Raw genomic sequence first — 57391 nt, forward strand, 5'->3', positions numbered from 1 at the left:
CATTCAAAAGCACAGTAAACCGATCATTCTGGGTTCACTCATTACCCACTTGGCCATTCGATTGGGTTTACTAGACCTCGACAAGGAGCACAATTTCGCCCTAACTCGAGAGATTGAGCCACTGGATTTGCGCAGTTTGGAGCGGATGGGGGTTATTTTCAAAGTGGGCGATGTCTATCAGTTTACGCCCCCTGGTGAGGACGGGCCGCGGCCTCTGGTGCCTACCACTGCACCCTCCACTGACTCGCCACCCCATCCGGATCAGGCGGGTCCGTCCTCCTCTCATCCTCCTCCTACTGGGGATCCCCGCTACCAGGAGCTCCAAGATTCTGTTGATGAGCTCCACACCCAGGTGTCGAGGATAGATGGCCGTCTTATGGCGTTCCAGGTCTTCGCCCGCATTCAGGCAGAGAATCAGGCGGCCTTCTTCGCTCACATTGGTTTCACCCCGCCTCACCCCCCTCCGCCTTAGTGTCTCGTTTTTCCTCCCCGGTGGTCAGGGAAGTTTCTCTTCTTTCCTCCTCATACCTTATTGGTCTCTTCTACATTGAGGGCAATGTAGGTCTTAGGTGTGGGGGGAGTGACTTCCATTAGTGACTCCCATTAGTTTTTTTTCCTTTCTCTTTTTCATTAGTTCTTTTTGCTTTATATAAAAAAAAAATGAAAAAAAGGAAGAAAAGAAAAAATGAAAAAACATTGTAGTTAGTCGGTTTTTTGGTTATTTCTATGCTTGTTAGTGTTGGGGCATGTTGCTGTGATAAATGATATAATTAAAGTGAGTGGGTATGTGGTCGGATATGCTAGTTGTACATTTTGCTTCCCTTGGCAATGTCGTTGAATGTTGAATATGCTGGAATTGACCCATTTTTAAAACTTTTGGGAGCTTTTGAGCCTTACATGAGCATATTATCCTTGTTTGCTCTATTCTTGTTTGATTGAGTGGGTATCGCACATGGTATGAACATTCTAGAACTTGCTATTTTGTACATGTCAAGACCACATCCTATTGAACTAGATGCATTTAAAATGATAAGGGCATTTAGGATTTGACCTCTTTGAGCTTTCGAAAGAAAATCATGCATTCACCTTGTTTCCTAATAGTGAACCAATTTGAGCTTTATCCTTCGCTTTTGGTTGTTATCCGTATTTGTTAACCCGAGACCTCTTTAAACTTTCTTGTTTATCCCTGTGATGTCAAGGGATGTCTGAAATCCATCATTTGTGCAAAGCAAACAAATTTGGGGTTGCAAGTGCTGTTAGATTAGGAGCTGTATGATGTTATCCTTGTAAAAAAAGGGAGGAATTGGAAAAAGGCCACTGACCAGAGGACTTTGGCTTACAGGGCGTGCCCGCGCCTTACAGGACTTTCTCCCTCAAAAAAAAAAAAAATCCTGAAGAGACCTCGTGACCAGAGGACTATGGGCTACAAGGCGTGCCCATGCCTTGCGAGCAGTTCTCTCCAAAAAAAAAAAAAAAAAGAGAGAGAAAGAGAAAAAATTGGGGACACTTGTACAGTGTGTACAGCAAATGAAAACTGCCTTGTTTGTGGAACCCCTCCGGTAGGGCACTGTGGTTATTGGTGAGTTTCGGACATTCTCTTGACACTTTACCCCCTATCTACACCTTCTTAACCCGCCTTTCACCCGAAACCCCATTACAACCCTATTAAAACCCCTTTGATTTATGTGTTTAGTTCAATTTTGAGTGGTGGAGATGTGATAAATGTGCAAGCCTATGGTAATGGCATTCCGTGATGTTGATTTGAGCGTTCCTAGTATTCATATATTTTCTTTGAACTACCACCTGTTCGGCGTGTTCTAATTTTGGCAACATTGTCAGGGATCTGAAATGTTTGTGTTAGTATAGATTACTACATGATCTTTGCTCTCTTGGTTGTACTTCTGAGTTTCGAAATGCTTGAGGACAAGTATCATCTAGGTGTGGGGGGATTAGTAACAGTGCAAAATAATCCTTTTGTATGCAGTATTTATGTTTAGTAAAAAATTAGTAAACCATGATTACATTTCATAATTTGTAATGAAATTAGTAACATTTTCTAAATAAATTGGAATAATTTGTAAGATATATTATTTTTTTTACCAATATAGTTAGGGGTGGCAATCGCGTCCAAATCATATTGGTGTGTCAGGTTGAGATCGGGTATAATAGAAAACCCGCTGATCCGAACTTGACCTGCCAACCCGAAATAGGTCTAGATATCTGACCCGAATCCAAAAATTTCATGTTGGTGGGTTGACGAGTCAACTCGAATGACCCGAAACTTAATTTTAATTTATTAATTTACCACTGTAATTTCTAATAAAATCAATTTTGCACAATTTTGATTACATAAGCAAGTAATAAAAATTTAAATAAATAATCCCAAACCGAGTCTAAAATAAATTAAACTACTGTAAAAGTGTTTTATCCCAAAGAAAATGGGAAGAAAACAAATGGGAAGAAAGGATGATGGCATAACTATAAATATGAGCAACTATATGCATATCACACCATGAGTTTAGGTTTTATTTGTTCAAAACATCGGTAATTTATTCGTTAGTAGATATAAAATGCATATGATTTTTCTACAAATGGAAAATACACTTTCATATATACTAACCATTAACAGAATATGTATTTTAAACACAATCAATGGAACTCATATTTCGTTTGTTTAGCTATCATTTATTTTGTTACTTAGGTTGAATATTTACATTTGAATAGAGTATTGATATCCGGACTTCATATGTTTTTGAAAATTTTATAATTTTGGTAAAATTTTGCAGTGCAAATTACAAAATGCCGAACCTGACCTTACAACTACTTCAATATATTTTGACGCCGATAGATATGGAGGAAACATTGAGATGTGTGAGAAGGTTCATTAAATAATGTTTAAAATTTATGCATTTTTCTTGGGTTTTAAACTAATTTTTATTAAGAAATTGGCTTCCTAAACTATACATGTTCTTGCAGATATTTGTGCCAATAAATGAAGATAATCAACATTAGTATTGCACACTAGTTGACTTTGTTAAAAAGAAAGTTTACATACTGGATTCGTTGCCTAATTCAACAAAGGTCCATCTAATTCAAATTGGCCAACGAGTCACTAGAAAATAGGATTTCACCTCCTTACATTGGAATGCAATGCTGGATTTAAAGTTTCCATGCAACGTGTTCTTCCACCTAAGGCCTTAACTATCGGAATTCCAGCCTAATTATAATGAACCGCACTTGCAGCAACAGCCGGCAGAGAATCAGAGCATATCATCATAAGGAAAATCAATCATTTGATGCTTACATCGGCTTATGTCTCTATTGCTTGTCCAGGTTCATGCATGTAGTTTGAATGTTTAACCACTAACAAAAATAGCAACCTGAGATATAGGTATCATTTACTAGCTTTTAATAATTGATACTTACGCATCAAAATTAAGCTGGCAGGACACTAGATATAGCTATCTAAGCATGACAAGATTACATGGCCAAGAACTAAATTTAGAGCACAAAGACTTTGGCTTCAGAAATCTGAAGCAATCAAAAGGCTAGTAACTTGATTTGAGAATTTGATCACCAGCATCAAGGGCTCTGATATCACTATCAAAAGCTTCAGTTTGGATTGAAATTTCTGGTTTACAAACCCAAGAGCACTTGGATGCTAACAATATCTGAAATTTGATCACCAAACTTTTTTCCAAGCAAGCTGAAATTATTCACATTAAAACAAGTAAACACCAGAAATTGCAAACTAAGGAGATTATGTTCAGATTTACAATCAAAATGCATTAAACTACCTTCGAAGAAACTTAAATCATCCTAAAAGCTTTGAGCAAAGACGTGCAAAAACATTTGTACTCTCTCAAGAATAAAATTCCTTAATGGTCTTGGCTGAAATCTGGTTCATTCACTACAAAACCATCACAAAATTTGTATTAAAAAAAGGCCACAACAACACATAATCATAGCAAATAAATAACATAAAACTTAGGCGTGAAGAAGGAAAAATGTACCTGAATACTTTTCGTCTCCTAACAAGCTAGTGTTTTGTACATGACTTTGGATTAATGAAGGATTGCATGCCCACATTAATGCCCATACAAATGCATTATCCGTACTGAAGATTTAACTGCTGGAAATAAGCCAACACCTTTGTCAATGAGAAACATGCTTAATGTTTGAGGGCCAATTTGAAACAATGTTCTTGTTCTTCCGCTCATTTTCTCTTTTTTCAATTTTTCCCTAAACTTTTCTGTCTCGTGTGGGATTTTTTAGTCTGTAGCTGCAGTAGTTCGAGAAGAAAAGTATTATGGAGCGAAGGCAACCATGAATATATAAGAGCCCCAAGTTGACAGAAACCCAATGAATTTAGCTCATCTCAGCTTTGGATTATAGGAGGCTCTTGCGATTCAGATTTAAACGTCATTGAAGCAGGGTGGCATGTAAGTTTTTAACGAAATATAGTTGTTCACATGATCACAACTCTTTCAAGTAGTGCAAACTTATAACGATAGGCACTCAATGAACATCCGTTAGTGAACTTAATTTACACCAAAACTATCGTATGAATACGTACGTTCATATTTATTTGTACTCTTTTATTTCAACATTGTCCATGTTTAATTTTAATTTATTTTTTAAAGAAACTATCACATAAAACCACTTTTATTAGGGCACCTGTTACACACGCCTTTTTTTTATTTTCTTCAAAATAGCAAATATAAAATGATCACTTAATCATTCTATTAATTTCTTTGTGTATCTTAATTGGATGACAACAGGTTTTTTTCCAGAATTATATGGAGATAAAAGAACAAGTTTTTTCATTTATTGGACTGTAAGCATCCCACATTTGTTGATAGTTTAAAATTAAATTAATCACTTTCTCTCGAGTCCTTAGAATGCAGCTAAAATATGACATCATGTATTTATCGGTCTGTCTTCCATCCAACAATGAACAGAGGAACAATTTTCGATCAACAAGATGCTACAACTTGCTCTGTCCAGGCTTTGCTCAAACCAGAAATGAATATACATTGATCTTTATGTCCTGCTCCTTGATATTATTAGGTTGGTTTAGTATTTGAAATATCATCTCCCTTTTAGTGATCCCTCTTATTTCCGAAATCTTAACTGCTTACATTTGGAAACTGTTCTATGAATTTTCTCTCCTTTCCTGACTGAAGAAGAGGGAAGATGTGATTCTACAAAATCTACATGTATCATAGGATGGTAATAAGAATTGCTTCTGCAACACAGATGATAAGAGTTTATTTTACGTATTTTTAAGTGCATTTTATTAGTTAATTTTGAGTTGATTATTTAGTTTTATAAATAAAATAAAGAGGTTTTTGGTAAAATTATATATTTTTGGTAAACGTGGATAATATTGCATTTTTAGTGATTTTAATGATAAAAACTTCATTTTTATGCAAGAATGATGATTCAATCACCAAAGGATGTCAAATGAGATGAAAAATAGAAATTTGGTGATGAATTCAAGTGGTAACAAGAAGAATGAAGTGAAAAACGTTCAAGTGAGGAAATGCAATACAAATCAGTTTTGACACTCTTCGGTATTTTGATCATATCTGGAGCTACACTTATCGGATTGAGATGATATTTATACCATTTTAAAGCTAAGAAAGAGACCTACAATTCGTATGAAGACATCAAAATCCAATTCTACCATTTTCATGGACAAAAAGTCGGAATACAGAAGCTGCACTCTGTGGTCGGAATTGGAAACATAGGTTTGACCAGGTGATAGTATTTCAACCATATCTCAGGCTGCACAACTCTAATTTGGATGATTTTTATAGCATTGGAAAGCTAACTCAAAGGGCTACAACTTTTGTGTTTTGCACAAAAGCCAGTTCGGTCTTCATCATGGAGAAAATCGCAGTTGAAATAAGGCCAGAGTGAAAACGCGAGTTTATGCCGCGTTTTGTGTAGGCGCGTTTTGTAGCCGAAAATCTGCATTTTGCTCAGCCATTCCTCTTGTGTTCAGACTACTTTCCAGCTATAAGTTGTAAGGGAATTCGGTGCACATGCTTCAGAAGACCAAAGGGCAAGAAAGGGGGCTTATTTTCAAGTCAAAAAATATTGGTTTTTGACTATGCTAACAAAGTGGAGATTTGGGAATCAAAGGTTAGAATTTAACTTGGAAAAATGGAGCCTTTGAGTAGTTTTTATGCAGGGACATTGAGGGAGGTCTAGGGATCCAAACGTAGCTAGTATTCTCACTAAAAAGAAAACATAGTCTGGATCCCTATGCATAGACATTGAGGGAGACTATGTTTTCTTTTTAGTGAGACTATGCATAGACATAGTCTGGATCCCTAGACCTCCCTCAATGTCTCTGCATAAAAACTACTCAAAGGCTCCATTTTTCCAAGTCAAATTCTAACCTTTGATTCCCAAATCTCCACTTTGTTAGCATAGTCAAAAACCAATATTTTTTTACTTGAAATTAAGCCCCCTTTCTTGCCCTTTGGTCTTCTGAAGCATGTGCACCGAATTCCCTTGTAACTTATAGCTGAAAAGTAGTCTGAACACAAGAGGAATGGCTGAGCAAATTGCAGATTTTCAGTTACAAAACGCGCCTACACAAAACGCGGAATAAACTCGCGTTTTGTATACTCGCTTTTTCACTCTGACCTTATTTCAACTGCGATTTTCTCCATGATAAAGATCGAACTGGCTTTTGTGCAAAACACAAAAGTTGTAGCCCTTTAAGTTAGATTTCCAATACTATAAAAACCATCCAAATCGGAGTTTTACAGCCTAAGATATGGTCGAAATACTATCACCTGGTCAAACCTCTATTTCCAATTCCGACCACAGAGTGCAGCTTCTGTATTCCAACTTTTTGTCCATGAAAATGGCAGAATTGGATTTCGATGTCTTCATACGAATTGTAGGTCGCTTTCTTAGCTTTAAAATGGTATAAATATCACCTCAATCCGATAAGTGTAGCTCCAGATATGATCAAAATACCGAAGAGTGTCAAAACTGATTTGTATTGCATTTCCTCACTTGAACGTTTTTCACTTCATTCTTCTTGTTACCACTTGAATTCATCACCAAATTCCTATTTTTCATTTCATTTGACATCCTTTGGTGATTGAATCATCATTCTTGCATAAAAATGAAGTTTTTACCATTAAAATCACTAAAAATGCAATATTATCCATTTTTACCAAAAATATATAATTTTACCAAAAACCTCTTTATTTTATTTATAAAACTAAATAATCAACTCAAAATTAACTAATAAAATGCACTTAAAAATACGTAAAATAAACACTTATCAAATAAAAAACTTGACGGAATTTTTTTATATCAATGCGAGTTCAATTCCGATTTTACACCCGTTGGACTGCAAGTATACAGGTCGCAATTGTAGTACAAGATGTGTATCGGGTCGATCCCACGAGGAGCAATTAAAACAATTATTAGACACTAATTTACTCTATTATTTAGACTCACAATAAATTTGAGCAGAAAATTCAGAATTTAATTCAACTACAAAAATTCTTAACTAGATAAATGCAATTTCACAATAGGAGTAGAATTCACTAAATATTAAGATTTAGGGATGTAGATTCCACATATAACACAAAAGATCTAAAACGAATGAATTTAACACTTCTTACTACTCTTGTTTGACCAAGGATTCATTTCCAACAATACCAAAATCACATTCTCATGATAATAATGGGTTAAAACAGATTAGTTTTTCCTAATCTTTTGGTAAATACTAAATCTGTTTTGTGCACACAGGAAATGTAGATTTCATCCACTGGAATGTATTTCTATTCTCATGAATATACTACTCAAGCTCTACTTATGTCATTCCATTATTGTTACCATTCCTCAATGAGTAAAAACAACTATAAACCTGCTATTGGTGATCAAACAACAACGAGTAATCCAACATACACAAGTAGATAGGTTAATACAAGATCTAACAAGTATAAATCACAATCACTTCATATCACTTGGCCATAAGTTTCATCTACTTCCTAGATAAAGGAAATTAGGTACTCATCAATGATGAAACACTCATAACTTCATTAATGTAAATCGTCATGAATTACAAATACAAAAAGAGTAAAGAAAGTCTTAGCCAAAATATGGTGAAGCCTTCCAAAAATCTCCTTTGTCTTGAACTTAGATGATTACAAGATGAAACCTCAATTGCCTCTTGCAAGTACCTAGCTAGAGAGACTATGTTTTCTTTTTAGTGAGAATACTAGCTACGTCTGGATCCCTAGACCTCCCTCAATGTCTCTGCATAAAAACTACTCAAAGGCTCTATTTTTCCAAGTCAAATTCTAACATTTGATTCCCAAATCTCCACTTTGTTAGCATAGTCAAAAACCAATATTTTTGACTTGAAAATAAGCCCCCTTTCTTGCCCTTTGGTCTTCTGAAGCATGTGCACCGAATTCCCTTGCAACTTATAGCTGGAAAGTAGTCTGAACACAAGAGGAATGGCTGAGCAAATTGCAGATTTTCGGCTACAAAACGCGCCTACACAAAACGCGGCATAAACTCGCGTTTTGTATACTCGCATTTTCACTCTGGCCTTATTTAAACTGCGATTTTCTCCATGATGAAGACCGAATTGGCTTTTGTGCAAAACACAAAAGTTGTAGCCCTTTGAGTTAGCTTTCCAATGCTATAAAAATCATCCAAATCGGAGTTGTACAGCCTGAGATATAGTCGAAATACTATCACCTGGTCAAACCTCTGTTTCCAATTCCGACCACAGAGTGCAGCTTCTGTATTCCGACTTTTTGTCCATGAAAATGGCAGAATTGGATTTCGATGTCTTCATACGAATTGTAGGTATCTTTCTTAGCTTTAAAATGGTATAAATATCACCTCAATCCAATAAGTGTAACTCCAGATATGATCAAAAAACCAAAAAGTGTCAAAACTGATTGTATTGCATTTCCTCACTTGAACGTTTTTCACTTCATTTTTCTTGTTACCACTTGAATTCATCACCAAATTTCTATTTTTCATCTCATTTGACATCCTTTGGTGATTGAATCATCATTTTTGCATAAAAATGAAGTTTTTACCATTAAAATAACTAAAAATGCAATATTATCCATTTTTACCAAAAATATATAATTTTACCAAAAACCTCTTTATTTTATTTATAAAACTAAATAATCAACTCAAAATTAACTAATAAAATGCACTTAAAAATGCGTAAAATAAACTCTTATCAAATACCCCCACACTTGAATCATTGCTTGTCCTCAAGCAATATGAAATTTCAACCATTAATGATCCAAAGATTAAAAATACACATATGTAGCATTTCAACTTCATTTCCTTGAATCAAGGTAAATAACCCTTGTGTGATCTTTCAATTAACCTCGAGTACTCATAATATCAAGCAAAGAAGAGCCAAGTATACCATAATTTTACTAATTCAACTCAGTTTCTCATTTTTATCCAATTTTACAAGCAAGCAACTCATATAGTCAATAAAGATGCTAACTAATCTCATGATCAACTTCTTTATTTTTCTTAAAGAGGGATTTATTTTTTTTTTTTTATTTTTAAATATATATTTTTTGTTTTATATATTTTAAGAGTTAAATACTACTTAAGTTTTGAAAAATACCTTTTGACGCGAAGATCGACATTTTTAGATAAAGATCACCGGTTATTCAATATTTCACATACTCAAGTTGCTTTTCATACTCTTAATTCAAGTACCGTTTTACGCGAAAGTCGACATTTGAAGATGAAAACTCCCGGTTACAAAGTACAAGAACCATTGGAGTAGAATAACTCTTTTTTTTTTTTTAGAAACAATATATATATATAGAGAAATAAAAAAATTCCGTCAAGTTTTTGGCGCCGTTACCGGGGAGCGGCAATATTAGGGCCTAATCATCTCTATTAATTTAGATATTTTTCATTATTTTTATTCAAGTTGTTGAATTTAAACTGCAAAATTTCTCTTGTTTTTATTTGTAGTGTATGCACCGGGCGTCCCGAGAAGTTGCACTTTTCGATCCAGAAATTGAGAGGACACTACATAGACAAAGGAGGAACACACTACAGCAAGAGGAACAAGAGATTTGGCAACCAATAGAGGAAATCTTAATAGAGCTTCCATTTGAAGAAGAAATGGCAGAAAACGAAGCAAATGGGTGAGTTCTACGAGATTTTGCTCTACCGGGAACACAAGGATCTCAAACGAGTATAGCAAGGCCTTCGGTAAATGCTAACAACTTTGAGATTAAACCATCACTTATCCAAATGGTTCAACAATCTCAATTTGGAGGTAATGCTGTAGAAGATCCTAATACACACTTAGCTACATTCTTGGAAATTTGTGATACAATTAAAATGAATGGAGTTAGTGATGATGCTATAAGGCTAAGATTGTTCCCATTTTCATTGAGAGATAAGGCCAAACTTTGGCTACACTCTCACGCTCCTAATACTTTCACCGGATGGGATGATTTATCAAGAGCATTCTTCAATAAGTATTTTTCACCAGGTAAGACTGCTAAGCTTAGAATGGATATCACTAGTTTTAGTCAATTAGAAGGTGAATCATTATATGAGGAATGGGAAAGGTTTAGAGATTTGCTTCGGAAATGTCCACATCATGGACTGCCGGAGTGGTTAATCATACAAACCTTCTATAATGGTTTAGTTTTTTCTACTAAAACTATAATCGATGCAGCTGCAGGTGGAGCTTTAATGGGTAAATCACCCCAAGAAACTCATAATTTGATAGAAGAAATGGCAGCAAATAACTACCAATGGGCCAATGAGAGAGGTAATACAAGACGTCACGCAAGTATGATAGAAATGGACACTCTCAATATGCTGAGTGCTCAAATAAATAATGTGATGAAGTTGCTAAGTAGACAATGTGGAGTTGGTCCAAGTTCATCTAATGCACATGCAGCATGTTGTTCTATATGTGGAGGTGAACATGATACTAATAAGTGTGTTGATTCTGAGCAGGTACAATTCGTCAATAATTACAATCGTAATGCTCAAAATAACCCCTACTCGAGTACTTACAATCCGGGGTGGAGAAATCATCCAAACTTTGAATGGAAGGATCAAGAAAATCAACCAAGGCCAGCCAATCCACCGGGATTTCAATCAAGGCAACAACAAGCTGAAACTAAACCTGGTTGGGAAATGGCAGTGGAAAAGCTCGCAAAAGTTACTTCAGACAGATTTGAGCGAGTAGAAGGAAGATTGGACCAACTCACTACAATGTACAGGAATGTAGAGGTCCAAATTGGTCAAATTGTTAGTTTTTTGAATAATCGTAATCAAGGAGAATTACCTAACAAAACGGAGGTAAATCCTAAGGAGCATGTCAAAGCCATTACTCTTCGTAGTGGTAAGCAATTAGAAGATCCTCCAGTGATGGAAGTTGAGAAAGATGAGAATGAAAAACAAGAAGAAAAGCAGAGGAACCAAGAAGCGATAGTGGAAGAAAATAGCCGGGAGAAATCAAGAGAAAATCAACCATCATCTTCCGCTACCATTCCAATACCTCCTGCAGTTCCATTTCCACAAAGATTAAAGCAAAATAAGTTTGATAAAGATTTTGAAAAATTTGTTAAACTTTTCAAACAATTGCACATTAACATTCCTTTTGCCGATGCTATTTTGCAGATTCCGTCTTATGCGAAATTTCTCAAGGAAATCATGACTAGAAAAAGAAAGTTGGAAGACTGCGAAACAATAGCATTAACGGAGGAATGTAGTGCAATTATTCAAAATAAGCTACCACCGAAATTGAAAGATCCGGGGAGTTTTTCTATACCTTGCACCATAAGTAACGTTGATTTTTCTAAGGCATTGTGTGATCTTGGTGCTAGTGTATCATTAATACCTTTAACGGTGGCTAGACAATTGGGTTTGCATGAGTTTAAACGCACTAATATTACTTTGCAACTAGCGGATCGGTCTATTAGATATCCATTGGGAGTGTTGGAGAATGTATTGATAAAAGTTCAAAAATTTATCATTCCAGTGGATTTTGTGGTATTAGATATGGAAGAAGATATATCTATGCCAATTATTCAAGGTAGACCATTTCTAGCCATTGCAGGTACTATTATTGATGTCAAAAATGGCAAGCTTAAGTTTCAAGTAGGTGAAGAAGATGTAGAATTTAATTTGAATGAAATAAAAAAAATACCCTTCTTTTATCGATCATGCTTATTCTATTGGCACAATTAATAAACTAACCCAAGAGATGAGTCAAGTCAACTTTGACTTAGATCCTCTTGAGTATTATTTAATGAGTTTAGGTAAGTAAGAAGATATTTGTGAAGAAATTGAAGAATTGGCCAAGTACTTGGATTTTCAAGCACCTTATAAAAGGGGTAATTTGTATGAAAGTCTTGGCCAAGGAAAAGGGTTTTCACAACCTTCAGAAATTGAAGCTCCAAGGTTAGAGCTTAAGCCACTTCCAACTCATCTAAGGTATGAATTTCTTGGAGAAAATAGCACTTTACCTGTAATTGTTAGTGCTGACCTTGATGATGAGCAGTGTGCAAAATTGTTAAGAGTTCTAAGAAGGCGTAAGAAGGCAATTGGATGGACAATTTCAGACATTAAAGGTATAAGTCCTTCTATATGCATGCATCGAATTTTATTGGAGAACGGTTGCAAACCAGTGGTGGAAACACAAAGAAAACTCAATCCAAACATGAAAGAGGTGGTAAGAAATGAAATTCTTAAGTGGCTTGATGCAGGTATAGTTTTTCCTATCTCCGATAGTGTTTGGATTAGTCCAATTCATGTGGTACCAAAGAAAGGTGGAATGACTACAATCGTGGGTAAAAATGATGAATTAATTCCATCTAGACTTGTGGTAGGGTGGAGAGTGTGTATTGATTATCATAAGTTAAATACGGTAACAAGAAAAGATCATTTTCCCCTACCATTTCTTGATCAATTATTGGAGCGAATAGCTGGATATGAATTTTACTGCTTTCTTGATGATTTTTCAGGATATAATCAAATAGCTATAGCTCCAGAGGATCAAGAGAAGACTACATTTACATGTCCTTATGGCACTTTTGCCTTTAGAAGAATGCCATTTGGTTTATGCAATGCTCCTGCAACTTTTCAACGATACATGATGGCTATTTTTTCTGATTATATTGAGAAAATTATGGAGATATTTATGGATGATTTTTCTGTGTATGGTTTATCTTTTGACCATTGTCTTCATAATTTAGAATTGATTTTGCAGAGATGCGAGGAAACAAATCTTGTATTGAATTGGGAGAAATGCCATTTTATGGTAAAAGAAGGAATTGTCTTAGGGCACAAGATTTCTTCCAAGGGAATTGAGGTGGATAATGCCAAAATAGAAGTTATCGAAAAATTACCACCCCCAAGCAATGTCAAGGGGATAAGGAGTTTTTTAGGACATGCTGGCTTTTATAGACGTTTTATTAAAGATTTTTCTAAAATAGTAAAGCCATTATATGATTTATTATGTAAAGATACCCCTTTTCAATTTGATGACAATTGTTTGGTTGCATTTGAAAGGTTGAAGAAGGAATTGATTTCGGCCCCAATTATAACTTCGCCCGATTGGTCACTACCATTTGAATTGATGTGTGATGCAAGTGATTATGCGGTTGGAGCAGTTTTGGGACAAAAGAAAGAAGGACGGTTGCACGTCATTTACTATGCTAGCAAGTTGCTAAATGAGGCACAACTCAATTATGCAACTACAGAAAAAGAGCTATTGGCAGTAATATATGCTTTGGATAAATTTAGATCTTATTTAGTAGGATCTAAAGTTATTATATATACGGACCATGCGGCTCTTAAATATTTGTTACATAAAAAAGATGCAAAACCAAGATTAATTCGGTGGATTCTTTTATTGCAGGAATTTGATGTGGAGATAAAAGACAAAAAGGGAACGGAGAATCTAGTAGCAGATCATCTATCACGCCTAGAATATATTCCAGTCAAGGATCAAGTTCTTATTCAAGAGAATTTTCAGGATGAGTTTGTCCTAGCAATTATCAATTCTCCATGGTATGCTGATATTGCTAATTTTTTGGTAAGTGGAGAGATTCCAAGGGGATTTAATTACCATCAAAAGAAGAAATTCTTACATGATGTCAAAAGTTACTTTTGGGAGGAACCATTGCTGTATAAACATTGTGCCGATGGTATGGTATGTAGATGTATTCCCGAAAATGAGGTACATAATATTTTATATCATTGTCATAACCTTGAAACAGGTGGTCATTTTAGCACTTCAAAAACTGTGGCAAAGGTATGGCAATCAGGGTTTTATTGGCCAACTATGTATCGAGATGTTCGGGAATATGTTAAAAGTTGTGATGCATGCCAAAGAACTGGAAATATATCTCGAAAGAATGAAATGCCCCTAACTACCTTCTTAGAAGTTGAATTATTTGATACATGGGGTATAGACTTTATGGGACCATTTCCTAGTTCTTTTAATAATAAGTACATCTTAGTAGCAGTGGATTATGTTTCTAAATGGGTAGAAGCAATTGCTTCACCTACTAATGACTCTAAGATTGTACTTAGATTTCTTAAAAAGAATATTTTCAGTAGATTTGGTATACAAAGCCATAATAAGTGATGAAGGAAAACATTTTTGTAACAAACAACTGGATTCCTTATTGTTTAAATATGGCTGTAGGCACAAGACATCACTCCCGTACCATCCTCAAGCCAATGGACAAGCGGAGCTAGCTAATCGTGAGATAAAGCTCATTTTGGAGAAAACTGTGAATAAATCACGCAAGGATTGGGCTACAAAGCTAGATGATACACTATGGGCTTACCGAACGGCATTTAAGACTCCCTTAGGGATGTCGCCGTATCGTTTAGTCTATGGAAAATCTTGTCACTTACCTGTAAAGATTGAACATAAAGCTTATTGGGCTATTAAAGCAATTAATATGGATTTTAATCTTGCAGGTGGAAGGAGATTACTTGAGTTGAGTGAATTGGAGAAACACCGGTTACATGCATACGAAAATGCCAAAATTTATAAAGAAAAGATCAAATATTGGCATGACAAGCACATTATTCCTAAACAATTTCAGGTAGGGCAAAAAGTACTTTTATTCAATTCACGCCTGAGGTTATTTCCAGGAAAATTGAAGTCAAGGTGGTCTGGATCATTTGAAGTCACTCAAGTATTTCCCTATGGAGTGGTTGAAGTGGCAAATTCAAGAAATGAAAGGTTTAAGGTCAATGGACAACGATTGAAACCCTACTTGGCAGGTGAAATCGTACCCAAGGGGCTTATATGTCTTTTGGGCGAGCCCTCTTCAATTTAAGAACCCTAATATGTGAGTCGAGCCAACGACTATAAACAAGAGCGCTAATTGGGAGGCAACCCAATGTTTATGTTATATGTGTTAATTTGGTATGATTTTGTGGTTTGAATAAGTGTTTAAGTTAAGTTGTTGTTTTTGTATTGTAGGGTTGACAATTGGAAGCAAGAATGACCATTTGAGGAAAAAAAAGGCGAACTTTGATCAATCCACTCAACCCCTTCATTTGCGTTAAAGGTGTATTTGATCCGTCGAAAAGGGGTAAAATGCATGTTTTTATCATTTTACATGTGCGCACATTGATAAGTTTTGCAAACAAATGATCCATGATGCATTTTGAGTGATTGGGGTACCAATGGTAATTTTTTAAAGTTCATTTTCTGCAAAAAAAAATTGCAGAAGAAAACGCGCCTAGCATAAAAACGCGCTTCTTTGTCGCGTTTTCATCAAAACGCATTTCAAATTCTGCAACCACAATGAAGAAAACGCGCTTAAAAACGCGACATAGAGTCGCGTTTATCAGATAAATCGCGTTTTCAAGCCTGGATCAAGATTCAAAAACGCGACTTTAGAAACGCGACTCATTGTCGCGTTTTCCAACATAGTCGCGTTTTCATTCCTGCAAGATTTGTGCAGGAAACGCGACTTAGAAAATGCGAGTTGAAGGCGCGTTTCTAGTCGCGTTTTATGTGTCCGAATATAACCTCCAGAAACGCGATTTCAGCTTCATTTCTTCTTCTCTTCTCCATTTTTCAGGCGCGTTTTTCCTCCCTTTCTACCCAACTCACAAATCTTCATTTTTACTCCATAATCTTGCTAGAAATCATCACCCAACACCTTTTGAGCTTCATACAACCTTTTTAACTAATTAAAATCCAAGAAAAACACCTCAAATTCAGTTTTTGAAGGATTGAAGGTTAGGGTTCTTCAACTCTAATTTCTTCAACTGGAGGTCAATCGGAGGTTGTTTCATAGGGCTTTTTGCATTTTTAGCATCACCAAACATCCTTCTACGTGATTGAGGTAAGTTTTTTCATCAAGTCTTTTGATTTTTGAAAGTCATATTTTTTTATCCTGAGCTATCTGGCATCTTTTAATGTCGAAAATTTGATGATGTATTTGACTATTTTTTAATTTATTCATGCTTATTGAGATTTTTTAAGTATGTTTATGAGTTTAAATGTAGCAATTTATTGGTCATTATTGCTTTATTAATTCATAATTGCTATATTTGAAGGAAATCGGAAAATGAAGTTAGGATGTTTTTGAGCCATTGGTGATGTTTAATTATGGTTAAGAATGGTTAGTTGATGATGTTTGAGCATGTGCATTGTGTAAAGTGAGTAATTTGGTTGATTTGGTGAGTTAATTGGTTTAATTTTTCCTTAAACATGATTATAGCTAAAAGCATATTTTTATCGTTAAGTTTAAATAATTATAATCATAATTGTTGCTAATTTCACTGATTGGGTTATAATTATTCAATATCTTGTTTCAATTGGTGATTTTGAGCAATTTTTGGCATAAATTATGGCTCTTCTTGATTCGGTCTTTTACATTAGTTATTGGACGAATTATCACTTGCAAGGACACATTAGAGATTATTTGGATCATTTTAGGATATTCATTGCCAAATTGTGCATTGTGTCTAAATACATGTGGTTAATTGCAACATTTTCTTTTAGGTACTATGCCAAGGGGAAGAAGAGCGGTACTTTCATCCTCTAATAGTGAGGAGAGGGAGGTTAACGAGGAGATGGAGGTGACTGAGGAGGAGAATTCACCTTTTCCTCCACCAGTTAACCGACAGCCTGGCGAGGGCACCTCCCGTGGAGCGGGTAGATCGGTATTTGACGGTGCTAGGTTCAATAATCGCAGGAATCAAGAATAGCATGAGGAGCATGCTAACTTGGAGTTCTTGTTTGAGATGCATGTCAACCCAACAGTTGAGATGATGTATAACATCTCAGAGGCTTTTGCTCAGCTGGGATGGGCGCCGATTCTCACCCTACCAAACTATTACTACCCCGACTTGGTGCGCGAGTTTTACGCTAACATTGAGAGTAAGGCGCGTCATAGTGGAGAAATAGTTGAGTCCTGGGTACGTGGAAGACGAATCACCTTGTCATGTCAAGATTTGGCCGCTATTTTGGGGTGTATGGATGCCGGCCGTCCGGTAGATTTGAAGAAGGAGTTTGTTCCCCTGAATAGGAGGTGGGATCCCTCGCTGGCCATGGCCAGGTTTGGTCTTGAGTGCCAACCTTTTCGCTCTACAAGGAAGGAGACCATTTTGGCAAATGTCTTCGAACCTTGTCATCGGCTTATCATTTACATGATGGCTCACAATGTCATCCCAAAGAAGACGGGGCAAACGGAGGTTCGCAAGAGCGATATTTACTTCCTTGATTACATGTTCCACAACCGAACTTCCCCGTATACTCGAATTTCATTGCCGAACATCATCATCAGCCACATTAGGTCTACAGCGAGGCGTAAGACAACTTCCTTCAAACTTTCATTTCCTCGTCTACTGACTTTAATCTTCCCCCGTTTTGAGGTTCGCTTGGAAGGCATGCTGCGGGAGTATGTTCCACCACGTGCTGAGATGACTATCACTACTTTTCGCCGCCTTGGTATTGGCACGAGGGACATTCCACGCCCTGTTCAGGAGCGGAGACAGAAGGCTAGACATGGTCGGGATGAAGCTGGACCATCTACTGCAGCACCACCTCCTCTTCTGCCACAAACCAATTGGCAGCGGCTTTTTGTTCGCTTGGACGACATCGACCATCATTTAGCCCTACTAGATACTCGCCTGGACCACATTGAACATCATCTAGGCTTACATCCACCTCCCGTCGATGATGATGAAGATGACGATGAAGAGGATGATTGAGGCTGCCCTTTGGCTGGCTTTTCTTTTGTTTGCTTGTTTGCGTGTTATTTTTATCTTTTGTTTGAAAAATGTTAACTTACATTCCTTATTTTGAATATTGGAACTTGCGGCAGTAACTAGTAGATCGTTGACTGTAGATGGTTGAGCGGTCGATGGCTCATGATTCAACTGGACCGCAGCCATATCACTTGGGGAGTCACTTGTTCCTTTCTTTTGTTTCTTTTCTTTTCTTTCCCTACACATTGAGGACAATGTGTATTCTAAGTGTGGGGGAAGAAATGTGTGGTACTTGTGATTTTAGTTGTGTTTGAGGTTGGAAATATTTCTGATGCTTCAATTTTGTTTCTTATGGTTTGCTGGCAGGGAGTTTAGTCCACTTTTAAGGGGAAACTCTGTCAAAATTTTTCCAAAGCCTTATACTTATATATATATATATATATAATTATAAATAAACAAATAAAATTTTGTCACTTATCCTTTTTGAAATAGATATATGTGGTTTTGAAACTTCTTTTCTCAGTTAACTTGGAAATGATTATTATGTGATTATAATTTTTACATTTGTAGGAAAGTATATCTAGTAAAGTAGAGAAAATTATGCCTAAATTTTGCATATTTGATTAAATTTCTTCTTTTTATTTGATTTTACAAGTTAAGGAATTAATATGGTCAATAAGTGTTACTCTCTTCTCATGATTGCTTTTTAGAGGGAATTTTATTATTTCTTTCTCTATATATATATATATATATTTTTTGTTTCATAAAAAAAAATTATTCTACTCCAATGGTTCTTGTACTTAGTAACCGGGAGTCGTCATCTACAAATGTCGACTTTCGCGTAAAACGGTACTTGAATTAAGAGTATGAAAAGCAACTTGAGTATGTGAAATATTGAGTAACCGGTGATTTTCATCTAAAAATATGGATCTTCGCGTCAAAAGGTATTTTTCACAACTTAAGTAGTATTTAACTCTTAAAATATATAAAACAAAAAAAAATAATAAAATAAAAGAAAATAAATCCTTATTTAAGAAAAAAGAAGTTGATCATGAGATTAGTTAGCATCTTTATTGACTATATGAGTTACTTGCTTGTAAAATTGGGTAAAAATGAGAAATTGAGTTGAATTAGTAAAATTATGGTATACTTGACTCTTCTTTGCTTGATATTATGAGTACTTGAGGTTAATTGAAAGATCACATAAGGGTTGTTTACCTTGATTCAAGGAAATGAAGTTGAAATGCTACATATGTGTATTTTTAATCTTTGGATCATTGATGGTTGGAATTTCATATTGCTTGAGGACAAGCAATGATTCAAGTGTGGGGGTATTTGATAAGAGTTTATTTTACGTATTTTTAAGTGCATTTTATTAGTTAATTTTGAGTTGATTATTTAGTTTTATAAATAAAATAAAGAGGTTTTTGGTAAAATTATATATTTTTGGTAAAAGTGGATAACATTGCATTTTTAGTGATTTTAATGATAAAAACTTCATTTTTATGCAAGAATGATGATTCAATCACCAAAGGATGTCAAATGAGATGAAAAATAGAAATTTGGTGATGAATTCAAGTGGTAACAAGAAGAATGAAGTGAAAAACGTTCAAGTGAGGAAATGCAATACAAATCAGTTTTGACACTCTTCGGTATTTTGATCATATCTGGAGCTACACTTTTCGAATTGAGGTGATCTTTATACCATTTTAAAGCTAAGAAAGAGACCTACAATTCGTATGAAGACATCGAAATCCAATTCTGCCATTTTCATGGACAAAAAGTCGGAATACAGAAGCTGCACTCTGTGGTCGGAATTGGAAAAAAAGGTTTGACCAGGTGATAGTATTTCTACCATATCTCAGGCTGCACAACTCCGATTTGGATGATTTTTATAGCATTGGAAAGCTAACTCAAAGGGTTACAACTTTTGTGTTTTGCACAAAAGCCAGTTCGGCCTTCATCATGGAGAAAATTGCAGTTGAAATAAGGCCAGAGTGAAAATGCGAGTATACAAAACGCGAGTTTATTCCGCGTTTTGTGTAGGCGCGTTTTGTAGCCGAAAATCTGCAATTTGCTCAGCCATTTCTCTTGTGTTCAGACTACTTTCCAGCTATAAGTTGCAAGGGAATTCGGTGCACATGCTTCAGAAGACCAAAGGGCAAGAAAGGGGGCTTATTTTCAAGTAAAAAAATATTGATTTTTGACTATGCTAACAAAGTGGAGATTTGGGAATCAAAGGTTAGAATTTGACTTAGAAAAATGGAGCCTTTGAGTAGTTTTTATGCAGAGACATTGAGGGAGGTCTAGGGATCCAGACGTAGCTAGTATTCTCACTAAAAAGAAAACATAGTTTCTCTAGCTAGGTACTTGCAAGGGGCAATTGAGGTTTCATCTTGTAATCATCTAAGTTCAAGACAAAGGAGATTTTTGGAAGGCTTCACCATATTTTAGCTAAGACTTTCTTTACTCTTTTTGTATTTGTAATTCATGACGATTTACATTAATGAAGTTATGAGTGTTTCATCATTCATGAGTAGCTAATTTCCTTTATCTAGGGAGTAGATGAAACTTATGGCCAAGTGATATGAAGTGATTGTGATTTATACTTGTTAGATCTTGTATTAACCTATCTACTTGTGTATGTTGGATTACTCGTTGTTGTTTGATCACCAATAGCAGGTTTATAGTTGTTTTTACTCATTGAGAAATGGTAACAATAATGGAATGACATAAGTAGAGCTTGAGTAGTATATTCATGAGAATAGAAATACATTCAAGTGGATGAAATCTGCATTTCCTGTGTGCACAAAACAGATTTAGTATTTACCAAGAGATTAGGAAAAACTAATCTGTTTTAACCCATTATTATCATGAGAATGTGGTTTTGGTATTGTTGGAAATGAATCCTTGGTCAAACAAGAGTAGTAACAAGTGTTAAATTCATTCGTTTTAGATCTTTTGTGTTATATGTGGAATCTACATCCCTAGATCTTAATATTTAGTGAATTCTACTCCTATTGTGAAATTGCATTTATCTACTTAAGAATTTTTGTAGTTGAATTAAATTCTGAATTTTCTGCTCAAATTTATTGTGAGTCTAAATAATAGAGTAAATTAGTGTCTAATAATTGTTTTAATTGCTCCTCGTGGGATCGACCCGATACACATCTTGTACTACAATTGCGACCTGTATACTTGCAGTCCAACGGGTGTAAAATCGGAATTGAACTTGCATTGATATAAAAAAATTCCGTCAAGTTTTTGGCGCCGTTGCCGGGGAGCGGTAATATTAGGGCCTAATCATCTCTATTAATTTAGATATTTTTCATTGTTTTTATTCAAGTTGTTGAATTTAAACTGCAAAATTTCTCTTGTTTTTGTTTGTAGTGTATGCACCGGGCGTCTCGAGAAGTTGCACTTTTCGATCCAGAAATTGAGAGGACACTACATAGACAAAGGAGGAACACACTACAGCAAGAGGAACAAGAGATTTGGCAACCAATAGAGGAAATCTTAATAGAGCTTCCATTTGAAGAAGAAATGGCAGAAAACGAAGCAAATGGGCGAGTTCTACGAGATTTTGCTCTACCGGAAACACAAGAATCTCAAACGAGCATAGCAAGGCCTTCGGTAAATGCTAACAACTTTGAGATTAAACCATCACTTATCCAAATGGTTCAACAATCTCAATTTGGAGGTAATGCAGTAGAAGATCCTAATACACACTTAGCTACATTCTTGGAAATTTGTGATACAATTAAAATGAATGGAGTTAGTGATGATGCTATAAGGCTAAGATTGTTCCCATTTTCATTGAGAGATAAGGCCAAACTTTGGCTACACTCTCACGCTCCTAATACTTTCACCGGATGGGATGATTTATCAAGAGCATTCTTAAATAAGTATTTTTCACCAGGTAAGACTGCTAAGCTTAGAATGGATATCACTAGTTTTAGTCAATTAGAAGGTGAATCATTATATGAGGAATGGGAAAGGTTTAGAGATTTGCTTCGGAAATGTCCACATCATGGACTGCCGGAGTGGTTAATCATACAAACCTTCTATAATGGTTTAGTTCCAATGATACGATTGAATTCCCAGGCAAAGGTTTCCACTTTGGTCCACACTTTTTCTTTGTTACAATTGAATAAATTTTCTCACTTCAAAATTTTCATCTTTAGTTCACACTTTCCCTCTATCCTTTCTCATCGTTCGGTTGGGTTTGAGTGCTGCCATATGCAGACACAACAAAAGAATTAGCGACGGTGGTAGCCAGCCAAAGAGCATATGAAAAATAGCAGTGACGAGGTTAGATCATCATGTTCTCTTGAAATCGTTTGATTATATTGCTGTAATTTATTTATATTTCATTTGTTTTGTTTGTCAAGATTTTCTTGGGTAATCAAGGCTAAGAATTTGAAGATTTTAGTGCAATTTTGGGGCCGAAAATGTCCGTTGAAACATCTAGGAAATGGTTGTAGTTTTGATTGTCTACGGGTAAAATATGCTTAATAGCCATGTGAAACATCTAGGAATAGACTTAAGACCAGGCGTTTAAGTTAAATGTGATTAATTTGTGAATGCATATAAGATGTTTGGTGAAATGTCAAAGAGAAATTTGTATGTTGTGATTGCTACTCTGTGCGGGTGAGAATTACTAATATATTAATAATTCAACATGAGCTTTATAACTTGAATTCTTCAGGCAAGAGAGATTTCTCCCGTTTTGAAATTCTAAGTTGATATGCTTGATGGAGCAGATGTTATTGAACTGAACTGGTCTAGAATCATTGTTGCGAATCTGTTGTTTCTATGAAAATTTATTATCAGCCTCTTGAATTTTTTACTCCATGTTAACGTCTGCAATGCCACGAAAATTTGGCCATCTATGGAAATTTATTATCAGCCTCTTGAATTTTTTACTCCACTGTAACGTCTGCAATGCCACGGAAATTTGGCCATTATTACTCTTGTAAATCTGTTGCCGGGGAGCGGCAATATTAGGGCCTAATCATCTCTATTAATTTAGATATTTTTCATTGTTTTTATTCAAGTTGTTGAATTTAAACTGCAAAATTTCTCTTGTTTTTATTTGTAGTGTATGCACCGGGCGTCTCGAGAAGTTGCACTTTTCGATCCAGAAATTGAGAGGACACTACATAGACAAAGGAGGAGCACACTACAGCAAGAGGAACAAGGGATTTGGCAACCAATAGAGGAAATCTTAATAGAGCTTCCATTTGAAGAAGAAATGGCAGAAAACGAAGCAAATGGGCGAGTTCTACGAGATTTTGCTCTACCGGGAACACAAGGATCTCAAACGAGCATAGCAAGGCCTTCGGTAAATACTAACAACTTTGAGATTAAACTATCACTTATCCAAATAGTTCAACAATCTCAATTTGGAGGTAATGCAGTAGAAGATCCAAATACACACTTAGCTACATTCTTGGAAATTTGTGATACAATTAAAATGAATGGAGTTAGTGATAATGCTATAAGGCTAAGATTGTTCCTATTTTCATTGAGAGATAAGGCCAAACTTTGGCTACACTCTCACGCTCCTAATACTTTCACCGGATGGGATGATTTATCAAGAACATTCTTAAATAAGTATTTTCCACCAGGTAAGACTGCTAAGCTTAGAATGGATATCACTAGTTTTAATCAATTAGAAGGTGAATCATTATATGAGGCATGGGAAAGGTTTAGACATTTGCTTCGGAAATGTCCACATCATGGACTGCCGGAGTGGTTAATCATACAAACCTTCTATAATGGTTTAGTTTTTTCTACTAAAACTATAATCGATGCAGCTGCAGGTGGAGCTTTAATGGGTAAATCACCCCAAGAAGCTCATAATTTGATAGAAGAAATGGCAGCAAATAACTACCAATGGGCCAATGAGAGAGGTAATACAAGACGTCACGCAGGTATGATAGAAATGGACACTCTCAATATGCTGAGTGCTCAAATGAATAATGTGATGAAGTTGCTAAGTAGACAAGGTGGAGTTGGTCCAAGTTCATCTAATGCACATGCAGCATGTTGTTCTATATGTGGAGGTGAAAATGATACTAATAAGTGTGTTGATTCTGAGCAGGTACAATTCGTCAATAATTACAATCGTAATGCTCAAAATAACCCCTACTCGAGTACTTACAATCCGGGGTGGAAAAATCATCCAAACTTTGGATGGAAGGATCAAGGAAATCAACCAAGGCCAGCCAATCCACCGGGATTTCAATCAAGGCAACAACAAGCTGAAACTAAACCTGATTGGGAAATGGCAGTGGAAAAGCTCGTAAAAGTTACTTCAGACAGATTTGAGCGAGTAGAAGGAAGATTGGACCAACTCACTACAATGTACAGGAATGTAGAGGTCCAAATTGGTCAAATTGTTAGTTCTTTGAATAATCGTAATCAAGGAGAATTACCTAGCAAAACGGAGGTAAATCCTAAGGAGCATGTCAAAGCCATTACTCTTCGTAGTGGTAAGCAATTAGAAGATCCTCCAGTGATGGAAGTTGAGAAAGATGAGAATGAAAAATAAGAAGAAAAGCAGAGGAACCAAGAAGCGATAGTGGAAGAAAATAGCCGGGAGAAATCAAGAGAAAATCAACCATCATCTTCCGCTACCATTCCAATACCTCCTGCGGTTCCATTTCCACAAAGATTAAAGCAAAATAAGTTTGATAAAGATTTTGAAAAATTTGTTAAACTTTTCAAACAATTGCACATTAACATTCCTTTTGCCGATGCTATTTTGCAGATTCCGTCTTATGCGAAATTTCTCAAGGAAATCATGACTAGAAAAAGAAAGTTGGAAGACTGCGAAACAATAGCATTAACGGAGGAATGTAGTGCAATTATTCAAAATAAGCTACCACCGAAATTGAAAGATCCGGGGAGTTTTTCTATACCTTGCACCATAAGTAACGTTGATTTTTCTAAGGCATTGTGTGATCTTGGTGCTAGTGTATCATTAATACCTTTAACGGTGGCTAGACAATTGGGTTTGCATGAGTTTAAACGCACTAATATTACTTTGCAACTAGCGGATCGGTCTATTAGATATCCATTGGGAGTGTTGGAGAATGTATTGATAAAAGTTCAAAAATTTATCATTCCAGTGGATTTTGTGGTATTAGATATGGAAGAAGATATATCTATGCCAATTATTCAAGGTAGACCATTTCTAGCCATTGCAGGTACTATTATTGATGTCAAAAATGGCAAGCTTAAGTTTCAAGTAGGTGAAGAAGATGTAGAATTTAATTTGAATGAAATAAAAAAAATACCCTTCTTTTATCGATCATGCTTATTCTATTGGCACAATTAATAAACTACCCCAAGAGATGAGTCAAGTCAACTTTGACTTAGATCCTCTTGAGTATTATTTAATGAGTTTAGGTAAGTAAGAAGATATTTGTGAAGAAATTGAAGAATTGGCCAAGTACTTGGATTTTCAAGCACCTTATAAAAGGGGTAATTTGTATGAAAGTCTTGGCCAAGGAAAAGGGTTTTCACAACCTTCAGAAATTGAAGCTCCAAGGTTAGAGCTTAAGCCACTTCCAACTCATCTAAGGTATGAATTTCTTGGAGAAAATAGCACTTTACCTGTAATTGTTAGTGCTGACCTTGATGATGAGCAGTGTGCAAAATTGTTAAGAGTTCTAAGAAGGCGTAAGAAGGCAATTGGATGGACAATTTCAGACATTAAAGGTATAAGTCCTTCTATATGCATGCATCGAATTTTATTGGAGAACGGTTGCAAACCAGTGGTGGAAACACAAAGAAAACTCAATCCAAACATGAAAGAGGTGGTAAGAAATGAAATTCTTAAGTGGCTTGATGCAGGTATAGTTTTTCCTATCTCCGAAAGTGTTTGGATTAGTCCAATTCATGTGGTACCAAAGAAAGGTGGAATGACTACAATCGTGGGTAAAAATGATGAATTAATTCCATCTAGACTTGTGGTAGGGTGGAGAGTGTGTATTGATTATCATAAGTTAAATACGGTAACAAGAAAAGATCATTTTCCCCTACCATTTCTTGATCAATTATTGGAGCGAATAGCTGGATATGAATTTTACTGCTTTCTTGATGATTTTTCAGGATATAATCAAATAGCTATAGCTCCAGAGGATCAAGAGAAGACTACATTTACATGTCCTTATGGCACTTTTGCCTTTAGAAGAATGCCATTTGGTTTATGCAATGCTCCTGCAACTTTTCAACGATACATGATGGCTATTTTTTCTGATTATATTGAGAAAATTATGGAGATATTTATGGATGATTTTTCTGTGTATGGTTTATCTTTTGACCATTGTCTTCATAATTTAGAATTGATTTTGCAGAGATGCGAAGAAACAAATCTTGTATTGAATTGGGAGAAATGCCATTTTATGGTAAAAGAAGGAATTGTCTTAGGGCACAAGATTTCTTCCAAGGAAATTGAGGTGGATAATGCCAAAATAGAAGTTATCGAAAAATTACCACCCCCAAGCAATGTCAAGGGGATAAGGAGTTTTTTAGGACATGCTGGCTTTTATAGACGTTTTATTAAAGATTTTTCTAAAATAGTAAAGCCATTATATGATTTATTATGTAAAGATACCCCTTTTCAATTTGATGACAATTGTTTGGTTGCATTTGAAAGGTTGAAGAAGGAATTGATTTCGGCCCCAATTATAACTTCGCCCAATTGGTCACTACCATTTGAATTGATGTGTGATGCAAGTGATTATGCGGTTGGAGCAGTTTTGGGACAAAAGAAAGAAGGACGGTTGCACGTCATTTACTATGCTAGCAAGTTGCTAAATGAGGCACAACTCAATTATGCAACTACAGAAAAAGAGCTATTGGCAGTAATATATGCTTTGGATAAATTTAGATCTTATTTAGTAGGATCTAAAGTTATTATATATACGGACCATGCGGCTCTTAAATATTTGTTACATAAAAAAGATGCAAAACCAAGATTAATTCGGTGGATTCTTTTATCACAGGAATTTGATGTGGAGATAAAAGACAAAAAGGGAACGGAGAATCTAGTAGCAGATCATCTATCACGCCTAGAATATATTCCAGTCAAGGATCAAGTTCTTATTCAAGAGAATTTTCAGGATGAGTTTGTCCTAGCAATTATCAATTCTCCATGGTATGCTGATATTGCTAATTTTTTGGTAAGTGGAGAGATTCCAAGGGGATTTAATTACCATCAAAAGAAGAAATTCTTACATGATGTCAAAAGTTACTTTTGGGAGGAACCATTGCTGTATAAACATTGTGCCGATGGTATGGTATGTAGATGTATTCCCGAAAATGAGGTACATAATATTTTATATCATTGTCATAACCTTGAAACAGGTGGTCATTTTAGCACTTCAAAAACTGTGGCAAAGGTATGGCAATCAGGGTTTTATTGGCCAACTATGTATCGAGATGTTCGGGAATATGTTAAAAGTTGTGATGCATGCCAAAGAATTGGAAATATATTTCGAAAGAATGAAATGCCCCTAACTACCTTCTTAGAAGTTGAATTATTTGATACATGGGGTATAGACTTTATGGGACCATTTCCTAGTTCTTTTAATAATAAGTACATCTTAGTAGCAGTGGATTATGTTTCTAAATGGGTAGAAGCAATTGCTTCACCTACTAATGACTCTAAGATTGTACTTAGATTTCTTAAAAAGAATATTTTCAGTAGATTTGGTATACAAAGCCATAATAAGTGATGAAGGAAAACATTTTTGTAACAAACAACTGGATTCCTTATTGTTTAAATATGGCTGTAGGCACAAGACATCACTCCCGTACCATCCTCAAGCCAATGGACAAGCGGAGCTAGCTAATCGTGAGATAAAGCTCATTTTGGAGAAAACTGTGAATAAATCACGCAAGGATTGGGCTACAAAGCTAGATGATACACTATGGGCTTACCGAACGGCATTTAAGACTCCCTTAGGGATGTCGCCGTATCGTTTAGTCTATGGAAAATCTTGTCACTTACCTGTAAAGATTGAACATAAAGCTTATTGGGCTATTAAAGCAATTAATATGGATTTTAATCTTGCAGGTGGAAGGAGATTACTTGAGTTGAGTGAATTGGAGAAACACCGGTTACATGCATACGAAAATGCCAAAATTTATAAAGAAAAGATCAAATATTGGCATGACAAGCACATTATTCCTAAACAATTTCAGGTAGGGCAAAAAGTACTTTTATTCAATTCACGCCTGAGGTTATTTCCAGGAAAATTGAAGTCAAGGTGGTCTGGATCATTTGAAGTCACTCAAGTATTTCCCTATGGAGTGGTTGAAGTGGCAAATTCAAGAAATGAAAGGTTTAAGGTCAATGGACAACGATTGAAACCCTACTTGGCAGGTGAAATCGTACCCAAGGGGCTTATATGTCTTTTGGGCGAGCCCTCTTCAATTTAAGAACCCTAATATGTGAGTCGAGCCAACGACTATAAACAAGAGCGCTAATTGGGAGGCAACCCAATGTTTATGTTATATGTGTTAATTTGGTATGATTTTGTGGTTTGAATAAGTGTTTAAGTTAAGTTGTTGTTTTTGTATTGTAGGGTTGACAATTGGAAGCAAGAATGACCATTTGAGGAAAAAAAAGGCGAACTTTGATCAATCCACTCAACCCCTTCATTTGCGTTAAAGGTGTATTTGATCCGTCGAAAAGGGGTAAAATGCATGTTTTTATCATTTTACATGTGCGCACATTGATAAGTTTTGCAAACAAATGATCCATGATGCATTTTGAGTGATTGGGGTACCAATGGTAATTTTTTAAAGTTCATTTTCTGCAAAAAAAAATTGCAGAAGAAAACGCGCCTAGCATAAAAACGCGCTTCTTTGTCGCGTTTTCATCAAAACGCATTTCAAATTCTGCAACCACAATGAAGAAAACGCGCTTAAAAACGCGACATAGAGTCGCGTTTATCAGATAAATCGCGTTTTCAAGCCTGGATCAAGATTCAAAAACGCGACTTTAGAAACGCGACTCATTGTCGCGTTTTCCAACATAGTCGCGTTTTCATTCCTGCAAGATTTGTGCAGGAAACGCGACTTAGAAAATGCGAGTTGAAGGCGCGTTTCTAGTCGCGTTTTATGTGTCCGAATATAACCTCCAGAAACGCGATTTCAGCTTCATTTCTTCTTCTCTTCTCCATTTTTCAGGCGCGTTTTTCCTCCCTTTCTACCCAACTCACAAATCTTCATTTTTACTCCATAATCTTGCTAGAAATCATCACCCAACACCTTTTGAGCTTCATACAACCTTTTTAACTAATTAAAATCCAAGAAAAACACCTCAAATTCAGTTTTTGAAAGATTGAAGGTTAGGGTTCTTCAACTCTAATTTCTTCAACTGGAGGTCAATCGGAGGTTGTTTCATAGGGCTTTTTGCATTTTTAGCATCACCAAACATCCTTCTACGTGATTGAGGTAAGTTTTTTCATCAAGTCTTTTGATTTTTGAAAGTCATATTTTTTTATCCTGAGCTATCTGGCATCTTTTAATGTCGAAAATTTGATGATGTATTTGACTATTTTTTAATTTATTCATGCTTATTGAGATTTTTTAAGTATGTTTATGAGTTTAAATGTAGCAATTTATTGGTCATTATTGCTTTATTAATTCATAATTGCTATATTTGAAGGAAATCGGAAAATGAAGTTAGGATGTTTTTGAGCCATTGGTGATGTTTAATTATGGTTAAGAATGGTTAGTTGATGATGTTTGAGCATGTGCATTGTGTAAAGTGAGTAATTTGGTTGATTTGGTGAGTTAATTGGTTTAATTTTTCCTTAAACATGATTATAGCTAAAAGCATATTTTTATCGTTAAGTTTAAATAATTATAATCATAATTGTTGCTAATTTCACTGATTGGGTTATAATTATTCAATATCTTGTTTCAATTGGTGATTTTGAGCAATTTTTGGCATAAATTATGGCTCTTCTTGATTCGGTCTTTTACATTAGTTATTGGACGAATTATCACTTGCAAGGACACATTAGAGATTATTTGGATCATTTTAGGATATTCATTGCCAAATTGTGCATTGTGTCTAAATACATGTGGTTAATTGCAACATTTTCTTTTAGGTACTATGCCAAGGGGAAGAAGAGCGGTACTTTCATCCTCTAATAGTGAGGAGAGGGAGGTTAACGAGGAGATGGAGGTGACTGAGGAGGAGAATTCACCTTTTCCTCCACCAGTTAACCGACAGCCTGGCGAGGGCACCTCCCGTGGAGCGGGTAGATCGGTATTTGACGGTGCTAGGTTCAATAATCGCAGGAATCAAGAATAGCATGAGGAGCATGCTAACTTGGAGTTCTTGTTTGAGATGCATGTCAACCCAACAGTTGAGATGATGTATAACATCTCAGAGGCTTTTGCTCAGCTGGGATGGGCGCCGATTCTCACCCTACCAAACTATTACTACCCCGACTTGGTGCGCGAGTTTTACGCTAACATTGAGAGTAAGGCGCGTCATAGTGGAGAAATAGTTGAGTCCTGGGTACGTGGAAGACGAATCACCTTGTCATGTCAAGATTTGGCCGCTATTTTGGGGTGTATGGATGCCGGCCGTCCGGTAGATTTGAAGAAGGAGTTTGTTCCCCTGAATAGGAGGTGGGATCCCTCGCTGGCCATGGCCAGGTTTGGTCTTGAGTGCCAACCTTTTCGCTCTACAAGGAAGGAGACCATTTTGGCAAATGTCTTCGAACCTTGTCATCGGCTTATCATTTACATGATGGCTCACAATGTCATCCCAAAGAAGACGGGGCAAACGGAGGTTCGCAAGAGCGATATTTACTTCCTTGATTACATGTTCCACAACCGAACTTCCCCGTATACTCGAATTTCATTGCCGAACATCATCATCAGCCACATTAGGTCTACAGCGAGGCGTAAGACAACTTCCTTCAAACTTTCATTTCCTCGTCTACTGACTTTAATCTTCCCCCGTTTTGAGGTTCGCTTGGAAGGCATGCTGCGGGAGTATGTTCCACCACGTGCTGAGATGACTATCACTACTTTTCGCCGCCTTGGTATTGGCACGAGGGACATTCCACGCCCTGTTCAGGAGCGGAGACAGAAGGCTAGACATGGTCGGGATGAAGCTGGACCATCTACTGCAGCACCACCTCCTCTTCTGCCACAAACCAATTGGCAGCGGCTTTTTGTTCGCTTGGACGACATCGACCATCATTTAGCCCTACTAGATACTCGCCTGGACCACATTGAACATCATCTAGGCTTACATCCACCTCCCGTCGATGATGATGAAGATGACGATGAAGAGGATGATTGAGGCTGCCCTTTGGCTGGCTTTTCTTTTGTTTGCTTGTTTGCGTGTTATTTTTATCTTTTGTTTGAAAAATGTTAACTTACATTCCTTATTTTGAATATTGGAACTTGCGGCAGTAACTAGTAGATCGTTGACTGTAGATGGTTGAGCGGTCGATGGCTCATGATTCAACTGGACCGCAGCCATATCACTTGGGGAGTCACTTGTTCCTTTCTTTTGTTTCTTTTCTTTTCTTTCCCTACACATTGAGGACAATGTGTATTCTAAGTGTGGGGGAAGAAATGTGTGGTACTTGTGATTTTAGTTGTGTTTGAGGTTGGAAATATTTCTGATGCTTCAATTTTGTTTCTTATGGTTTGCTGGCAGGGAGTTTAGTCCACTTTTAAGGGGAAACTCTGTCAAAATTTTTCCAAAGCCTTATACTTATATATATATATAATTATAAATAAACAAATAAAATTTTGTCACTTATCCTTTTTGAAATAGATATATGTGGTTTTGAAACTTCTTTTCTCAGTTAACTTGGAAATGATTATTATGTGATTATAATTTTTACATTTGTAGGAAAGTATATCTAGTAAAGTAGAGAAAATTATGCCTAAATTTTGCATATTTGATTAAATTTCTTCTTTTTATTTGATTTTACAAGTTAAGGAATTAATATGGTCAATAAGTGTTACTCTCTTCTCATGATTGCTTTTTAGAGGGAATTTTATTATTTCTTTCTCTATATATATATATATATTTTTTGTTTCATAAAAAAAAATTATTCTACTCCAATGGTTCTTGTACTTAGTAACCGGGAGTCGTCATCTACAAATGTCGACTTTCGCGTAAAACGGTACTTGAATTAAGAGTATGAAAAGCAACTTGAGTATGTGAAATATTGAGTAACCGGTGATTTTCATCTAAAAATATGGATCTTCGCGTCAAAAGGTATTTTTCACAACTTAAGTAGTATTTAACTCTTAAAATATATAAAACAAAAAAAAATAATAAAATAAAAGAAAATAAATCCTTATTTAAGAAAAAAGAAGTTGATCATGAGATTAGTTAGCATCTTTATTGACTATATGAGTTACTTGCTTGTAAAATTGGGTAAAAATGAGAAATTGAGTTGAATTAGTAAAATTATGGTATACTTGACTCTTCTTTGCTTGATATTATGAGTACTTGAGGTTAATTGAAAGATCACATAAGGGTTGTTTACCTTGATTCAAGGAAATGAAGTTGAAATGCTACATATGTGTATTTTTAATCTTTGGATCATTGATGGTTGGAATTTCATATTGCTTGAGGACAAGCAATGATTCAAGTGTGGGGGTATTTGATAAGAGTTTATTTTACGTATTTTTAAGTGCATTTTATTAGTTAATTTTGAGTTGATTATTTAGTTTTATAAATAAAATAAAGAGGTTTTTGGTAAAATTATATATTTTTGGTAAAAGTGGATAACATTGCATTTTTAGTGATTTTAATGATAAAAACTTCATTTTTATGCAAGAATGATGATTCAATCACCAAAGGATGTCAAATGAGATGAAAAATAGAAATTTGGTGATGAATTCAAGTGGTAACAAGAAGAATGAAGTGAAAAACGTTCAAGTGAGGAAATGCAATACAAATCAGTTTTGACACTCTTCGGTATTTTGATCATATCTGGAGCTACACTTTTCGAATTGAGGTGATCTTTATACCATTTTAAAGCTAAGAAAGAGACCTACAATTCGTATGAAGACATCGAAATCCAATTCTGCCATTTTCATGGACAAAAAGTCGGAATACAGAAGCTGCACTCTGTGGTCGGAATTGGAAAAAAAGGTTTGACCAGGTGATAGTATTTCTACCATATCTCAGGCTGCACAACTCCGATTTGGATGATTTTTATAGCATTGGAAAGCTAACTCAAAGGGTTACAACTTTTGTGTTTTGCACAAAAGCCAGTTCGGCCTTCATCATGGAGAAAATTGCAGTTGAAATAAGGCCAGAGTGAAAATGCGAGTATACAAAACGCGAGTTTATTCCGCGTTTTGTGTAGGCGCGTTTTGTAGCCGAAAATCTGCAATTTGCTCAGCCATTTCTCTTGTGTTCAGACTACTTTCCAGCTATAAGTTGCAAGGGAATTCGGTGCACATGCTTCAGAAGACCAAAGGGCAAGAAAGGGGGCTTATTTTCAAGTAAAAAAATATTGATTTTTGACTATGCTAACAAAGTGGAGATTTGGGAATCAAAGGTTAGAATTTGACTTAGAAAAATGGAGCCTTTGAGTAGTTTTTATGCAGAGACATTGAGGGAGGTCTAGGGATCCAGACGTAGCTAGTATTCTCACTAAAAAGAAAACATAGTTTCTCTAGCTAGGTACTTGCAAGGGGCAATTGAGGTTTCATCTTGTAATCATCTAAGTTCAAGACAAAGGAGATTTTTGGAAGGCTTCACCATATTTTAGCTAAGACTTTCTTTACTCTTTTTGTATTTGTAATTCATGACGATTTACATTAATGAAGTTATGAGTGTTTCATCATTCATGAGTAGCTAATTTCCTTTATCTAGGGAGTAGATGAAACTTATGGCCAAGTGATATGAAGTGATTGTGATTTATACTTGTTAGATCTTGTATTAACCTATCTACTTGTGTATGTTGGATTACTCGTTGTTGTTTGATCACCAATAGCAGGTTTATAGTTGTTTTTACTCATTGAGAAATGGTAACAATAATGGAATGACATAAGTAGAGCTTGAGTAGTATATTCATGAGAATAGAAATACATTCAAGTGGATGAAATCTACATTTCCTGTGTGCACAAAACAGATTTAGTATTTACCAAGAGATTAGGAAAAACTAATCTGTTTTAACCCATTATTATCATGAGAATGTGGTTTTGGTATTGTTGGAAATGAATCCTTGGTCAAACAAGAGTAGTAACAAGTGTTAAATTCATTCGTTTTAGATCTTTTGTGTTATATGTGGAATCTACATCCCTAGATCTTAATATTTAGTGAATTCTACTCCTATTGTGAAATTGCATTTATCTACTTAAGAATTTTTGTAGTTGAATTAAATTCTGAATTTTCTGCTCAAATTTATTGTGAGTCTAAATAATAGAGTAAATTAGTGTCTAATAATTATTTTAATTGCTCCTCGTGGGATCGACCCGATACACATCTTGTACTACAATTGCGACCTGTATACTTGCAGTCCAACGGGTGTAAAATCGGAATTGAACTTGCATTGATATAAAAAAATTCCGTCAAGTTTTTGGCGCCGTTGCCGGGGAGCGGTAATATTAGGGCCTAATCATCTCTATTAATTTAGATATTTTTCATTGTTTTTATTCAAGTTGTTGAATTTAAACTGTAAAATTTCTCTTGTTTTTGTTTGTAGTGTATGCACCGGGCGTCTCGAGAAGTTGCACTTTTCGATCCAGAAATTGAGAGGACACTACATAGACAAAGGAGGAACACACTACAGCAAGAGGAACAAGAGATTTGGCAACCAATAGAGGAAATCTTAATAGAGCTTCCATTTGAAGAAGAAATGGCAGAAAACGAAACAAATGGGCGAGTTCTACGAGATTTTGCTCTACCGGAAACACAAGAATCTCAAACGAGCATAGCAAGGCCTTCGGTAAATGCTAACAACTTTGAGATTAAACCATCACTTATCCAAATGGTTCAACAATCTCAATTTGGAGGTAATGCAGTAGAAGATCCTAATACACACTTAGCTACATTCTTGGAAATTTGTGATACAATTAAAATGAATGGAGTTAGTGATGATGCTATAAGGCTAAGATTGTTCCCATTTTCATTGAGAGATAAGGCCAAACTTTGGCTACACTCTCACGCTCCTAATACTTTCACCGGATGGGATGATTTATCAAGAGCATTCTTAAATAAGTATTTTTCACCAGGTAAGACTGCTAAGCTTAGAATGGATATCACTAGTTTTAGTCAATTAGAAGGTGAATCATTATATGAGGAATGGGAAAGGTTTAGAGATTTGCTTCGGAAATGTCCACATCATGGACTGCCGGAGTGGTTAATCATACAAACCTTCTATAATGGTTTAGTTCCAATGATACGATTGAATTCCCAGGCAAAGGTTTCCACTTTGGTCCACACTTTTTCTTTGTTACAATTGAATAAATTTTCTCACTTCAAAATTTTCATCTTTAGTTCACACTTTCCCTCTATTCTTTCTCATCGTTCGGTTGGGTTTGAGTGCTGCCATATGCAGACACAACAAAAGAATTAGCGACGGTGGTAGCCAGCCAAAGAGCATATGAAAAATAGCAGTGACGAGGTTAGATCATCAAGTTCTCTTGAAATCGTTTGATTATATTGCTGTAATTTATTTATATTTCATTTGTTTTGTTTGTCAAGATTTTCTTGGGTAATCAAGGCTAAGAATTTGAAGATTTTAGTGCAATTTTGGGGCCGAAAATGTCCGTTGAAACATCTAGGAAATGGTTGTAGTTTTGATTGTCTACGGGTAAAATATGCTTAATAGCCATGTGAAACATCTAGGAATAGACTTAAGACCAGGCGTTTAAGTTAAATGTGATTAATTTGTGAATGCATATAAGATGTTTGGTGAAATGTCAAAGAGAAATTTGTATGTTGTGATTGCTACTCTGTGCGGGTGAGAATTACTAATATATTAATAATTCAACATGAGCTTTATAACTTGAATTCTTCAGGCAAGAGAGATTTCTCCCGTTTTGAAATTCTAAGTTGATATGCTTGATGGAGCAGATGTTATTGAACTGAACTGGTCTAGAATCATTGTTGCGAATCTGTTGTTTCTATGAAAATTTATTATCAGCCTCTTGAATTTTTTACTCCATGTTAACGTCTGCAATGCCACGAAAATTTGGCCATCTATGGAAATTTATTATCAGCCTCTTGAATTTTTTACTCCACTGTAACGTCTGCAATGCCACGGAAATTTGGCCATTATTACTCTTGTAAATCTGTTGCCGGGGAGCGGCAATATTAGGGCCTAATCATCTCTATTAATTTAGATATTTTTCATTGTTTTTATTCAAGTTGTTGAATTTAAACTGCAAAATTTCTCTTGTTTTTATTTGTAGTGTATGCACCGGGCGTCTCGAGAAGTTGCACTTTTCGATCCAGAAATTGAGAGGACACTACATAGACAAAGGAGGAGCACACTACAGCAAGAGGAACAAGGGATTTGGCAACCAATAGAGGAAATCTTAATAGAGCTTCCATTTGAAGAAGAAATGGCAGAAAACGAAGCAAATGGGCGAGTTCTACGAGATTTTGCTCTACCGGGAACACAAGGATCTCAAACGAGCATAGCAAGGCCTTCGGTAAATACTAACAACTTTGAGATTAAACTATCACTTATCCAAATAGTTCAACAATCTCAATTTGGAGGTAATGCAGTAGAAGATCCAAATACACACTTAGCTACATTCTTGGAAATTTGTGATACAATTAAAATGAATGGAGTTAGTGATAATGCTATAAGGCTAAGATTGTTCCTATTTTCATTGAGAGATAAGGCCAAACTTTGGCTACACTCTCACGCTCCTAATACTTTCACCGGATGGGATGATTTATCAAGAACATTCTTAAATAAGTATTTTCCACCAGGTAAGACTGCTAAGCTTAGAATGGATATCACTAGTTTTAATCAATTAGAAGGTGAATCATTATATGAGGCATGGGAAAGGTTTAGACATTTGCTTCGGAAATGTCCACATCATGGACTGCCGGAGTGGTTAATCATACAAACCTTCTATAATGGTTTAGTTTTTTCTACTAAAACTATAATCGATGCAGCTGCAGGTGGAGCTTTAATGGGTAAATCACCCCAAGAAGCTCATAATTTGATAGAAGAAATGGCAGCAAATAACTACCAATGGGCCAATGAGAGAGGTAATACAAGACGTCACGCAGGTATGATAGAAATGGACACTCTCAATATGCTGAGTGCTCAAATGAATAATGTGATGAAGTTGCTAAGTAGACAAGGTGGAGTTGGTCCAAGTTCATCTAATGCACATGCAGCATGTTGTTCTATATGTGGAGGTGAAAATGATACTAATAAGTGTGTTGATTCTGAGCAGGTACAATTCGTCAATAATTACAATCGTAATGCTCAAAATAACCCCTACTCGAGTACTTACAATCCGGGGTGGAAAAATCATCCAAACTTTGGATGGAAGGATCAAGGAAATCAACCAAGGCCAGCCAATCCACCGGGATTTCAATCAAGGCAACAACAAGCTGAAACTAAACCTGATTGGGAAATGGCAGTGGAAAAGCTCGTAAAAGTTACTTCAGACAGATTTGAGCGAGTAGAAGGAAGATTGGACCAACTCACTACAATGTACAGGAATGTAGAGGTCCAAATTGGTCAAATTGTTAGTTCTTTGAATAATCGTAATCAAGGAGAATTACCTAGCAAAACGGAGGTAAATCCTAAGGAGCATGTCAAAGCCATTACTCTTCGTAGTGGTAAGCAATTAGAAGATCCTCCAGTGATGGAAGTTGAGAAAGATGAGAATGAAAAATAAGAAGAAAAGCAGAGGAACCAAGAAGCGATAGTGGAAGAAAATAGCCGGGAGAAATCAAGAGAAAATCAACCATCATCTTCCGCTACCATTCCAATACCTCCTGCGGTTCCATTTCCACAAAGATTAAAGCAAAATAAGTTTGATAAAGATTTTGAAAAATTTGTTAAACTTTTCAAACAATTGCACATTAACATTCCTTTTGCCGATGCTATTTTGCAGATTCCGTCTTATGCGAAATTTCTCAAGGAAATCATGACTAGAAAAAGAAAGTTGGAAGACTGCGAAACAATAGCATTAACGGAGGAATGTAGTGCAATTATTCAAAATAAGCTACCACCGAAATTGAAAGATCCGGGGAGTTTTTCTATACCTTGCACCATAAGTAACGTTGATTTTTCTAAGGCATTGTGTGATCTTGGTGCTAGTGTATCATTAATACCTTTAACGGTGGCTAGACAATTGGGTTTGCATGAGTTTAAACGCACTAATATTACTTTGCAACTAGCGGATCGGTCTATTAGATATCCATTGGGAGTGTTGGAGAATGTATTGATAAAAGTTCAAAAATTTATCATTCCAGTGGATTTTGTGGTATTAGATATGGAAGAAGATATATCTATGCCAATTATTCAAGGTAGACCATTTCTAGCCATTGCAGGTACTATTATTGATGTCAAAAATGGCAAGCTTAAGTTTCAAGTAGGTGAAGAAGATGTAGAATTTAATTTGAATGAAATAAAAAAAATACCCTTCTTTTATCGATCATGCTTATTCTATTGGCACAATTAATAAACTACCCCAAGAGATGAGTCAAGTCAACTTTGACTTAGATCCTCTTGAGTATTATTTAATGAGTTTAGGTAAGTAAGAAGATATTTGTGAAGAAATTGAAGAATTGGCCAAGTACTTGGATTTTCAAGCACCTTATAAAAGGGGTAATTTGTATGAAAGTCTTGGCCAAGGAAAAGGGTTTTCACAACCTTCAGAAATTGAAGCTCCAAGGTTAGAGCTTAAGCCACTTCCAACTCATCTAAGGTATGAATTTCTTGGAGAAAATAGCACTTTACCTGTAATTGTTAGTGCTGACCTTGATGATGAGCAGTGTGCAAAATTGTTAAGAGTTCTAAGAAGGCGTAAGAAGGCAATTGGATGGACAATTTCAGACATTAAAGGTATAAGTCCTTCTATATGCATGCATCGAATTTTATTGGAGAACGGTTGCAAACCAGTGGTGGAAACACAAAGAAAACTCAATCCAAACATGAAAGAGGTGGTAAGAAATGAAATTCTTAAGTGGCTTGATGCAGGTATAGTTTTTCCTATCTCCGAAAGTGTTTGGATTAGTCCAATTCATGTGGTACCAAAGAAAGGTGGAATGACTACAATCGTGGGTAAAAATGATGAATTAATTCCATCTAGACTTGTGGTAGGGTGGAGAGTGTGTATTGATTATCATAAGTTAAATACGGTAACAAGAAAAGATCATTTTCCCCTACCATTTCTTGATCAATTATTGGAGCGAATAGCTGGATATGAATTTTACTGCTTTCTTGATGATTTTTCAGGATATAATCAAATAGCTATAGCTCCAGAGGATCAAGAGAAGACTACATTTACATGTCCTTATGGCACTTTTGCCTTTAGAAGAATGCCATTTGGTTTATGCAATGCTCCTGCAACTTTTCAACGATACATGATGGCTATTTTTTCTGATTATATTGAGAAAATTATGGAGATATTTATGGATGATTTTTCTGTGTATGGTTTATCTTTTGACCATTGTCTTCATAATTTAGAATTGATTTTGCAGAGATGCGAAGAAACAAATCTTGTATTGAATTGGGAGAAATGCCATTTTATGGTAAAAGAAGGAATTGTCTTAGGGCACAAGATTTCTTCCAAGGAAATTGAGGTGGATAATGCCAAAATAGAAGTTATCGAAAAATTACCACCCCCAAGCAATGTCAAGGGGATAAGGAGTTTTTTAGGACATGCTGGCTTTTATAGACGTTTTATTAAAGATTTTTCTAAAATAGTAAAGCCATTATATGATTTATTATGTAAAGATACCCCTTTTCAATTTGATGACAATTGTTTGGTTGCATTTGAAAGGTTGAAGAAGGAATTGATTTCGGCCCCAATTATAACTTCGCCCAATTGGTCACTACCATTTGAATTGATGTGTGATGCAAGTGATTATGCGGTTGGAGCAGTTTTGGGACAAAAGAAAGAAGGACGGTTGCACGTCATTTACTATGCTAGCAAGTTGCTAAATGAGGCACAACTCAATTATGCAACTACAGAAAAAGAGCTATTGGCAGTAATATATGCTTTGGATAAATTTAGATCTTATTTAGTAGGATCTAAAGTTATTATATATACGGACCATGCGGCTCTTAAATATTTGTTACATAAAAAAGATGCAAAACCAAGATTAATTCGGTGGATTCTTTTATCGCAGGAATTTGATGTGGAGATAAAAGACAAAAAGGGAACGGAGAATCTAGTAGCAGATCATCTATCACGCCTAGAATATATTCCAGTCAAGGATCAAGTTCTTATTCAAGAGAATTTTCAGGATGAGTTTGTCCTAGCAATTATCAATTCTCCATGGTATGCTGATATTGCTAATTTTTTGGTAAGTGGAGAGATTCCAAGGGGATTTAATTACCATCAAAAGAAGAAATTCTTACATGATGTCAAAAGTTACTTTTGGGAGGAACCATTGCTGTATAAACATTGTGCCGATGGTATGGTATGTAGATGTATTCCCGAAAATGAGGTACATAATATTTTATATCATTGTCATAACCTTGAAACAGGTGGTCATTTTAGCACTTCAAAAACTGTGGCAAAGGTATGGCAATCAGGGTTTTATTGGCCAACTATGTATCGAGATGTTCGGGAATATGTTAAAAGTTGTGATGCATGCCAAAGAATTGGAAATATATTTCGAAAGAATGAAATGCCCCTAACTACCTTCTTAGAAGTTGAATTATTTGATACATGGGGTATAGACTTTATGGGACCATTTCCTAGTTCTTTTAATAATAAGTACATCTTAGTAGCAGTGGATTATGTTTCTAAATGGGTAGAAGCAATTGCTTCACCTACTAATGACTCTAAGATTGTACTTAGATTTCTTAAAAAGAATATTTTCAGTAGATTTGGTATACAAAGCCATAATAAGTGATGAAGGAAAACATTTTTGTAACAAACAACTGGATTCCTTATTGTTTAAATATGGCTGTAGGCACAAGACATCACTCCCGTACCATCCTCAAGCCAATGGACAAGCGGAGCTAGCTAATCGTGAGATAAAGCTCATTTTGGAGAAAACTGTGAATAAATCACGCAAGGATTGGGCTACAAAGCTAGATGATACACTATGGGCTTACCGAACGGCATTTAAGACTCCCTTAGGGATGTCGCCGTATCGTTTAGTCTATGGAAAATCTTGTCACTTACCTGTAAAGATTGAACATAAAGCTTATTGGGCTATTAAAGCAATTAATATGGATTTTAATCTTGCAGGTGGAAGGAGATTACTTGAGTTGAGTGAATTGGAGAAACACCGGTTACATGCATACGAAAATGCCAAAATTTATAAAGAAAAGATCAAATATTGGCATGACAAGCACATTATTCCTAAACAATTTCAGGTAGGGCAAAAAGTACTTTTATTCAATTCACGCCTGAGGTTATTTCCAGGAAAATTGAAGTCAAGGTGGTCTGGATCATTTGAAGTCACTCAAGTATTTCCCTATGGAGTGGTTGAAGTGGCAAATTCAAGAAATGAAAGGTTTAAGGTCAATGGACAACGATTGAAACCCTACTTGGCAGGTGAAATCGTACCCAAGGGGCTTATATGTCTTTTGGGCGAGCCCTCTTCAATTTAAGAACCCTAATATGTGAGTCGAGCCAACGACTATAAACAAGAGCGCTAATTGGGAGGCAACCCAATGTTTATGTTATATGTGTTAATTTGGTATGATTTTGTGGTTTGAATAAGTGTTTAAGTTAAGTTGTTGTTTTTGTATTGTAGGGTTGACAATTGGAAGCAAGAATGACCATTTGAGGAAAAAAAAGGCGAACTTTGATCAATCCACTCAACCCCTTCATTTGCGTTAAAGGTGTATTTGATCCGTCGAAAAGGGGTAAAATGCATGTTTTTATCATTTTACATGTGCGCACATTGATAAGTTTTGCAAACAAATGATCCATGATGCATTTTGAGTGATTGGGGTACCAATGGTAATTTTTTAAAGTTCATTTTCTGCAAAAAAAAATTGCAGAAGAAAACGCGCCTAGCATAAAAACGCGCTTCTTTGTCGCGTTTTCATCAAAACGCATTTCAAATTCTGCAACCACAATGAAGAAAACGCGCTTAAAAACGCGACATAGAGTCGCGTTTATCAGATAAATCGCGTTTTCAAGCCTGGATCAAGATTCAAAAACGCGACTTTAGAAACGCGACTCATTGTCGCGTTTTCCAACATAGTCGCGTTTTCATTCCTGCAAGATTTGTGCAGGAAACGCGACTTAGAAAATGCGAGTTGAAGGCGCGTTTCTAGTCGCGTTTTATGTGTCCGAATATAACCTCCAGAAACGCGATTTCAGCTTCATTTCTTCTTCTCTTCTCCATTTTTCAGGCGCGTTTTTCCTCCCTTTCTACCCAACTCACAAATCTTCATTTTTACTCCATAATCTTGCTAGAAATCATCACCCAACACCTTTTGAGCTTCATACAACCTTTTTAACTAATTAAAATCCAAGAAAAACACCTCAAATTCAGTTTTTGAAGGATTGAAGGTTAGGGTTCTTCAACTCTAATTTCTTCAACTGGAGGTCAATCGGAGGTTGTTTCATAGGGCTTTTTGCATTTTTAGCATCACCAAACATCCTTCTACGTGATTGAGGTAAGTTTTTTCATCAAGTCTTTTGATTTTTGAAAGTCATATTTTTTTATCCTGAGCTATCTGGCATCTTTTAATGTCGAAAATTTGATGATGTATTTGACTATTTTTTAATTTATTCATGCTTATTGAGATTTTTTAAGTATGTTTATGAGTTTAAATGTAGCAATTTATTGGTCATTATTGCTTTATTAATTCATAATTGCTATATTTGAAGGAAATCGGAAAATGAAGTTAGGATGTTTTTGAGCCATTGGTGATGTTTAATTATGGTTAAGAATGGTTAGTTGATGATGTTTGAGCATGTGCATTGTGTAAAGTGAGTAATTTGGTTGATTTGGTGAGTTAATTGGTTTAATTTTTCCTTAAACATGATTATAGCTAAAAGCATATTTTTATCGTTAAGTTTAAATAATTATAATCATAATTGTTGCTAATTTCACTGATTGGGTTATAATTATTCAATATCTTGTTTCAATTGGTGATTTTGAGCAATTTTTGGCATAAATTATGGCTCTTCTTGATTCGGTCTTTTACATTAGTTATTGGACGAATTATCACTTGCAAGGACACATTAGAGATTATTTGGATCATTTTAGGATATTCATTGCCAAATTGTGCATTGTGTCTAAATACATGTGGTTAATTGCAACATTTTCTTTTAGGTACTATGCCAAGGGGAAGAAGAGCGGTACTTTCATCCTCTAATAGTGAGGAGAGGGAGGTTAACGAGGAGATGGAGGTGACTGAGGAGGAGAATTCACCTTTTCCTCCACCAGTTAACCGACAGCCTGGCGAGGGCACCTCCCGTGGAGCGGGTAGATCGGTATTTGACGGTGCTAGGTTCAATAATCGCAGGAATCAAGAATAGCATGAGGAGCATGCTAACTTGGAGTTCTTGTTTGAGATGCATGTCAACCCAACAGTTGAGATGATGTATAACATCTCAGAGGCTTTTGCTCAGCTGGGATGGGCGCCGATTCTCACCCTACCAAACTATTACTACCCCGACTTGGTGCGCGAGTTTTACGCTAACATTGAGAGTAAGGCGCGTCATAGTGGAGAAATAGTTGAGTCCTGGGTACGTGGAAGACGAATCACCTTGTCATGTCAAGATTTGGCCGCTATTTTGGGGTGTATGGATGCCGGCCGTCCGGTAGATTTGAAGAAGGAGTTTGTTCCCCTGAATAGGAGGTGGGATCCCTCGCTGGCCATGGCCAGGTTTGGTCTTGAGTGCCAACCTTTTCGCTCTACAAGGAAGGAGACCATTTTGGCAAATGTCTTCGAACCTTGTCATCGGCTTATCATTTACATGATGGCTCACAATGTCATCCCAAAGAAGACGGGGCAAACGGAGGTTCGCAAGAGCGATATTTACTTCCTTGATTACATGTTCCACAACCGAACTTCCCCGTATACTCGAATTTCATTGCCGAACATCATCATTAGCCACATTAGGTCTACAGCGAGGCGTAAGACAACTTCCTTCAAACTTTCATTTCCTCGTCTACTGACTTTAATCTTCCCCCGTTTTGAGGTTCGCTTGGAAGGCATGCTGCGGGAGTATGTTCCACCACGTGCTGAGATGACTATCACTACTTTTCGCCGCCTTGGTATTGGCACGAGGGACATTCCACGCCCTGTTCAGGAGCGGAGACAGAAGGCTAGACATGGTCGGGATGAAGCTGGACCATCTACTGCAGCACCACCTCCTCTTCTGCCACAAACCAATTGGCAGCGGCTTTTTGTTCGCTTGAACGACATCGACCATCATTTAGCCCTACTAGATACTCGCCTGGACCACATTGAACATCATCTAGGCTTACATCCACCTCCCGTCGATGATGATGAAGATGACGATGAAGAGGATGATTGAGGCTGCCCTTTGGCTGGCTTTTCTTTTGTTTGCTTGTTTGCGTGTTATTTTTATCTTTTGTTTGAAAAATGTTAACTTACATTCCTTATTTTGAATATTGGAACTTGCGGCAGTAACTAGTAGATCGTTGACTGTAGATGGTTGAGCGGTCGATGGCTCATGATTCAACTGGACCGCAGCCATATCACTTGGGGAGTCACTTGTTCCTTTCTTTTGTTTCTTTTCTTTTCTTTCCCTACACATTGAGGACAATGTGTATTCTAAGTGTGGGGGAAGAAATGTGTGGTACTTGTGATTTTAGTTGTGTTTGAGGTTGGAAATATTTCTGATGCTTCAATTTTGTTTCTTATGGTTTGCTGGCAGGGAGTTTAGTCCACTTTTAAGGGGAAACTCTGTCAAAATTTTTCCAAAGCCTTATACTTATATATATATATAATTATAAATAAACAAATAAAATTTTGTCACTTATCCTTTTTGAAATAGATATATGTGGTTTTGAAACTTCTTTTCTCAGTTAACTTGGAAATGATTATTATGTGATTATAATTTTTACATTTGTAGGAAAGTATATCTAGTAAAGTAGAGAAAATTATGCCTAAATTTTGCATATTTGATTAAATTTCTTCTTTTTATTTGATTTTACAAGTTAAGGAATTAATATGGTCAATAAGTGTTACTCTCTTCTCATGATTGCTTTTTAGAGGGAATTTTATTATTTCTTTCTCTATATATATATATATATATATATATATTTTGTTTCATAAAAAAAAATTATTCTACTCCAATGGTTCTTGTACTTAGTAACCGGGAGTCGTCATCTACAAATGTCGACTTTCGCGTAAAACGGTACTTGAATTAAGAGTATGAAAAGCAACTTGAGTATGTGAAATATTGAGTAACCGGTGATTTTCATCTAAAAATATGGATCTTCGCGTCAAAAGGTATTTTTCACAACTTAAGTAGTATTTAACTCTTAAAATATATAAAACAAAAAAAAAATAATAAAATAAAAGAAAATAAATCCTTATTTAAGAAAAAAGAAGTTGATCATGAGATTAGTTAGCATCTTTATTGACTATATGAGTTACTTGCTTGTAAAATTGGGTAAAAATGAGAAATTGAGTTGAATTAGTAAAATTATGGTATACTTGACTCTTCTTTGCTTGATATTATGAGTACTTGAGGTTAATTGAAAGATCACATAAGGGTTGTTTACCTTGATTCAAGGAAATGAAGTTGAAATGCTACATATGTGTATTTTTAATCTTTGGATCATTGATGGTTGGAATTTCATATTGCTTGAGGACAAGCAATGATTCAAGTGTGGGGGTATTTGATAAGAGTTTATTTTACGTATTTTTAAGTGCATTTTATTAGTTAATTTTGAGTTGATTATTTAGTTTTATAAATAAAATAAAGAGGTTTTTGGTAAAATTATATATTTTTGGTAAAAGTGGATAACATTGCATTTTTAGTGATTTTAATGATAAAAACTTCATTTTTATGCAAGAATGATGATTCAATCACCAAAGGATGTCAAATGAGATGAAAAATAGAAATTTGGTGATGAATTCAAGTGGTAACAAGAAGAATGAAGTGAAAAACGTTCAAGTGAGGAAATGCAATACAAATCAGTTTTGACACTCTTCGGTATTTTGATCATATCTGGAGCTACACTTTTCGAATTGAGGTGATCTTTATACCATTTTAAAGCTAAGAAAGAGACCTACAATTCGTATGAAGACATCGAAATCCAATTCTGCCATTTTCATGGACAAAAAGTCGGAATACAGAAGCTGCACTCTGTGGTCGGAATTGGAAAAAAAGGTTTGACCAGGTGATAGTATTTCTACCATATCTCAGGCTGCACAACTCCGATTTGGATGATTTTTATAGCATTGGAAAGCTAACTCAAAGGGTTACAACTTTTGTGTTTTGGACAAAAGCCAGTTCGGCCTTCATCATGGAGAAAATTGCAGTTGAAATAAGGCCAGAGTGAAAATGCGAGTATACAAAACGCGAGTTTATTCCGCGTTTTGTGTAGGCGCGTTTTGTAGCCGAAAATCTGCAATTTGCTCAGCCATTTCTCTTGTGTTCAGACTACTTTCCAGCTATAAGTTGCAAGGGAATTCAGTGCACATGCTTCAGAAGACCAAAAGGCAAGAAAGGGGGCTTATTTTCAAGTAAAAAAATATTGATTTTTGACTATGCTAACAAAGTGGAGATTTGGGAATCAAAGGTTAGAATTTGACTTAGAAAAATGGAGCCTTTGAGTAGTTTTTATGCAGAGACATTGAGGGAGGTCTAGGGATCCAGACGTAGCTAGTATTCTCACTAAAAAGAAAACATAGTTTCTCTAGCTAGGTACTTGCAAGGGGCAATTGAGGTTTCATCTTGTAATCATCTAAGTTCAAGACAAAGGAGATTTTTGGAAGGCTTCACCATATTTTAGCTAAGACTTTCTTTACTCTTTTTGTATTTGTAATTCATGACGATTTACATTAATGAAGTTATGAGTGTTTCATCATTCATGAGTAGCTAATTTCCTTTATCTAGGGAGTAGATGAAACTTATGGCCAAGTGATATGAAGTGATTGTGATTTATACTTGTTAGATCTTGTATTAACCTATCTACTTGTGTATGTTGGATTACTCGTTGTTGTTTGATCACCAATAGCAGGTTTATAGTTGTTTTTACTCATTGAGAAATGGTAACAATAATGGAATGACATAAGTAGAGCTTGAGTAGTATATTCATGAGAATAGAAATACATTCAAGTGGATGAAATCTACATTTCCTGTGTGCACAAAACAGATTTAGTATTTACCAAGAGATTAGGAAAAACTAATCTGTTTTAACCCATTGTAGACACCAAATTTTGGTGTAATTTCATTTGCTGTTTATTTTAAATTTTTTCATTTTAGTTTTATTCGATTTTTAGTTTTAGTTTCTAGTTTTATTTTTATTTTTAAGCTGTTAGCATAGAATCTCTTGGAAAATGAATGAAAATGAGAAAAGTGAAAAGAAAAGAGGAGAGAAAAGAAAAAAAAAAGAAAATTGCCCAAAAAATATGTTTTATGTCTTCTAAATTCAATCTTTTGGCATTTTGTTTATTTTTGTTAAGTTATTTTGAAAAAAAAAAAAGAAAAAAAAGAGAAAAACGATGAAAATAGGAAATGGAAAAGAAATGGAAATTGCACTTTATTGTTCTAGTTTATTTTTCATCAAATGTTAATTATTTTGTTTTGGTTATTTCTTCTTATTATTATCAATTTTGTTTGTTTCAAAAAAAAAAAAAATCAAAAAAATCAAAAAATCAAAAAATCACAATTCTATTTCTGCCGAATCCATTTCCATTTTACATTCCAGCACCTTCCATCTCTATGCCGACTTATAACCACTAATGCACTCCACTATATCACACACTAGTATATCAACTACCATCCACCACAATATATTTCTTTTCAATGGCTTTTCAGCCGTGAGTGAGCAAGGCTTCCTGGGCCAACTTTAAAACAAAAACATCTCCAATTCTGCTGGATGACATCTGAGTCTCCACTCACACCCCATTTCCCTTCATTCGTGACTTGTTTTCCATTTGAGGAACTCCAACATTCCAAAACACTTCCTCTCCAGCCTCTGCCTTGGGACCATCGACAGAAAGTGCGAGAGAGAGAGAGCGGCAACCGTGCATCCGAGAGGGAAGAAAAGGATCCGCGAGCGGCAAAAATTTTTCTGGTTCCGTCCGTGAGTTGAAGTAAGACAGAGAGAAGCTGTGAGCGAGCTTCACCCTTCTGCACTTCTGTTCTACCAGCTGCAATCAAGTTTCCAGCCGCAACAACCACCATCTCCACCGACAACCACAGCCACACCAACCCAAAACAGAAAACCTGTCGCGTGCTTGTGAGCCGAGAGGAGGAAAACATTTTCCAGATTTTCGTGTGAAAGCTTGACTAGTTGTGAGGTAATTTATGGATCATTTTTAGGATAAATCTGAGGTAATTTGAGTTATCTAGTAACATGCATGTGATGTTAGAGCAGTCGGATGTTGAATTGAATCATTAGAAAATTCTGTTTTGAATATTGAGGTACCATCCGAAAGCTGAGATGATAATGCACTCTATTTCTGAATTCCTGTGATGACTTGAGCACTTAAGTGGATTTAGCCAAATGAAAATGTGATGATTTCCACCATGCATGTTGATTTGTACCTTCGGATGGCATAGTGAAAGCCTGCAGAAATTCTGGTTAGATATAAAGCTCCTGCCGTGAGCTTGATGCACTTGTTTTATTTTGGCTGCTGAATGGGTCTGAATTTGGACAATCTGAGCATGAAAGATGTTTATCTAACTGGATTTTGGATGATTATCAGGATTAGAGTCTTGCATGTGTTAAATTTCGCAATCAAATGGTGAAAACAAAGCTGTGGAAAATTCTGTCTTGGCTAGAAAATTTTGCCGTGAGCTTGCTTGGAGTAGTGCAGCTTAAATTGGTTTTGATTTTTGTAATTTGGGCTTATAATCATAAATATGCAGCTAATAATGAGTACTTAGGCCCTGCATGTAGCCAATCAGTTTGATAAAACAGAGGAATAAAAATTCAAAAGTGCAATCTGCCTTAAGGCAAGATCATCCGGACCAAACAGAAAAATTTCTGGAAATTTTGATGGTTATGGATATTATTTGAACTTGATTTCTGAGCTGGAAATATTCATATGCTAGCTTGATACGTGCATAAGGAATTTAAGAGTTTATAAGCATGTCCAAACCAGAAAATGAAATGAAAATAGAAAGCTCTTAACACAATGATTCAACCGAGGTAAATTCGGATTTAAGACCAACCAAGTGCTGGAAAATTTATGTGACTTGCCAAGGGAGTGAAACCAGAATTTGCAGTTGTTTCTGGAATTTTTCATTAGCAAATAATGCTTGGAAATGCATGAAAAATGTTGTTTTAAGTCTTGTATGACATTCAGTAGTAAACCATTTGAATTGTGGGCAGATTTGGCCAAAATTGTTGACACATAGCTGCGGCAATGTTGTAATTAGAAAATGCAGAAGTTTGCGACTTGTTTTCCTGATTTGTTTGGGTCAGAGTTTAGTGTGAATGTAGATCATTTCTGATGTATTTTGAAACTGAAAGTTTGTTGGAAACTCATGGTATGAATTGCTGAAGTCACCAAGTTATTTAAAAGTTCCTCCTTTCAAAAACACAGCAAGCAAAAGCTGCTGCATTTTTTCGGTCTTTTCCCTGCCGCATTTCCTTTCCTTTGGTTGCTGGTTAAGTTTTGCCCTTCAGTTTCATGTTTGATCTTGTGTTGGAGGGAATCAATGGAAGGTTGGGTGTTGAGTTTGAGTGTTTAAACATCTAAAATATTTGAGCTGGAAAGTGGATTTCAGATTGCCAAAGTATTCTACATGAATGTCTGTCCAGATTTTCTGTAATGCATTAGCTCCTTCATTGTTCTTGTTTGTTTGGAGTTGAGTTAAGCAGCTTGTTGTTTAGTTAGAGTTAAGATGCTGGTTTGAGAAATATCTAATCAAAGCTTTGTATTTGAATTAAAAATCTGGTTTGCATGATGAAAAGAAATGCCGTGGCTGAAAAATTGTAGAATGCTGCAGAGAAAATTTTCCAGATTTGCATGCTCTCTTTCCTTGAATTGTTGTGTTTACACATAAGAGTTTTATGATTAAAAAGTAGAAAGAATGTTTGGTAATCTTGTCCAAACCTTTGTTGCCTAAGTTGTTCCTTGCGTTTGAACTGCATCAGAAACCCTGAAAGTTGCAATAAAAGAAAACGCAGCATAGCTTCAGCTGAGTTGCATGAGTTTTTGGGGGTGTTTTTCTGTTTTTTTTTTTTTTTTTTTTTTTTTTTTTTTTTTTTGCATGTTCAGCTGTGTTGTGTTAATCAAAGTGTTTAGTTGTTAAATGGTGATTGAGTGAGGGTCTTTGGTGGCTTTTGTTTGAAGTTTTCTATGAAACCTGCAGTTGAGAGTTTAAAGTTGTAAAAAGGAAAAATTCTGGATGAATGTTGCAGCAGAAAATTTGCTTCATCATTTTTGCAGGCTCTTTTTGTTTGATTGATTGTTTTGTTGCATTATAAAGTGGGTAGATCAATTGGTGTTTTGTTATTTTGTGCGAACTGCATTTGTTTTGGTCTAAAAGCCTAAGGAAGTTCACAAATTATGAAGAAGTGCAGCTGGTTTGGCATTGCAGAAATTGTTTGTTGCAGAAATTCTTCTTCTACGTGATTTGCATGCATGGAACTTTCAAAAATTTGCACTTTGGCCCCCAAGTCTCTCCTTGTTCTACTAGAACCCAATCAATTAAATAATTTCATCAATTTGGTCCTTGGCAATTTTAATTTGTGCAACTTCATGGCTTGTTTTGTTTCAATTAACTACCATGTTTTGTCAATTGCACTTAAGTCATGACTTTAGGGGTTTCATGACCGAATGAGCTCGTGTTTGCCTATTTTTTAATTTCCCTAAAATAAATTGGTTGTTTGACCTTTTCTTGGCTCTTGAGACCTTTGGAGTGCTTAAATGTTTCGATTGAATTCGAATCGTTGACTAAGGTTTGCAATTGGGTCTTTAATTGGTAATTGGGTCCTTGGTGGGTCCTTTTTCTGAAACTTATGCATTATTTGATTTCATTTAAATTGCAATTAGGAGAGATTTGGTGACTTTGTTATACTTTACTATTTGAGGTACCTTGACTTTTTTATTATTTTGAAGCCATTTTTCTTTCATTTGGACACCATTCAAAGGGGCGGTATAATTTCTTTTATCCCTTTTGTTTCTCTCCTATGTGACCCAACGTGTTAAGTGAATTGCATGCCTACTTTGCTTTCCTAGTTTTTTCTCAATTCCTTTTACTTATGTCATTTACTTTCATTTTCATGAAGTTATTCTTTAATGGGGTATGTGTACACCTCTTGGCTTGTAATAGATAGAGCTTTGGCGAGCAATTTGGTCCATTTTCCCCTTCCCCTTTTGTTTTAATTAGTGAATGTAATAAGTTCATTAGTTTGGTTGCATGCCTTTGTGTTACGTGTTACTTGCTTTATTAGGTTTTGCATCTAGTCGAGCATGTTAAGTGTTACGTGCTACGTGTTTATGAGCGTTTGGCATGTCTACTAGCTTTCTGTAGTGTAGATGAATGGAATGGATGAATGTACGTTTCCACTAGTCCAACGCTAGTCGGAATTCATAGAATGGGCTAGTCCAACGCTAGACCCTTAGGGATTTCCCCTCGTTAGTACATGTTTGCATGTTCATTACATGTCATGCATTTCTTTTTAGTTTTATCATTTTGCATGCCCCTCGACCCCCTTTTCCCTCCATTTTAGGATTTTTGCATTTCATGCTAGTTATAGGGTTCATTTGCTTGAGAGTCCCCTTAAATATGGGATATAGATGAGTGTGGCTTTTTCTAAGCCTTAGCACGCTTGTATTCCCTCTATAAAAGGGCAAATTGAGTCACGATTTAGGTCTCCCCGTACCCAATATGCATGAATTCCCTAGGCTCATGCATTTTCAAATCCACTTTACCATTTTATACCCTCATCACACTTTCATTTTTCCTCCCATTTTGCACACGTGCACCTTTATGTTTCTTCACTTGCACACGAACACTTTTATCATCACTTGCACACATGCACTTCATATTATCATTTCACATACCATACCTTGCCCGCTCACGTGCACATTTTCATTTACATATTTATTGTTTTTTATTACTTTTTCAAACTCATGTCCTCACATTGCATACATGCATTTCATTCATTTGCATCCCACTCGCATTATTCGAAAAGTGGGGCGCGACAGTTGGCGACTCCACTGGGGACATTCGAGAGTCCGAGCAAATTTGATTTAATCAATCTTTTTCTTCTTTTAACCTTTTCATATATTACATTTGGGTGTTTTAGGGTTGCATTTTTCCTTTTTTAGGATTTTGCATTTCACGCGTGTCCAACTAATCCCTCGACTCATGAATGTATGTTTGAATGAATGTTTACTTGTTATCTCGCGCTTGCATTGCATTTTGGGAGGTATGGGTCACCCTAGAGCCTCGCATTGGTTCTTGACCCTTCCCCTCCAAACGAGCACTAGCATACGAGCATACGCTTTACTTCTTTTATCCCTTTTATTTTTCTTTAGTGGCTTGTCACGCCACTCCACCCTATTAGGATTAGGTGACTCACTTGGCCATGTGATCACGACACGATGTGTGTGTAGCATGTTCCAATGGGTCACTCAATCTTCCGCTTAAAGCTATTGGTTGATAGCCTTTAGCTTTTGGTCGAAGGTTGAGGATTTTGATAGATTCACTCAAACACGTAGCCGTGACACGATGTGTGCGTAGCGGTGTTTGGGGAATCGCTCGAGCCACCGACAAAGAACCTTGGGATTGATGACCCTTGGTTTCTAAGTCTGAATGCTCGGGGACCTGAGCTTATCGAGTCTAGATGCATTAGCGAACCCCAACCTCATGCATCCATATTAGAATTGCCTAGGGTAGAGTCGGCCTTATCCTGAGCTAGGGACACTATTCACGAGGGGAGGGGTCCAACCCCTTTTTCCCTTTTATTGCTTTATTTCTTTGTATTGATTTCGTTGCTACAATGTGTTATGTGTATTTATCTGGCTGAACTAACTTTTCTTGGTTTTATGTCCCCATTGCATTCACAAACCCTATCAAATAAGAGGTCTGGCATGACCTTCTTTTAGAACCTACTCTCGTAGATAGGTTATTGCACGTTTAAAGATTTTGGTATATTGCATTCATAGATTAATAATTGCATATCATTCTAGGCCTACCCTGGCAGATAAAGGGTTCCTTAGGTCACGTTTCATTTCGAATTGCACATTTTACCGCTTTAATAAATGGCATCATGCATAAACCCTAGAAAGGGAATGCCACTTAGGGGATCCCGTGTTAGGAATAAGCCACCTTGTGTCTCGGATACTTAATCCAGTGAGACTTGCACGTTTACATTTTGTACCATCCAAAGGGGTAGTGCACAAGGTAAGGTAGGATCCGATCATTTTCATAGAGTGATCTTTGGAATATGAGCATCTAATAATCACTTTTTGGCCCTTTTATCAAAAATTGGTAAAAATCCCTTGCGTGAAGGACATTAATTTGAAGAAATTCACAAATGATTCCTCCTTTTGAGACGATAAATAAATTAAGACCAAAATTTGATTTTTAGAAGGTCATAGACTAATGCACTTCAATGATTTTGAAATAACCAATGGCCGGGCAATTCAACCAATCCATTTTGCCGATTCATTCAATAAATTGTCAATTCATTTGACCAATTTACCCTTTTTAGGGTCGTCTGGTCGATTTTGAATAAATCATCAATTCATTTGACCAATTTACCCTTTTTAGGGTCACCTGGTCGATTTTGAATAAATTGTCAATTTATTTGATCAATTTACCCTTTTTAGGGTTATTTGACCAATCTACCCTTTTTAGGGTCATCCGGTCGATTTTGAATAAATCGTCAATTCATTTGACCAATTTACCCTTTTTAGGGTCATTCGACCAATTTTTGAATAAATCACTAATTCAATTTCATTCATTTTGCCAATTTACCCATTTTTAGGGCAACCGAGCCGATTTTGAATAAATCAAGTTTCGTTCAATCTATTTGATCAATTTACCCTTTTTAGGGTGATCTGATTAATTTTGGATAAATTAAATTTCATTCAATTCATTTGACATGTTCCCCTTTTTAGGGTAATCTGGTCGATTTTAAATAAATGATCGATTTCATTCAACCCATTTGACCAATTAAGGTTTCAAGATCGAATTTCAAATTGGGAAACCTAGTCGGTTTTAAGAAAACCGTCCACTGCATCCAGCCATTTGATCAGTTGGGGTTTTGACCCGCGCTTTACTGAGGAAATTTTGTCAAACGAATTCCGGTCTCTTCGATAGGAAGTTTGTCAAGGTCAAACCTGTGCGTTTTTACAAATTCTTGTATCGATCAAAAGTGATCAATCCATTCGGACGTTGACCTCATTTTGACAAAGTGTCTCTCGTCACTCCAATTGGCCAAAATTTTCAAATCATTCTTCACACGATCAGTCGATCGGATCCATCAGGTATTGTATAGTGCCTGCTCTGGAGGACTGCATTTTCATGCTAGGCCTACCCTTGGCACAAAAAGGGTTCCCCCATAGGACATGCATCCGAATTTTCTGAATATCTACTAACTCTTGTTTTTTTTCTTTTCTTTTTCTTTGTTTTTATTGGAATAACTAAGTGAGGGTTGAATCTAAAGGCAATTTTTTAAAAAATTTTCAGGTAATATTTAAACTTAGCTTTTCGTCGAAACCCCATCATAACGCGATCCCGTAGTCAAGTCCAAAGGAATCGTGTAAACATGAGTTCACAACCAGAACAGTCAGATAGGTCTGCTACTACCGCTCAACCCGAGACTGCAAGTTTGGGGATTCAGTTGACTGAGATGCTTACCAAGTTCGGAGAGATGGCGTCTGAGATGGCCGCTCAAAGGAAGTTGGATGATGAGCTAATTAGCAGCGGAGTTCAACCTGAACCTGTACCCGCCAGACAGCCTGAGCAAGAGACATTTGTCCTACCTTCGGCCCACGCCACTGTTACTCCATCATTCCCTATTGCACCCGAAGAAACTTTCACCTGTCCCACCACAAATTTGCCATACACTTACCCTCCTCATCCTTCATTTTTTCTTACTCACATGCGAGGTCCACAACCCCAAATCACTTCAAATATACCACGTGAGCCACATACCTTTTATTACCCTGCTGCTGAGCCATTCTTGCCGGACCATACTTTTCAAACCAAGCCAGAAATGGGGGAATCTTCCGCTCCCGTTGATATGAAGCTGCTTAAGCGCCTTGATCGTTTTGATGAATTTATAAGGAAGAGTCAGGGGTTGAACAAGCAAGGAGTCCTGGATTACGATGAGCTTTGCCTTTTCCCGAATGTGCAATTACCTGAGGGGTTCAAGACCCCAAAATTCAACAAGTATGATGGAACGGGCAATCCCAAGACACACCTCCGATTGTTCGCCAATAAGTTGGGTAGGCCAACAGATGATGAAAATCTGCCTTTGAGGCTATTCCCAGAAAGTCTGGAGGGGGATGCACTCGACTGGTATTCCAAGCTGAAACCTGAAGAAGCAAAGACCTGGCTGGACCTGTCCAATGCGTTTGTAAAGCAGTACGAGTATAATTGCGAGCTGGCTCCAACACGAACCACGTTGGAAGGGACAAAGAGGAAGTCATCTGAAGATCACAAGACTTATGCCAAGAGGTGGAGGAAAATAGCTGCACAAGTCGAGCCACCAATGACGGAGGACGAAATCATACGCACTTTCATTAAGGCACAGGATCCTCCATATTTCGAAGAAATTTTTCGCATGACTGGATGCTCGTTCGCTGCTATTGTCAATAAACTTGAGGAGTACGATGACTTCGTGAAAGCTGGGAAGATTGTTAATGTCTCTACCCTCAAGTCACAGTTGGATGCTTTGCATGGTCAGGAAACTAGTGGGAAGAGCCCGCAATTCCAAAAGAAAGAGGGGGAAACTGCCTTCACATGGAATCAAAACCCTGTCCCAAGACCCAGACCTCGACAATACCCTACCTACTCAAACCCTTACCCCTACTACTCAAATCCTCGTCCTGTTTACCACACCAATATCACCCATCCTCGGCCTCGCCCAAATTATGCCAACCCGCCTACAACTCCTTTCCAAATATTTCAACCAAGCTTTCAACAAACTCGTCCTCGACCCCCTTACCACCCAAGATTTTCCCCACCAAATAGACCCACCTACAACTATCCCCGACCCACTGAAACCTACAATCAAAGCCGTACCCGAACCTTCGCCAACCTAGGCAGGCCTTTGGACCAATTGTATGAGCAATTGAAGGCTGTCAACAAAATAGGCGTGATTCCCCCTCCAACTTACCTTCATGGCATGCCTGCTGGGTACAATCCACATGCTATTTGTGCCTATCATTCGGGAGTACCTGGTCACTCAACCGTCGATTGCAGGGCACTCAAGCACAAAGTCCAAGACATGATCGAGGCAGGGGAAATAATGCTAAGGAAAAGAGGTGAACAAGGGCCGAGCATAAGTACAAATCCTTTCCCTGAACACAAGGACACCTTCGAAGCATCCACCTCCAATGACGAAATTTGAAAATCCTGAAGGAACTTTGCATAATTTGAATGGCCGAGTATCTTCCCTCTCGAAGGGAATTTCGGTAAATCTAGGGGTTGTTATTTACTAAGGTTCACGAAAACCATTTCTTGCATATGTGAATAGCTTAATGAAAACATCTTTTGCAACTAAGTTTTTGTCTTGTTTCCGTTTTGACCAGTTTTTCCATCAAATGCATAATTTGTTTTTTCTGTTTATTTGATTATTGTCCCGAATTTTTAATTC

General features: G+C 36.3%; 3 protein-coding genes, 1 long non-coding RNA gene and 5 other non-coding genes across 9 annotated transcripts; 3 read left to right on the top strand and 6 right to left on the bottom strand.

Annotated features, from left to right (window-relative positions):
- Positions 1-3481: 3481 nt before the first annotated feature.
- LOC140015637 (uncharacterized) lies at positions 3482-4096 on the bottom strand. Its single transcript, XR_011822272.1, has 3 exons — positions 4014-4096; positions 3798-3910; positions 3482-3706 (listed from the first exon to the last, which is right to left on the bottom strand). It is a non-coding gene; the product is annotated as an uncharacterized lncRNA (long non-coding RNA).
- A 6452-nt stretch (positions 4097-10548) lies between these two features.
- Positions 10549-10655, bottom strand: LOC113723279 (small nucleolar RNA R71). The gene has a single exon (XR_003456949.2). It is a non-coding gene; the product is annotated as a small nucleolar RNA R71 (small nucleolar RNA).
- Positions 10656-10854: 199 nt separating this feature from the next.
- On the top strand, positions 10855-17250 carry LOC113713896 (uncharacterized). Its single transcript, XM_072068586.1, has 7 exons — positions 10855-11568; positions 11683-12162; positions 12566-13498; positions 13925-14101; positions 14286-14320; positions 14717-15306; positions 17045-17250. Exons 1-7 carry the CDS (start codon positions 10855-10857, stop codon positions 17248-17250), a joined length of 3135 nt encoding a protein of 1044 aa, XP_071924687.1.
- Positions 17251-22182: 4932 nt separating this feature from the next.
- Positions 22183-22289, bottom strand: LOC113723277 (small nucleolar RNA R71). Its single transcript, XR_003456947.1, has one exon. It is a non-coding gene; the product is annotated as a small nucleolar RNA R71 (small nucleolar RNA).
- Positions 22290-23893: 1604 nt separating this feature from the next.
- Positions 23894-24000, bottom strand: LOC113715272 (small nucleolar RNA R71). Its single transcript, XR_003453908.1, has one exon. It is a non-coding gene; the product is annotated as a small nucleolar RNA R71 (small nucleolar RNA).
- A 1408-nt stretch (positions 24001-25408) lies between these two features.
- Positions 25409-30595, top strand: LOC140015771 (uncharacterized). Its single transcript, XM_072068587.1, has 6 exons — positions 25409-25466; positions 25693-26843; positions 27270-27446; positions 27631-27665; positions 28062-28651; positions 30390-30595. The coding sequence occupies exons 1-6, from the start codon at positions 25409-25411 to the stop codon at positions 30593-30595; spliced, it is 2217 nt and encodes a 738-aa protein (XP_071924688.1).
- A 4924-nt stretch (positions 30596-35519) lies between these two features.
- LOC113720129 (small nucleolar RNA R71) lies at positions 35520-35626 on the bottom strand. The gene has a single exon (XR_003455219.1). It is a non-coding gene; the product is annotated as a small nucleolar RNA R71 (small nucleolar RNA).
- Positions 35627-37230: 1604 nt separating this feature from the next.
- On the bottom strand, positions 37231-37337 carry LOC113723278 (small nucleolar RNA R71). The gene has a single exon (XR_003456948.1). It is a non-coding gene; the product is annotated as a small nucleolar RNA R71 (small nucleolar RNA).
- Positions 37338-38745: 1408 nt separating this feature from the next.
- Positions 38746-43932, top strand: LOC140015772 (uncharacterized). The gene is made up of 6 exons (XM_072068588.1): positions 38746-38803; positions 39030-40180; positions 40607-40783; positions 40968-41002; positions 41399-41988; positions 43727-43932. The coding sequence occupies exons 1-6, from the start codon at positions 38746-38748 to the stop codon at positions 43930-43932; spliced, it is 2217 nt and encodes a 738-aa protein (XP_071924689.1).
- The last annotated feature ends 13459 nt before the right edge of the window (positions 43933-57391 follow it).

The sequence above is a fragment of the Coffea arabica genome, chromosome 10c (assembly GCF_036785885.1).
Source record: "Coffea arabica cultivar ET-39 chromosome 10c, Coffea Arabica ET-39 HiFi, whole genome shotgun sequence".
In the NCBI taxonomy this organism is placed as follows: Eukaryota; Viridiplantae; Streptophyta; class Magnoliopsida; order Gentianales; family Rubiaceae; genus Coffea; species Coffea arabica.

Bases quoted from the DNA above. Each gene is read 5' to 3' on its own strand.
- LOC140015772 (XM_072068588.1), top strand. From the start codon at position 38,746: ATGGAAGAAGATATATCTATGCCAATTATTCAAGGTAGACCATTTCTA. The intron at 38,804-39,029 runs GTACTATTATTG...ATATTTGTGAAG, and splicing joins ACCATTTCTAGCCATTGCAG to AAATTGAAGAATTGGCCAAG. The intron at 40,181-40,606 runs GTAAAGCCATTA...CTTTTATCGCAG, and splicing joins TTAAAGATTTTTCTAAAATA to GAATTTGATGTGGAGATAAA.
- LOC140015771 (XM_072068587.1), top strand. From the start codon at position 25,409: ATGGAAGAAGATATATCTATGCCAATTATTCAAGGTAGACCATTTCTA. The intron at 26,844-27,269 runs GTAAAGCCATTA...CTTTTATCACAG, and splicing joins TTAAAGATTTTTCTAAAATA to GAATTTGATGTGGAGATAAA. The intron at 27,666-28,061 runs GTATGGCAATCA...ATATGGCTGTAG, and splicing joins CTTCAAAAACTGTGGCAAAG to GCACAAGACATCACTCCCGT.
- LOC113713896 (XM_072068586.1), top strand. From the start codon at position 10,855: ATGGACACTCTCAATATGCTGAGTGCTCAAATAAATAATGTGATGAAG. The intron at 13,499-13,924 runs GTAAAGCCATTA...CTTTTATTGCAG, and splicing joins TTAAAGATTTTTCTAAAATA to GAATTTGATGTGGAGATAAA. The intron at 14,102-14,285 runs GTAAGTGGAGAG...ACCTTGAAACAG, and splicing joins CTGATATTGCTAATTTTTTG to GTGGTCATTTTAGCACTTCA.